Source organism: Toxorhynchites rutilus, chromosome 3 (assembly GCF_029784135.1).
Source record: "Toxorhynchites rutilus septentrionalis strain SRP chromosome 3, ASM2978413v1, whole genome shotgun sequence".
Lineage (NCBI taxonomy): Eukaryota > Metazoa > Arthropoda > Insecta > Diptera > Culicidae > Toxorhynchites > Toxorhynchites rutilus.
In genome coordinates, this window is record NC_073746.1 from 129,959,597 (window position 1) to 130,031,685 (window position 72,089).

Consider the following 72,089-nt stretch of genomic DNA (forward strand, 5'->3'; position numbering starts at 1 on the left):
CAATCGATTTCGGCACTCCATAACAATTTTTTGACGTAGGACTACGTCTTTCATTTCTATACCAGGGTGTAAAATCAAAGTTTCGAAAACGAAAGCGTTACGCCGGAGACCGAGGTTTTCAGCGTTAATAGCTCCTAAACAACTGAACGAAATGGTATGATATACACTTCATTCGAAAGATAAAATGTCTACGCGTTATATACTTGTTACTTTTTTATCCAAAAACTTGTTTCAATAGCCTTAAAATTGCTTTCAAAACAGGCTATTGAAATCATCAATCGGTATATAAGCGAGCGCCGCTCGGAAACCCTCTCAGTTATAATTGAACAGCGATTGGAGAATGTTGTTGCTATTGTGGTGAAGCTAACTTCGTTTATCATGAAATCGCTGATGAACGGTGTCACCAAGAGCCTGTTTGTGCACCTTAGACCAGAAGGGAATCCATCAGGAGGAGAGTGATGTCACGGTTCCGCTTGAAACATCGGATCAGCCGCCACACACACACACACACATACTCGCGTGGAACTCTCGTTGCTATCATAAGTTGCTGAAAAATAATCTGCCAGTTCCCCTGGGAATTGAAAATTACATTCATGCGAAAGAGTTTATTTTAATGTTTTCTATCCATATAACACTGCAACCAAATACATTTGCTTTTGTGATTTTTCAATCAAGTGCAATGAACAGGTGGTTATCGAGTTAGCATTAACCACTGGTGGGCTTCGAGTATCGAGGAGAATCTGGAAAGATGTTATCGTTATCTCTATTCAATCAAAAAGCATACTTAAGCGATACTCTGGTGTCGAAACGCATTTTTTCGTGAGGACATCGACAAGACAACATCGTTACTGAACGAGCTGAACGTGCTGGACGAGCCTGATGACGAGGGATCGAGGGATGCATTTCCTGGCCTGACCTGACCTGAAACGTATTCAGTTCGTTTGGAACTGTGAGGGAGCTCAGAAAACCCGATCTATCAGGAGGAGAAGAGAATGCGACCAAGAGAGCATCAGCATCGAAAAACATCGGAGACATCGGAGCAGCCGCCACACACACACACACATACACGCGCGGAACTATTTTCGTTTGGTTGCCATCCAGCGTCGAGAAGATTCCGGAAAGATTTTATCATTGCTGAAAAATAATCTGCCAGTTCCCCTAGGAATTGAAAAAAAAAACATTCAAGCGGAAGAGTTTATTTAAATGTTTTCTATCCATATACGTGGACAGGAAAAAGCATGATTTTAGACACCCCCCTCCCCCTCCGTGGACAAGCGTGGACATCCCTTATACCCCTCCCCCTGTTGTCCACGTGGACATTCCTCTGATTTTGAGAAAAAAAATCAAGCAATTTAATTTTTTTCGCTTAAATTTCATTTCAAGTTTGTTTCTATTTTCTATTCCAAATTTTTATTGATAAAAATTATAGCCTTACCAATGGTAACGATTTGTCTTGAAATCTTCATTTTTTTTCAACATTGTTCGGGAGCTCATTATTTTCTTCCGAATTCCATTTACGTTATCTCCATATCCATTTTAAAATATCAATTGTGATCTTATTCTCGAGTATTTTTTATTAAAGCTGGCTGGCTGTTTGAGTTTTCACAAAATCAGACAATGAATTCAAGCACTTTGTTTGAAAACAGAATTTTCTCGTCTGAACATCAATGACTTTCGCTTTTACAGGTTCGGTAGTGCCTGATGGCTATAATGAACCTAGTAAAAACAAAGCATCTACAGTATCATCGTGATCGATGATTCCGTTGACCTACAACCCTTAAAAGTCGTGCCGATTCTAAGGAAAAAACCAAAAGCATATTTTTGTAGCCATACATCTTTTCGATCATAGATGCACCATTTTTTCCTGAATATTTCAGCATCCTTCATGCTATGCAGTAAGTTGAAGTTCATACAAGAATCTTAACAGTTAATAATCTGAAGATATCTGGTGAGTAAGGCGAGTGGTGAGTATCTGGTGAGTAAGGCGAGTGGAGTTGTAGAAGTGCCCTAGGAGCGTTCTGGATCGTTGATTTTAATACGTTAAGCTGCTAGCAGCTTTTTGCTGGAATTCATCGAAACTAGTTGCTTGGTAGAAGCTCATGATACAGATTTTCTTCCAGTCCTACCAAACCCAGTCATAACTTTCTTCAAGCGAAAACCTGCTTCGGAGTTCCATTCAATTGCTAAGATTTTTTTCAACTCAACATTCTTGTGAATAATTTGCCCTTCACAATTCGCTACAAATATGTATTTTCGTCACGTTTATGAAACGAGTCGCAGATTGAGAAAAGTCCCTTCAAGTGTTTTTCGGTAAAATAAACCCTTATTCCGAAATCCGGTCGGATTTGAAATTAGCACAATATTGCGTTCTTTAAGAGTGTATTCTAGTCTAGTCTTGAAAAAAGACTTGAAAAAAAAAATCATTTTTTCTTCATATTTCTCTAATTCATACATTTAAGAATATACCATAGAAGAGACTTTTCGAAAATCTCATTATTTACCAAGTTATAGCCATTTTAGTGATGCGATATCTTATCTAGTACGGCCATAACAATTAACTTCAAACGCGCTTTTCTCGAAACATGTTTTTTCAAACTGGCTTACACGATATCTCAAGTTCTACTTATCCGATCTATGTTTATATGAATAAAATCTCTATGCATCTCGCTATCGCATGAACCTATAAAAAAATCATAATTTCGTAACTTTACTATTTAAAAAAAAATCAAGAAACTTATAAAAAATATTTTAAACAGCATTTTTTTTTTCAAATTTCCGCCATTTTGTCAAAAAACACATATTTGACTTGTCCGAGATTCATGCGATAGTGGCATCTTTACTGATTCAGAATCTGTTCGATTTGTTTGTTCCAGAGAACCAGAAGGGTTGGAATCGTGTACGCCATGGCACAACTTTGCTTTGAACCCCCTCACTTGATCAGCTTCTAATTATGGATATATTTTTTTCCGTTCAATTTTTGTTTTATTGTTGAAAGATAGATAAACAAATAGAGATAGAATGGATGGTTGAAATATTCTTTGTTTTACTTTTTCGGAGCTCGAAGAAACGTCCGAAATGCGTGTCTCTATCCCCCTTAATCTGATTGAGTCAAATCCTATCGGATTGTGCAAATGTTGCAACCTTGGAATGCAGAATGCAAATGTTTATTTCGTTCGGATTCCGATGTGTCAAATCCGATCGGGTTCCGTAATATGGGTAGTCCATGCATTGTAGCGTTTTTCGTGATGTTTCGTCTCTCATGAACGGTGATTTTCAACATCTGTAGCGAATCTACTAATTCATGTGCATCAAGGATTAATCTTTTCTTTTAATTAATCAGCAGAGGCAGCATTAACTTTCCAGACAACTCAAAAGAAGCGTATTACTAAAATTACCAGACAGCAATGAAGAACAACATCATTGCAAGAAATAGATCTCCAGAGATACGGCCCATACACTCATGGAAGAATTTGTTGTTCGTTTCAATATTCCGAAATCCTTGAGAGTTCTCGAAAAAAAAAACCAAACAGTTTTGTCATCAAGAGCAAAAACTGAATTCAACCTGCACTTAAGTCGTGATTTTTAGTACTACAAAAAATCCAACATTCTTTGTGTTATCGGGTGTCTTTATCCTGACGGATTTAAGGGCCCTCTATTACCGATTGGAAAAAAATGATGGATCTAAGTTCATGTGCGTTACCTTCAGAATATACATATGGATGTTTGACCGAGCAGCACTCTCAGGCAGTTCAGTCTTTTTATTGATGAATACTGAGTACTCAGGGCGGGCGGGTCAGTTAAAAAAATCGTGTAAATACAAAACAGATCTCATTCAATTTTGACTATTAACTTGAATGTTTTACTTGACAAAATTACTTAACGTATCCACGTGGACATTATCAAAACCCCCTACCCCCTCACCGTGGACAAGCGTGGACATTTTCGTAACCCCTACCCCCCCTAAAGTTGTCCATGTCCATGTGGGCTGCCCCTAATACTGCGACCAAGTACATTTGGTTTTGTGATTTTTCAATCAAGTGCGATCAACGTAAGACCACGTCTTTCGGCAATTTATTAGAGGTGCAATGAATCTTAAGAAGGAATTCCCGCTCTACGCGCACTGGCAAACGATGTTTACTCAACAATTTCTCAAACGAGAAATGGGTGTTTCGAGAAAGTATGAACGAACGCAAAAATTATGTAGACTGATTTGATGCAACAGATATTTTATCTATTGGAAATGGAATTCAAATCATATCACAATACAAGAAATGTATTATGAATTATACAACTTTCGTGTGATTGCTTCTTTTGCTGAATATTGTGCCTTCAACGTAACGCTCTCGTTATCAAAATCCCCTAAAAATTCATTTATTCAGAATTTATTCAGATGCAACTAAAACCAAATGATCACTAAATCAACGATAGCCCTACGTTACCCTAGCGGTTATACCACAGATTTAACCCAATTCCTGTTTTTGTTGGACACATGAGCAGACACAAATAATACGACAGCTGCCAATGCATTCCAAAAAATGTATTGTTTGGTGCGGTTTGTGGTCCGGAGGAATCATTGGCCCGTACTTCTTTAAAAATGAAGATGAGAATTATGCACAATGGTTCAGGAGATACATTTAAGTGGAAATTAGCATTTAGAGCTCGACAGTTATTCTCTAGACAAAAACTGTCTTAGACAAAGTTGTTACTCATGATAGAGCGCTCGCTTTTATGTTGTATAGGGTGACCAAAATTTTCGATGAAATAAAAAATCTAACTTTCTTATCTTTATAGATAGAGGTAAACATAGTTCGACAATGTTGTAGCTCCAATTATTTGAGTCATCTTTGTAGAACAAAGTTTTTCTCTATCTCTTGAAATAACCGATATAGCGCCATTTTTCTAAGTTCGTTAAGGTTACCATGAAAAAAACTGTTTTTGGCTCTCACTTTTATGTTTCAAATTTTACATGCAAACTGTCTTCGAAAAACTTTTAGAGCTAACTAATAGAAACATTTTTCGGTGCAGAACTTGTCAATATCTCAACTTTACTCAAATTTATTGATATATCTTCCCAAAAAACAAACTCTTTTCATTTGTTTGTCATTCTTTCTGGGGAAAACGTAAACAAAGTTTATTGACGGCATTTGAAAGAGCATATTTCACTCTACATGATGTGTGATGTTCAAAACTATGTTATTTTTTGTGTTTGAGTAAATTAAAATTTAAATCACGAGTTTTTGGGTGAAAACCATTAATAACATTGAGTAGGATTAAGATATAGACAAGTTCTACATCGCAAAATGTTGGTATCGATAGGCTCTAAAAGTGGTACGAAGACAGTTTTGATGTAGAATTTGAAAAATAAAAGTTAAAGCAGAAAAAACAGGTTTTTTCATTTTTGGTCACCCTATTTTTGACAACATAAAAGCGAGCGCTCTATCATGAGTAACAACTTTGTCTAAGACAGTTTTTGTCTAGAGAATAACTGTCGAGCTCTAAATGCTAATTTCCACTTAATTGCATCTCCTGGACCATTGTGCAATGTTGCTGACAATGGTGATCGCTATTTTGCGGTGATTTTCAATTTCTTATAAAATGCTTATAAAATCACCCGTTTTATTAATTATAATCAATCTCAAATTTAGGTTTCTTGGATGAGTAAATTTGATTTTTCATTAGAGAATGAAAACAAAAGCTTGATAACAAAATTTAATTGGAAGGATGACACCTACGCCCAGGTCACGCTACGCCACTGAGCCTGAATGTGTGTTTTTGTGTCAAAATCCATGAGTCAGTTAATCAGAGAGAAGCTCATTTTCTAATCTACATATCTCTGGAGTGTATTATTACAGAATTACGTAAGTTTTTGGAATATCTGTATAATTTCTTCATTTATCAGACCAATTTCATCCTCTGGCTGTTGTATTTTATGTTCCGGCCGTAGCTCCGTCGAAATATTCAAAAGCCTCGCGCGCTGTAGAATACAAATCGTTGATTACCTTAACAAGTATCTTCATTTTATGCAATACTTACTGGGATCATAATAGTCATAAACCTTCACCCAGCCGGATATTTGTCCCAGAACGATTGCTTTTCGGAATCCGGAAACGTCCACACAAATCGTTTTCTCAGCTGGTAGTGGATCGAAATATAGTACCAGCATCGTGTCATCTCGTTTAGTTTCTAATTTCTGCATTTTTTAAATAAAAAATATTTGATTATCACTATTGCAAGATTATGTGAATATATTAGTTTGGGGAAAAAGTAATCCATTATTTTTGGGTGAAATTCAAAATTATTTTTAATTCGTTTCGGATTGTCCGATTTGGGTCAAGTGTACACCGTTTTGTTGGAAAATTTGTTGCCATTCTAAAGGTAGCTCCATAATAAAGGGTGTGTCACATCAAATTGCATCACGGAAAAATCGCTGTAAAAATTTAATTTTTTGGAATTATATCTTCAGCTTTCGCTTATAATCAGATAAGAGTGTATAGATCGCGTTGGTCATGCTTCACTGTAAATTTTTCGTAAATTTGGAAAAATGTCGTCGAACGAAAAAGAGCGTCGTGAATTAATCCTGTGCACTCATTTCGAGAATCCGGAGTTGTCACATCGGGACATCGGTAAGATGCTGGGAATCGGCCAATCCACGGTCAGCAGAGTACTAAAACGATACTTCGAGAACCTACCTATCGACCGGAAGGTGAAGAACGGCAAAAATGTAGCTCCGTCAGTGAAAAAGATCACAAGCGCGTAGTTAAGCAGTTTAGACGTGATCCGAGAAGTTCGGTCCGGGATGTCGCCAATAAGCTGAATTTGTCAAGTTCCAGCGGACCAAGCAGCGGGAGGGCCTGCGTATATACAAGGTTCAGAAGGCTCCTAACCGCGACGAAAGGCAAAACATGGTGGGGAAGACGCGAGCCCGGAAGCTGTACACCGAAATGCTGACGAAGCCGCATTGCCTGGTAATGGACGACGAAACCTACGTCAAAGCGGACTTTCGTCAGCTGCCGGGCCTGTTGTTCTTCTCCGCAGAGGACAAATTCAGCGTTCCGGAGGAGATTTGCAAGCAGAAACTATCCAAGTTTGCCAAAAAGTACATGGTGTGGCAAGCGATCTGCTCTTGCGGAAAGCGGAGCGCCCCCTTCGTGATGACCGGCACGGTAAACGGGCAGGTTTACCTTTAGGAGTGCTTACAGAAGCGCTTACTACCACTATTGAAGCAGCACGAGGGCCCGACCATCTTCTGGCCGGATCTCGCTTTGTGCCACTATTTAAAGGACGTGTTGGAGTGGTACGAAGCCAACGGGGTCACCTTCGTGCCAAAGGAAATGAACCCGCCCAACGCGCCGGAGCTTCGCCCAATAGAGAAATATTGGGCGATTATGAAGCAGGCCCTCCGGAAGAACCCAAAAGTTGTCAAATCGGAGGCGGACTTCAAGGAAAAATGGATTTCTGTTCAAAAAAACTACAACCTGACGTTGTACAGAACCTTATGGACGGGGTAAAGAGGAAGGTGCGAGCATACGGGCTTGGGCTCGAAGTATGAATAAAAAGAAAATGCCAAAAGTTGTTTAATAGTTTTTATTTTACTGTCTAAAATTTTCAAATGGATCGGTCTACTGGGCGAATTTCTACAGCGTTTTTTCCGTGATGCAATTTGATGTGACACACCCTTTATCTCTATCATAGAGATCATGGTCCTTATTAGCGAAAAACCATAGCAATAGATTTTTATGATCTTTTCTTGATCCCATTTTCTTATCACTCTGGAAATTTGTCAAAGCGAGAAAAAAGGTGATAATCATTTGGTGCCAGGTCCGAACTATATGGTGTATGCATTAAAACATCCCAATCAAGCCTTCGGAATTGTGTGGCTTTGCGTCGTCCTGATGGAACACAACACCTCTTCTGTTGGCCAATTCTAAACGTTTCTGGTCAAGCGCTGGCTTCAAAACATCCATTTGTTGACAGAAGAGATCATAATTTTAATCGTAAAAAAAAATTAAAAAATTAAAAAATATTTCAAAAAAATTTGAAATTTAATGAAATTGTTCGTATTTTACTGTTTCGGCACCATAAACATAAACATCACAATTTCAGCGGCCTGGCTTGCATTTTTGCATTTATAAAATAAAAAGTGTAAAATTTACCGAATTTTCTCTTTGTTGACCTCCATTGTTAATACCCTGTAACTCACAACTGAATGGATTAAACAAAAAAAATCAACAAAAGTTTTTTTAGCGTGAAATGCCACCTCCACAACGAGCCTAAACTTGAAATTGTATGATCGATATTACGCGAGATATTGATCACTAAAGCCAATCAACGAGAAAATAATGGATAACTTTTTCCCCAACCTAATATTTTTGAAAAAGAATATATATATACAGCCATTCCATGCCAAACCGATATAATGGTTCTCAGATTTTCGTGAAAATTTGTAGTTTTGTTCTTTATCGTAAAACATTTGACCCGTACTTTTTTTTATTTTTTCAGTAGGGTGGCTATTTCCATTTTAGGGTTGTCCGAAAAATCAACTTTTTCCTCTTTCATCCAAAAATGACTTTTTCAAAAATTCATAACTTTTGAACTACTAAGCCTATTCAGATGATCGACATATCAAATAAAAGCCAATCGCCTAGTCTTTCTTGAAAGAATACTATACCTGCAGAAAATTTGAATTCTGCTCTCGTTATTATTGATTGTATTCGTTTTTAATTGTTTTCATAGTCTCGGGACCAAAGACGCTATACGAGGGTCGTTTATAAAATAAGTTTCAGTGCCTCAGAAATCGCGGAAAAATAAAGTTAGGACAAAAAACAAGGTGATTTTCGTAATATACGTTTTATTTTCTATTTTTTCTACTTAATCGCCGTAACGTAGCGTGGCACAAGTTTTTCTATTCCGAGCGTGAAGTGCGTAGCGTCCAACTTTTTCAAGTATGATGTAACTGCATCACGAATTTCTTCAGTGTTATCGAATCGTTGTCCGCCGAATGCCATTTTCATCACCAGGAATAAGTGATAGTCGCTAGGGGCGAGGTCTGGGGAGTAAGGAGGATGCTCGAACACAGTTCTTTTGAATTTTTTCTATTGCTCTTGAGTTCCACGAGCAGAATGGGGCCGCGCATTATCGTGGATGAGGAACACTCCTTTCGTCAATAAACCTGACCTTTTGTTCTTAATCGCGGTTCTTAATCGGTCCAAAACTTCACAATAGTACGGTGATGAAACAGGCGGTCGGCGGTCAACGGTTCGATAACACTGAAGAAATTCGTGATGCAGTTACATCGTACTTCAAAAAGTTGGACGCTACGCACTTCGCGCTCGGAATAGAAAAACCCGTGCCACGCTATGAAAAATGCCTCAAACGTTACGGCGATTATGTAAAAAAAAAAGAAAATAAAACGTAGATTACGAAAATCACCTTGTTTTTTGTCCTAATTTTATTTTTCCGCGATTTCTGAGGCACTGAAACTTATTTTTTTAACGACCCTCGTATAGCGTCTTTGGTCCCGAGACTATGAAAACAATAAAAAACGAACACAATCAATAATAACGAGAGCAGAATTCAAATTTTTTGCTGGTATAGCATTTTTTCAAGAAAGATTAGGTGATTGGCTTTAATTTGATATGTCGATCATCATCATCGGTTTAATAGTTCAAAAGTTATGAATTTTTGAAAAAAGTTAATTTTGGAAAAAGAGGAAAAAGTTGATTTTTAGGAAAACCCTAAAATAGAAAAAGTCACTTAAAAAAAAAAAGAAAAAAAAAACGGGTCAAATGTTTTGCGATAAAGAACAAAACTACTACTTTTCACGAAAATCTGAAAACCACTACATTGGTTTGGCATGGAATGGCTGTATACTTACACGAACATCAGCGACTTTCCCTAGTTGAGTAAGAGTTCGATCCAAAATGACATAGCCGCTGGGGAATAAAACTTCCATGAGCACCATGTTGGTTACCTCATACACGCTTTTTGGCTTAAATCGAGCACAAATTATCATGCTTATGGTGCTTTCCGTGTTGGTTTTTATTGTGTTGTTGATCCGGAACCGCGGTTCGTCATCTGAAGCTATCAAATTGTACTGATAGGCTATCTGGAACACACCCGTACCTGTTCCTGTGATCATTACATCGACGTCTCTCACGTAGCTTGGCAACGATAGATTTTGGGTTGTCATCGAAGACTTGGCATCCACACGAACGAGTGCAGGCTTTTCGGATCCATAAGACACAGCAATTTCATAGTTATTTCGTGAAACCGATAGTTTTCGGGAGTATTCCGCTAGAGCGTGTAGACCAACGTAAGTATTTTGAGTGTTATCGTATCCACCTTTATCGTAGCGTTGAGAGACAAGCCACCTCATGATAGGCTCTGCGTCAACATACATTCCCAAGCTGATGTACGTTAACAATGCATAACCAGTGGTTTCTATGCTGGTTGGTCCACTGTCCCACCAACGCATAGTTAAATTGCTATCTCTTTTGGACAGCTCAAGAAGTTTATCGAGAGGATGTTGCCTTTGAGGATGTTTTGCCAATTGGAGTGCATATGCTACTAAAGATAGTTCATACGGGTTGTTCAACTGATGAATTTTGTTAGAGATAAACGCGGTTCCTTTATCAATAACTGATTTATATTTCTGGACAGTATTCTTATGCTCCAAAAAGGCGATCAATGTATAGGCCGTTAATGAAACACCACCGCTTATACCTCCCTGTATTCCACGGTGATATATCTTTCCCAGCTCACTGAATTTTCCATCGGAACCCTGTTGCTTCTCCACCCAGTTGTAAGCCGTCTTTACGATTTTATCGTCAACGTTTATGTGATTTCCTACTAGACGGAAGGTGCTTGCAACGAATGCTGTTAAAAACACGCTCCCTTTGCCATCTCTTTTACCGAAAACGCTAAACGAGCCGTCATCTAGTTTGTATTTCAATTGATTCTGATAGCCTCGCTTCAAATAATCTAACGCCTTATGTTCGATTGATGGATCTAATGTGTCAGTGCTACTCATATATTCCAGAGCAAGCACACTCGGAACCAACTTGAGCATATTCTGTTCTCCACATCCAGATGGCAGACGGATCAAATTCCCTAGGTTTCGCAGGGCCGCTCCTAGCAGCATACCCTCTACAGAGAAGATTATTTCCTCGGAACCGACCGTCACTGCATGCGGTATTATCAACCTTATGTTTTCGAAACGCTGTGAAGAATTGTCCACTTCGATGTAACGTGCCGTGTTACGGTAGTACTGGAGTCCTCCAGAGGTTACTTTGAGAATTTGTTCGACGGCATCCTTTCTGGTAGCGGTCTCCGCTATCACCGTGATGACGAGGTCACCGGTTTTCAAAGGCTTTAGTAAAAACGTTACCTTCGCAACGTTCGACGCAGGTATCGCAGCTGTACGCAGTTGTTGCAATTCAGCTGTAAATGAAGAAAGAGTTTTTTGAGGTAGTCTTACAGGCTAATGAAACCCACACTTGCTGGCGATTCGATATACTCGTGAACAATACACGATTACAAGGGCTCACTATTTATGTAGTATTTCGAGTCTCGGAGACATAAAGTTGGCAACGTCTAACGGTTCAATTTGGAAAATTATAAACTTGACTGCATTTTCAACTGATTTAATAATTAAAACGAAGATGCAGATCGTAATAAAGATAATATAATATACTAGCTAACCCGGCAAACTTCGTCCCGCCCATTTACTTGATTAATTCTCGAGTAATGCAGAAATTTGTGTTTTATTTGTATGGCAGCCACCCCTAAGAGAGGGGGGAGGGGTATCTAACCACCATAGAAACATTCATTGCACCCTAAAGTTTCCATATGCCTAATTTGGTTTAATTTGCTTGATTAATTCTCGGGTAATGCAAAAATTTGTGTCTCATTTGTATGGCAGCCCCCCCTTTGAGTGGGGTAAGGACTGTCTAACCATCATAGAAACATTTTTTGCACCCTAAAACTTTCACATGCCAACTTTGGTTTCGTTTGATTGATTAATTTCCGAGTAATGCAAAAAATTGTGTTTCATTTGTATGGCAGCCCCCTCTAAGAGAGGGAGTATCTTATCACCATAGAAACATTTATTGCATCCTAAAACCTTCACATGCCAAATTTGGTTTCATTTGCTTGATTAATTCTCGAGTAATGCAGAAATTTGTGTTTCATTTGTATGGCAGCCCCCCCTTTGAGTGGGGGAAGGACTGTCTAACCATCATAGAAACATTTATCGCACCCTAAAACTTTCACATGCCAACTTTGGTTTCGTTTGCTTGGTTAATTTCCTAGTAATGCAGAAATTTGTGTTCCATTTGTATGGCAGCCCCCCCTTAGAGAGGGGGGAGGGGTCTCAAAATATCACGAAAACCTTCCCCGGTCCCAAAAACCCCTACATACCAATTTTCATGTCGATCGGTTCAGTAGTTTCCGAGTCTATAAGAATCAGACAGACAGACAGACATCACTCCATTTTTATATATATAGATAGATATATATAAATCTATAACTATATACAGCCATTCCATGTCAAACCGATATAGTGGTTCTCAGATTTCCGTGGGAAGTGGAAATTTTGTTCTTTGTCGCAAACCATTAGACCCGTATTTTTTTTTCGTTAGGGTGACCATTTCCATTTTAGGGTGGTCCGGAAAATCAAAATTTTCCACTTTTTTCAAAAAATGACTTTTTTCAAAAATTCATAACTTTTGAACCACCGAGCCGATTTGAATGATCAACATATCAAATTGAAGTCAATTAGCTAATCTTTTTGAAAACATACAGGAGTTGCACAACATTTTAATTTTGGGTTCCACATTAATGATTGTATTTGTTTTTTATAGTATTCATGGTCTCGGGACCAAAGGCGCTATATTATTTTATATTTTTTTTCGGAAAGCTGAGAATTTTTTAACGTAACATATCTTGAAACCAGAAAGGTGTTTTTTTCGTTTTTGAGTTTTTGATTATTTTTCAAATATAACCGATGGTCCGAAAAATCATTCTGCCCATTTTTTCCACTACAAAAAATTATAACTTTTGATCTACTGAACCGATTCAGATGATCGACATCTCAAATTAAAGCCAATAAGCTAGTCCTGTTTGAAAAAATACTACACTCTGAATAGAAACGGATTTTGTTTTCGTAATTATTGATTATATTTGTTTTCTATAGCTTACATCGTTTTGAGACCAAGAGCGCCATATTTTTTTATATTTTTTCCTGAAAGCTGAGGTTTTTTCACATAATATATCCGAATACAAGAGAGGTGTTATTTTTCGTTTTTAAGTTAAGATTTTTCAAAGTTAACATGTTTTCAGTTTTAGTTTAATATTTCTATGCGAGTAGACTGGATGTATGTGACTATAATCCAATTAATTGGAAAGTGTGTAATTTTTTCAAGAAAGGGTAGCTAGTAGGCTTTAATTTGATATGTCGATCATCTGAATCGGTCCAGTGGTTCCAAAGTAATAATTTTTTTGGAAAAAGTCATTTTTGGGAAATGAAGGAAAAATGATTTTTTGAACCATCGGGTAACAATATCGGTTTGTCATGGAATGGCTGTAAATTTATATTTATATATATATATATATATATATATATTAGGCTGTCTAAAAAGTCCTGCGGTATTTTCGCGAGGTGTCGTTGTAAGCGCGTAGTTCTAGTTGTATTCATTGTATCGAGTCATACTATAGCTTGTTGGAAAGGATATAAGGTTATAGTGTCGCAAATATGGAGCAAAATAAAGAGAAAATCCGACATAGTTTATGGACCCGATACAGTTTCCATTTCCACCGCACAACGATGGTTTCAACGTTTTCGTTCTGGTGTAGAGGTCGTCGAAGATGCGCCACGCTCCGGAAGGCCTGTCGTCGAAAATTGCGACAAAATCGCTGAATTAGCCGAGAAAGACCGGCATAAAGGGTGTGTCACATCAAATTGCAACACGGAAAAAACGCTGTAGAAATTGAATTTTTAGGAATTATATCTTCAGCTTTCGCTTATAATCAGATAAGAGTGTATAGATCTCGTTGGCCATGCTTCACTGTCAATTTTTCGTAAATTTGGAAAAATTTCGTCGAACGAAAAAGAGCGTCGTGAATTAATCCTGTGCACTCATTTCGAGAATCCGGAGTTGTCACATCGGGACATCGGTAAGATGCTGGGAATCGTCCAATCCACGGTCAGCAGAGTACTAAAACGATACTTCGAGAACCTAACCATCGACCAGAAGGTGAAGAACGGCAAAAATGGATGCTCCGTCAGTGAAAAAAATCACAAGCGCGTAGTTAAGCAGTTTAGACGTGATCCGAGAAGTTCGGTCCGGGATGTCGCCAATAAGCTGAATTTGTCAAGTTCATTCGTCCAGCGGACCAAGCAGCGGGAGGGCCTGCGTACATACAAGGTTCAGAAGGCTCCTAACCGCGACGAAAGGCAAAACATGGTGGGGAAGACGCGAGCCCGGAAGCTGTACACCGACATGCTGACGAAGCCGCATTGCCTGGTAATGGACGACGAAACCTACGTCAAAGCGGACTTTCGTCAGCTGCCGGGCCTGTTGTTCTTCTCCGCAGAGGACAAATTCAGCGTTCCGGAGGAGATTCGCAAGCAGAAACTATCCAAGTTTGCCAAAAAGTACATGGTGTGGCAAGCGATCTGCTCTTGCGGAAAGCGGAGCGCCCCCTCCGTGATGACCGGCATGGTAAACGGGCAGGTTTACCTTAAGGAGTGCCTACAGAAGCGCTTACTACCACTATTGAAGCAGCACGAGGGCCCGACCATCTTCTGGCCGGATCTCGTTTCGTGCCACTATTCAAAGGACGTGTTGGAGTGGTACGAAGCCAACGGGGTCACCTTCGTGTCAAAGGAAATGAACCCGCCCAACGCGCCGGAGCTTCGCCCAATAGAGAAATATTGGGCAATTATGAAGCAGGCCCTCCGGAAGAACCCAAAAGTTGTCAAATCGGAGTCGGACTTCAAGAGAAAATGGATTTCTGTTCAAAAAAACTACAACCTGACGTTGTGCAAAACCTTATGGACGGGGTAAAGAGGAAGGTGCGAGCATACGGGCTTGGGCTCGAAGTATGAATAAAAAGAAAATGCCAAAAGTTGTTTAATAGTTTTTATTTTACTGTCTAAAATTTTCAAAAGGATCGGTCTACTGGGCGAATTTCTACAGCGTTTTTTCCGTGATGCAATTTGATGTGACACACCCTTTAGTAGCAGCCGTAGCATCGGCCAAGAGCCGGGGATAAGTCATAAAACCGTTATTAACCATTTGAAGAAGCTTGGATTCACAAAGAAGCTCGATGTATGGGTGCCACACACGTTGACGCAAAAAACATCTTTGACCATATCGACGCATGTGAATCGCTGCTGAATCGCAACAAAATCGACCCGTTTCTTAAGGGGGGACCCCGGTCTGGAAAATCGAAAAAATCGAATTTTCTTTTTTTGCATTTTTGGGAAGCTTATGCCCTCAGAAATGTTGTCCTAAAAGGATTTTTCGATATTTGATTTCGTTGGAAAATTACAGCCAAAAGTATGAGGTGACCTCAAGAAAAGTAGCAGTAGCCGTTTTGCTAGCTTTTTGGTTGCTCTCATACTCTCTCGAACACATACATACATACGCACACATACACAAACATACACACACATACAAATACACACATACACATACACATGCAGACTTATACACATACACATACACATACAGAAACACACATACACAGTTATAAATAATGGAGGATGTAGAAGGGTGAAGTATCAGCTGTTTTGCCGATTAGTGAAAGATGGTAATTTTAGTTTTTTCTGTACATACATATATTTATTTTGTTGGAATTGTATTTGTATTTGTGTAGGGAGCTTTCTAAATTGGTGTTGGTTATGCTGTTTGTTGTTGTTCAGTTGTTCACTCGCTTGTGTTTGACAGGTATAAAAATAGACAGTTTTACAAATTTTGCCTAAACATGAGTCCGAAAAGTGTGTATCGCGATACGAAAGGCTCAAGAATTGCGAGACCACACCGTGTATCCTTAAAGCGAAAAAATTATCCAATAAACAGATATGGAGGAAGAATCGAGAATACAAGTCGATCGGCGAAGAAGCTAAAAGCACCAAAGTTGTCTGACATTGCTGTGAATGATTCTTTCGGGTATCGCATAATCAATTTTTTGACAGTTTTTTCTGTCGTTTCGAAAGTTACGAAATGTAAAAAATGTGATGGAAATGTAACATTTTCCGAGGAAAGTTGCCGCGGACTTGGATTTAAACTGGTGATCAACTGTCCGTCTTGTAAACCAACATATGTTTTTTCGAGTCCTTTAATTCGTGGAAAAGCATATGAAATCAACCGCCGAATCACCTTCGTATTTAAGTTACTGGGACTTGGCTATGCTGCGCTGGAAAAGTTTTGTGGACTAATGGATCTCCCAAAGCAAGTCGCGGAGAGCACGTACGACAATATCAGTTCCTACATTTTCAAAGCAGCAGAAGTTATCGGTGAAAGTTCTATGGAAAATGCAGTCGCTGATGAAACAAAAATGAGTGGAGGAAGCAGAGACATCACGGTTTCTGGAGACGGCACTTGGAAGAAACGTGGGTATTCTTCACTATTTGGAGTGTCGTCCTTGATTGGGTATAACAGTGGAAAAGTGGTTGATATAAATGTAAAATCATCGTACTGTAAAGAATGCGAGACCTGGAAGAAATTGATGGGAAGCCCGGAATACGATTCGTGGTTAGAAGATCACGCGAACCACTGCAGCAACAACCACGAGGGATCAGCTGGAAGAATGGAAGTTGACGCGATTCGGGAGATGTTTCTGCGCTCCGAGGAAAAGTACTCCGTTCGATATACTAATTACGTTGGTGATGGTGACAGCAAGACTTACAAGGGAATTGTCGACAGCAATCCGTATAAAGGCGTCAACATTGTAAAGAAGGAATGCATAGGACATGTACAGAAGCGAATGGGAACTCGACTGCGAAGTGTTAAAAAGAACAACAAAGGCCTGGGAGGAAGAGGAAAGCTGACCGATAAACTAATCAATGAATTGACAGTTTACTACGGTCTAGCAATTCGACGCAATTCTGACAGTAAAGAGGAGATGAAGAAGGCGATTTGGGCGACATTTCTTCACAAAGTTTCGAACAACAGGCATCCACAACATGACTTATGTGATAGTGCCTGGTGCTCATATCTGAAAGCAAACGAATTGAACACATTGAAGGATTATGATCACCACGAACCTTTGCCGAAAGATGTGCAGGACGCAATTCGACCAGTCTATGAGGACCTTTCGGCAGACAATTTATTGCAACGATGCGAAGGGGGGTTTACGCAGAACAATAATGAAAGCCTCAATTCAGTTATTTGGTCAATCGCTCCAAAATCCAAGCATAGTGGCAAACACACTGTTGTCTTCGCTAGTTATACAGCAGTTAGTTTGTTTAACGATGGCTATATTTCTGTTTTGAAAATGATGAAATTAATGGGAATGCTGATTGGACCGAGCTGCCATGCGTTATATTTGCAACTGAACAAAAAAAGAATTTCCAAGGCAGAAGTGAAGAAATACGAGAGCAGTAAGATTGCTCGACAAATGATTGCTGCGGCCAGAAAAAGTGCTGCGGACAGCTTCCTGGAGGCCGAAGGCGAAGTGTATGGAGCCGGAATAGCTAACTAAAAGTTGATCATTTCTAAAAGTGTATTATTTTGTGTTACAAATACATTAATATTCCTCAAACATATGTTTTCCGTTTCTGATCCGCCATTTTTCATTCGCCATTTTGCATCCGCCATTTTGTTTTTTTTCCATAAATTTGTAACGGACAGGTATTCAGCTACTTAAAGAAAAAAAGAAACTCATTTCAATATAATCTACTTCATTTATTGCAACGCATTGCTGACCGAAAACTTGAAAAAAACTTTAAACGCGTTTTTCTCGAAACCATGTTTTTTCAACTGGTGGTATCGATATCTCAGGATCTACTCGACCGATTTGGCTGAAATTGGCATCTAAAAATGTAGAAATGAATTATCTAAAGTGTTACATAGCCGTTTTTTGATATTTCATTTTTTCGATTTTTTATGAATTTTTAAACAGCGATTTTTTATGAAAAATGACGTATTTTTAACAAAAATGGCCGCCATTTTGGAAATTTTTCGAATTTTAAAAAACCTCTATGTAACACTTTAGGTATTGTCCTAAGGATTCAAAATATTCATTGGAATTCGTTCTACGACCCACCGTTTCTTCAGAACCGATACCACCAGTAAGGTATCTTTTTCAGACAACATCTACGCATCCAGCTCTAAACAGCGTAATAATCATTATTCGTGCACTCAAAAAATGGAAAAAACATCTTCAAATATACCTTCAACAATAACCAAAATACCCGAACACTTCACTTTATTCCTAACATCCGAAAAAAAATCACGAAGATTCATCATTTTTCGACCTTCCAGACAGGGGTCCCCCCTTAAGCGGATGGTGACTGGTGATGAAAAGTGGGTCACTTACGACAACGTGAAGCGCAAACAGTCGTGGTCGAAGACCGCTGAAGCGGGCTGTATATACATATATATATATATATATATATATATATATATATATATATATATATATATATATATATATATATATATATATATATATATATATATATATATATATATATATATATATATATATATATATATATATATATATATATTTTGGGGGACACAAAATGTTTCTATGGTGAATAGACACTCCTCCCATCTCTCTGAGGGGGGAGGGGGGCTGCCATACAAATGAAGCATACATTTCCGCATAATTCAAGAATTAATCAAGTAAACGGAACTAAATTTGGCATGTGGAGGTTTTATGGGGAAGAATCATTTTTAAGGTAGTTCGACACTCCTCCCTCCTCTCTAAGGGTGGGCTCCCATACAAATGAAACACAAATTTTTGCATAACTCGAGAACTAATCAAGCAAACGAAACCAAATTTGGCATGAGGAGGTTTTAGAATGCAATAAATGGTGGTTCGACACTCCTCCCCCCTCTCTTAGGGTGGGCTGTCATACAAATGAAAAACAAATTTCTGCATAACTTGAAATCTAAACAAGCAAATGGAGCCAAATTTGGCATGTGAAGCATGTGAAACGTTTCTATGGTGAATAGACGCTCCAGGTGAGAAAAGGGGAGGGGTCTGTATTTATTCTATCATGTTTTCCATATCAAACATTTTATTCCATGAAACGGAGAAACATGTTATTTGCAAGTGGTTGAAAAATCTTGAACGAGAATTGTGTCTGAAAATAATCTGATATTATAATGATGAGTTTTGGTAGAAGTACTAGGAATTTTATAGTAAAAGGTAAATTAAACGGGGTCGATTAGAAGATCAATCAATTAACAGCTCTGCGGTTGGACTCATGAACTTGGGCTTAGTAAGAAAACGTGAATGTTTGCAGTTTGGAAGTGGAAGTGGAATATAAAATTGACCAAGTGAAAATTGAGGTCTTTGTAAGTATTGAATGTTTAGGTTTTATAGTTAATATCTTGGATATAGTTTGACAGCGTAATGATATTTCTTAGCTAGGCGAACCTGGACAGAAAATTTCTTGCGAGAATTGTAGAACAATCGCTCAGGATGATCGTCTTTTGTATGCCGGCCAATTTCTCTTCCGAATCCTGCACCTTTTGTGCTTCCAATAGTGCCTTCGGGACAGTTCCATTCCCAGAGAGAATGAATGGAAGATCTCTCGTGAACTTCTTCAGTAACAACAAATTCTTGTGTTTCTCGGACAATGATCGATACATGCAAATCTTACGATCTTGGGTATCCTCCAGACTTTGGTTAAGTGGTATAACGACATCGATGATGGATGGTGGTGGCATGATTAAGGTATAGCTTGAAACGATCGTTTTCCAGAACATGTTGTGCCTCTAGTTCGATACGATGTCTTCCATCATCAGTTGTCGATGGACTATTCGGGTTACCTTGTTATGACCCTTGGTGTAGGGTGCGTTAGCTAAAACGGACAGTCTACCATAATGTACTCTGTGTTACCTCTGGGCTTATGAACATCCGGAGAATGTCGTCAACATCTTGATGCCAGAATACCTGCAGTTCCTTGTTGACATAGCCCTGCCCTGGATGACTATCGTGTCGGCTCCAAGTGCTGAAGAGAGCTCAAAACGCGTAAGCCACAGGTTAGATGCGATTTGGAGTTCATAAATGCATTCAGACACCAGAAGTAGTATCAGAATTCTACATCTGCCTCACGTGGAGAGTACTACTAAAGTAAAGTGTTTCTGCCACTGCTGAACAGTCCCACACTGTAATTCACACTCTTGAAGAAGTGTTCATGAATCAGGAAGACACAGGGTTTTTTTACAAGATTACTCACCCGTCGTTTGATTCTGTTCGTCCGCAAACTGGAATTCACCTCGGTCATTCGTAAGTCTGATTGTCGCTTCCTGTGCCTGTTCCATGTAATTGAAAACGAACACTTCGACCAGCGCAATTTCAGTTTTAATTATCGAATAAGCCACGTTGACGGTGATGAAAAATGGTTTCAGCACGATCAGCGAAACCGGTCGATCAAGGATGCCCAGACCGTGCTCGCTGTTGATCGAAAAAGCACTAATCGACCAGCTAGTTATTGAGTCCGGGACGATGTCGTTTATTGTCAATTCTCCATCATCGCTGAGAATAAACGAAATAGAATAATCGGAAGTGATCGAATGCATGAATACATCGTTACTAACTCGACTGAGATCATATCTGTCCATAGCCAGGTTTCCGGGAAGTCTTTCCGGATAATGAGGTTGGTTGGTGCATACTGTTGTTCATCTTCATCATCAAAACCGAAACGAGTGTCCAATAAAACAGCGGGCAGTTCGTCAACTTCCGGTTTCACATGAGCATTAGTGAAAACGGAAAATCCTAAACGCTTTTTATTCAGTTAAATATTATTAATAGATTTTCATATAAGTACAGATAATAAAATTACTATCAAACATATTTCAATATTTTTTTTTACTGCATGGATTCAAAATCCGTTTCCAAAATTCATATTCATAGAGAACATGAAAAATAGAATCTACATGTAGAACCCGTTTTTTATGTGGTCTCGATTTCACAAAGTAATTTCATAAATTTTCAAAAATTCAAATCTGTGAGTTTGTCACGGCATCGTTGTACGTCAAACTTTACAGACTTTGAGATTTGAGATTGGAGCGACAGTGCATTTAATATTATTTTCCCTTAATTTTTGATATTTTCCAAAAACTTTGTCAAACATCATATTTTAATCAGACAACTGAATTTTGAGTCACGAATTTTTGAAAGGAAGATCAATACTTTTGAATTAGTCCTTTTAACAAATTTGTCGTAATTGGAATTTTAATGATAATGAAAATTGTGATTTTGGGTAGCTTCTATCATATGTACCAAGTTTCAATAAAATCGAAGAGAGTCGCATCAAAATTTGTTAATTTTTCGACTGATTTGGCTTGGTATTCCTCGTACAAGAGTAGTACAAGATTCAGCAAACTGCAGTGCAGTTTTGTTCAGTGGAAGCACTGTGTTGATGGATGCACCGCGTGCTGGTGGAGTAAAATATGATAGCCTGTAATCTAGTGTGTGTCAACTGCAAAAATGGGCGAATTATTGTCTTGCGTTGCTTTCTTCATGAATTTAAATGGCTTACGCAAAAAAAAACAAATGGCTTCATTATTCTTGGACAATGGGGCCTTTGATTCAGTTTCAATAGAGGTTTTGTCAGACAAATTACACTCTCGTGGTCGTGGTTCACCTCTATTGAATAACATGTTATATAACTTGCTTTGTAAAAAACGTTTCAATTTTTCTCACGGAGATTCGGCAGTAAGTCGGGTCTCTTACATGGGCCTCCCCTAGGGCTCATGCTTAAGCCCCCTTTAGTACAACTTCTACGTAAGCGACATTCACAATTCCCTTACACAAAATTGCAGCCTAAGACAACTTGCAAATGATGGAGTGGTGTCTGTCATAGGATCTAACGAATCCGACCTGCAAGGACCCTTACAAGATACTTTGAACAATTTTCCAACTTGGAATTGAGTTCTCCACGGAGGAAACGGAGAACGTGTTTTTTTTTCTAGGAAGCATAAACCAGCAAAACCAAAGCTTCAACTTTTGGGTAAACCGATCACTCATGCCATGTCATTCAAGTATCTTGGGGTCTGGTTCGACTCCAAATGTACTTGGGGGCCCATATTAGGAATCTGAGTAAAAAATGTCAAAAATGAATATACTTTATCCATACAATTACCGGTACCTAGTGGGGAGCTCATCCAGAAGATCTCATAATTCTGTATCGAACAACTATTCTCTCAGTGATGGAGTATGACAGTTTCTGTTATCAATTAGCTGCCAAAACACACCTCATAAAACTCAAGCGAATTCAGTACCTTTGTCTCCGTATTGCATTGGGATGTATACCCTCAACACACACCATGAGTCTCGCGGTTTTAGGAGGCGTACTTTCACTAAAAAATCGTTTACATTTGTTATCTATTCGGTTCCTCAACCGGTTAAGATTATGAACCCATTGGTGATCGAAAGTTTTTTAGCAGCTAATCGAGCTAAATTTTCACGATGGATTCATGAGTGCATATCATGAATTCATCTCCATGCAGGTTGTTCCTTCTTCGTATATTCCCAACCGTGTTTGCTGTCAATTCTTCTGTGCATTTTGATCTGTCCATGAAGCATAAAGTCCATGGATTTCCAGATTATCATCGATCGAAGTTCGTTCCAACGATTCTCAATGCAAAGTATGGGCGTATCAATTGTGATAATATGTACTTCACTGAACGAGTCCACAGGATTTGGACTTTAGCAGTGATCGTAACAAAATTCCATGATAATAAAGCACGTGTTGGAATAGACGACATCCAGTAAGCAGGCACCGATTAATGCATCTCAAATATCGCGTTAGTCTACCAGATCATTTTGTCATGGCTGCTAAACATAAGATTATTCCGTTTGTTATGGCAGGATGCGAAATACAGCTAGGGCATCTTGGTCATGCTGTAGTAGTTCAATACAGTGGTCCAATGTACGTTGTAGTTCGTTCAGGAAGCCAATGGACTTCGAACGCATTTTCTCATGAGATCGATTTTGAAAGGGTATTCGAGCTGCTTGAATTCGAGATTATTCGGTGTCAAGGAATAATCAAGCCAGTAATCATAATTAGTGTGGATTGAGGATCAGGCGAGAGGTCTCGTTTTAAAATGGTCATAGATATTTTCGATTTATTATTTGATTCAATTAAATCTTGATGTAATATTCGTTGCTACAAGTGTTCCAGGGCGCAGTGCTTTCAACCGAGTTGGCTCGGATGGCTCTTCTTCCCCGGGAGTTAATTTTTGCGGAACATTTGACTGCTAGAAGAGTAGCGGAAGTTTTGATTTGGAGTGGATCGGATGGTCACGGTTTATGCTTAAAATGACATACCTCAGTGCGAATTGTGAGAGGAATTATATATAGGGAAACTGGGGGGAACATGCCCAGTTACTGTATCCACATACACTAAAATTCCCGTTCTTCGAAGAATGTTGTAGCTCAAATTATTTTAGTTCAAGATACTGAGCGGTTTTTATTATGATAATTGAAAATAGTGCATTTTTCATTATTAGAAAAAAGGTTGAAAAATCGAACTTTTTTTTTGTGAGGAGGTAAGATGGTTAATCGCGCTAGAAGAGATAGATTAGTGCGTATTTACCACGCTAGAAGAGATAGATTAGTGCGTATTTTCATGGCCAAATTTGTTTCAATCATTATTGAAATAGTAGGTAAAGAGTGTGTCACATCAAATTGCATCACGGAAAAAACGCTGTAGAAATTTAATTTTTAGGAATTATTTCTTCAACTTTCGCTTATAATCAGATAAGAGTGTATAGATCACGTTGGCCATGCTTCACTGTCAATTTTTCGTAAATTTGGAAAAATGTCGTCGAATGAAAAAGAGCGTCGTGAATTTATCCTGCGCACTCATTTCGAGAATCCGGAGTTGTCACATCGGGACATCGGTAAGATGCTGAGAATCGTCCAATCCACGGTCAGCAGAGTACTAAAACGATACTTCGAGAACCTAACCATCGACCGGAAGGTGAAGAACGGCAAAAATGGATGCTCCGTCAGTGAAAAAGATCACAAGCGCGTAGTTAAGCAGTTTAGACGTGATCCGAGAAGTTCGGTCCGGGATGTCGCCAATAAGCTGAATTTGTCAAGTTCATTCGTCCAGCGGACCAAGCAGCGGGAGGGCCTGCGTACATACAAGGTTCAGAAGGCTCCTAACCGCGACGAAAGGCAAAACATGGTGGGGAAGACGCGAGCCCGGAAGCTGTACACCGAAATGCTGACGATGCCGCATTGCCTGGTAATGGACGACGAAACCTACGTCAAAGCGGACTTTCGTCAGCTGCCGGGCCTGTTGTTCTTCTCCGCAGAGGACAAATTCAGCGTTCCGGAGGAGATTCGCAAGCAGAAACTATCCAAGTTTGCCAAAAAGTACATGGTGTGGCAAGCGATCTGCTCTTGTGGAGGGCGGAGCGCCCCCTTCGTGATGACCGGCACGGTAAACGGGCAGGTTTACCTTAAGGAGTGCCTACAGAAGCGCTTACTACCACTATTGAAGCAGCACGAGGGCCCGACCATCTTCTGGCCGGATCTCGCTTCGTACCACTACTCAAAGGACGTGTTGGAGTGGTACGAAGCCAACGGGGTCACCTTCGTACCAAACGCGCCGGAGCTTCGCCCAATAGAGAAATATTGGGCGATTATGAAGCAGGCCCTCCGGAAGAACCCAACAGTTGTCAAATCGGAGGCGGACTTCAAGAGAAAATGGATATCTGTTCAAAAAAAACTACAACCTGACGTTGTACAGAACCTTATGGACGGGGTAAAGAGGAAGGTGCGAGCATACGGGCTTGGGCTCGAAGTATGAATAAAAAAAAATGCCAAACGTTGTTTAATAGTTTTTATTTTACTGTCTAAAATTTTCAAATGGATCGGTCTACTGGGCGAATTTCTACAGCGTTTTTTCCGTGATGCAATTTGATGTGACACACCCTTTACATGTATGAAATGAGCTAGGCCTATTCACATAGAGTCGTAATTGAAGTTTTGTCATACGTACAAAAACGTAGTAGAAAACACATAACGTTTTTCAAAATGTGGCTTGGTTTTGGTTGGAGTGGCATATTTTTCCTGGGAGCAGAAGGTGATAAGGTATATCAGCTTTTGAAAACAGTACATTGTCAGTACTAATCCTCCACTGACCCACTTTGCCCCCCGAATAACGAAATGCGAAATATGCGAAATAATAGCTAAAATTGAACAAAATATCTGTTCACCTCTCCTAGAATATGTGAACAGTCGTCCAAATTGTTAATTTGTCGCAAATATCAGGTCAAATAAACTAAATTTCACAAGAAATTCCTTAAATTCAAAACGCACAAAACTACGGCCGAATGGCTACTGAGAGAGCGTTATTTGTTTTTATTTATTTCTTGACATACGACAGCTCCACTGTAGCGGAGGCGATCTGGCGTAGTGGTAACATCCATACCTCTCATGCAGAGATCACGAGTTCAAATCTCACTCCCGACATTCTTCCGAAAAATGGAAGTTAAAGTGACGAACCAGCCGAAATGTGTTAAAAGTCACTATAATAGAGATAAAAAAGCTCCACTCAAAAGTTATGAAATTCTTCAAACATAAGATGATTATCAATACGGTGTCAATAATCAATAGTTATACTACCAAACAAGCAGGTGACCACTTTACCCCCACTACTCCTAGAGAAAAAAAAGTAAGTGGATTAATCAAAATTAAAACTATCGAAAAGGTCAAAATCGCCTATTTTCGACTAACTCGGTATGGAATTGCTCTCATGTTTGCATTCAGAATATTCCGCACAACACTCCGCAGAACACTCCGCAAAACGTACATCGATAGATGAGAGCTTAATATTTCTCAAAACATTTTCATACCTTGAACTTGTCGTGATCTTGGATTTCAGACCCAAAACTCTGAAGCTCATCAAACAGAGTCTCTTTGGTGATATCATTTCCGCTACCGAGCAAGAGTACACTTTTGTCTATTCCAAGCAGTCCAATCATGGATCCTGGTTTGGTTCTAACACCCACCATCAAAGGGTTTCCTGGTTCAGTCTCGGTTTGAGAGAGTGTCAAATTCACCTGAAACGATACCAATTTAGCTAAAACTTGAGATAAAAATTACACAGTAATTACATAGTTATTCAGGTTCTGTACTTTGAACTCCACAACATCACTGAAGAGTTGGTCATTATGAACGACAAAAACTACAACACTGGCTGTGGGAAGCATTTCGAACGCTGTCCGGAACCGAAAAACTGCTTTACGTTCACTTTTTACCAGCATATGACCACTGGTGACCATCTCTCCTAGTGCGGTTACCTGGTACAATAAATACGTCATTGCAAAAGAACTGTGCACTTGCACATCAACCAATTCATCCAGGATGGGTGTTTCAGTGAGTACTGATACCGTAACGTATGGCGCATTCATGTCTTGATCATCTATGCGATCTATCGTGAAATGGGTTGTTTTCCCGTCATAAGTAACTGCTATGTTCAATTGCACCGTGGAGTCTGATGTGTCGAACATGAGCGGTAGAACACCATCCTTATTTGGAGTTTGCTCTACGAAAGTGCTCTTATCGAACCAATATTTTATTATTCGATTAGCTTCCACTTTTAGTTTCCCGGGATTTTCCAGCGGTTGACCGATTGGGTCGGTCAAAACGATCCAGCATTTGAACGGCAAGTCTGGGAGGAGATATTCGGATGATTTGCGAAGAGAGATTTTGTGGGAATTTCGATAGATCGGAATCGACTCGGTCGTTTCATAGAGTTGGCCTGAGACAGATTCTTCAATAGTGGCTGCTACTTCAATCCATAATACCTCAACGTTACGATTACTGGGGAGAACATCTTGAAGACTGATGGTTATGTGTGCTCTCCCGTTGATGGCAGATTCACTTTGCTTATCTGTGTCAACCACCGAGACTGAAAGAGATCCCTTAATAGGTTTGCCAAAGGTATATTTTGCATCGATTATCAATTGCAGCGTTTTGTCTTCGAATGTAGCGAATTTAGGATACGTTATCAATATCTCATGCTTTGGAAGTACATATTCAGCAACAACTATGGTTTTATGCTTCACTTCACTATTCAGCGCTTCTACGGTGATCGACCAGTTCCCAAGGACCACGAAGTTTGCCAAATCCAGCTGAGATTGAAATACACCGTTTTGCAGTTTGGCATATGGCCACTCCCTAATAAGGCTTTGTTTGCTGTCTCTCAGTTGTACTCTAACACTCTTCAAAGTCGTCAGAGGTTTGATTTTACGGTCTAGCACTAAGACACGAAATTTGATTGTATCACCCGGTTTGTAGATGGGTTTATCAGTTTGAATTAGAAGTGCAACTGTTTTCCCTACAACTTTGAGTTCAATCTCATGGACTTTGTTTTTTAATCCGGTGTCCTGTATTTTGAGATTACATTTTTCGCTGTTGCTTGATAATGGCTATAATGGTCAAAATGAACGTGTTACAACTTTTTTCGAAAGTATAAAGAACTAACCTACCTGTTTAAAACGAAGCCGTGTAGCATCGCGTTCTGCAACTGAAATGATACTTTTCAGCTCTTTCTTCTTCCCAAGTTCCGTCGTTTTCTCAAGAGTAACCTCGAACTCTGCATATCCTGGTCCAGCATTTGAAACGGTCACAACAATATCTGTGTTTTTCCTGATATAATTTGGGGCCAAGATGACGTAGTTTCTACGAAAAAAAAAATCGTACAATTGAACCGATATATATATTTTTAACACCGCTCAAACACACTGCTGATTACTGGCTGCTGCTGGGTCCGACATTAATAGCAAGAAACTAAGCGCAATCATCACAGCAGACTTCATGACTGCACTCGATTACGTTTTCGCATAAACTGATAGCATTGCATATTTGAGCACACATCAGATTGACTTTATTACGATAGGGAATCCCCTTTCGAGGAAAAAAAAGAGAAGAAGTTGCAAAATGATCGCTCATAACAAATCAAGAAACCGTTAATTATCAACATATTTTGACATTACGATGATTTGTGTCTTTAAGGTTTGAATGAAAAAAAAACAGTTACAATTTCCCTTCCTATTGTCGCCTATACTATTCTTGTAGGTTGACAAATCTCACACTATTGACTAAATACGATATAGAATAAAAACAGGTGTGTTTCAAAGGTTCATTGAGCTTGAGCTTGGATAGACTGTACAATTCGTAGTTGCTCTCCGTGGTTGACCTGAACTAGCGAAACTGCACAAAGAACACACTGAGTGACGCATGGGAGGAGCCAAGCATTCTTATGTTGCAAGTTTCGTTGATTCGAACTTTAAATAGTCAATAACGACGCCGGCCACGTCCTTACAGTCCCCAGGGGAACTTGAAGGAATGTTAGCATGATAGTATCATGGAAGGAAACATTGTTAGTGGGTAAGCAGAATCAGGATTCATTGTGGCTGCCAACTATGATTTTCATAAATCAGGAAGAAATTAGGATAGCTCATATGTGTTACCTTTCGCCATCTTTCACACAGCCTAAAAATTCTATCCTACTATACCATTTTTGTTTTGTAAAAACCGACCCTAAAGTTTCAAAAAGTTACCCAATACAAAATGTTTACCACCTCGAAAAAACTCCCTATGCCGAATTTCAGCTAAATCGGACTTACGGGAGAGTGGCGCAAAGTGGTCAAAGTTTCAGTTTTTTTGAAAATCAAAAAATCAAAAATTGAAAATCGGGATTTTCAAAAATTTTTTGATGCCGAATGTCTCAAAATTGTATGAAACGTGAGATCTAGTGTCATCTCGAAAAAAAATGTTTGTCAAAAATCGGCACTCTAGGACTTTTTTTTCGGAGTACGAAACGAAAATTATGGTTTTGGGTGCCAATAAAAACAGTTATCTTGATTTTTCATTCGGAGCTTGCTACGAAATGTTGATTGGCACGATAATATACTCTATGCAAAATATTAGCTTTTTCGGACTTCATTTACTGGAGTCAAAAACGTTAAAATTTGTGTTTTTTTGAAAAACAAAAAATCACCGGAAATCAGGGTCTTTAAAGAAAAAATTGATGCCAAATATCTAAAATTGCATGATACGTCGAGTATTACAGTTATCTCAAAAAGAATTTTTTTTTGTCAAAAATCGATTTTTCAGGCGGAAAAACGACCAAAAAAACATTAAGTTTTGAAAAAAAAATTCGAGATAACTGTAAATCTTAACGAGTAATACAATTCTAAGACATTCGGCATCAGCATTTTTTTTTTAAAACCTCGATTTTCGGTGATTTTTTGGTTTTCAAAAAAACTCAAATTTTAACATTTGTGCCACGAGTAAATGAAGTCCGAATGAGCTAATATTTTGCAAAGGGTTTTTTCTCGTGCAAACCAACATTTCGTAGCAAATGAAGCGAATGAAAAATCGGGTAAACTATTTTTATTGGCACCCAAAACCATACTTTTCCTTTTTTTCAAGTCCCAGAGTGCCGATAGTAGACAAAAAAATTTTTTTTTCGAGATGACACTAGATCTTGACGTTTCATGCAATTTCGAGACATTTGGCATCATTTTTTTTCGAAAACCTCGACCCCGGGTGACTTTTCGATTTTCGAAAAACTAAACTTTGCCCGCTTTGCGCCACTCATTCTTAAGTCCGATTGAGCTGATATTTTGCATAGGGTGTTTTTTCGAGGAGGTGAACATTTTTTATGGGGTAACCTTTTGAAATTCGAGATGAACATTTTCATTGGCACCCTAGTATATATATAAAAAACCGATAAAGTGGTTCGGTTCGGCATGGAATGGCTGTATGTTAGGGTGGCAGCGAAAATGGCCATGTCAAATTTCAAAAAAATCAAAAACTTTGAGCGCTTTGAGGCACCCCTAAATCACGTCCGATTGAGCTAAAATTTTGCACAGGTCATTTTTTTGGGCCAATAAACAACATGTAAATGGTCGGTTCTTCAAATTCGATAATTAATTTTTTTCCGCACCTTCATTGCCACCTTATTGCATATATAAAAATGCCATTGCATGCGAAACCAATCGGAAATTACTGAACCGATCGACATGAACATTGGTATGTAGGGGTTTTTGGGTCGGTGAAGGTTTTTATGATAGTTCGAGACCCCTCCCCCTCTCTAATGGGGGACGGAACTAGGTTGTTATAGAAACAATCGTAATAACACATCGATTAAAGAACGTGTGGCTCAAATTTAGGAGCGAGAAGCTGATAAGCACGTTGGACCTTTATTATAATTTTCTCAACAAATCACTATTGCTATGAAAATGCTCAAAACATATCAATTACTAATCAGAACACTCCGGAGGGCAATCATTTTCACAAATATCACATATTTGGAGTTGTTTACCATCGAAATACGAGATTGCCACACGAGCTTGAAAAGAGAAATGCTATTTAGTTTCACATGGACAATTTGATAGATATACTGCAGCACTCACAATTATCATAAAAATCGTACACTCTGACGGTGCCAGGAATCTGCTGCAGAACATCACTTTGACGGAAGCCTGTCACGTTCAAGCACTCATAGTGTAATGGCAGCGAATCAAAGTATAGCTGCAGTGACGTTTCACCGTATTTGGTCGACACTTTCTGGAAGAAAAGGAAAAGAAAAGTTTTTCATAATCTGTGATCACAAAAGGAACGTATTCGAAATACCTTGATCATTTCAGACGCTTCCAACTCCTCGATGGAATCGTCCAACGCAATGTAGCCACTTGGAAAAGTTATTTCCATCAGGACGAGCGCTGTTTCCTCATACTTTTCTCGTGGTAAAAATTTGGCACATACCGTGAGAGGCAAATAATTGTCGGCAGGTATGGTGAGCGTTTCGACTTTAACATCAAAACGAGGCTTCAACTTAAGTATATTGGAAAAATAACGATACTCAAGTTTGAATGTACCAGTTCCTGTTCCGTTTAGCGTCACATCGATGACTCGAACGCTTGGCGGTAGTGTAATTTCCTGAACCACAAGTGAACTTTGGGGATCTATATGAATTGTTGCATTTTTATTCTTTTCAAATGTGACTGTTACATCGTAGTCATTTCGGGAAGTTGATACTTTTAGGGCATATTTCGCCAGGGCTTTGAACGCTACATAGATACTTAGAGTGTTCTCATAGTAAACACCATAGTGTTGCTTCGAGACTAGCCAATTCACGATCGGTTTGGCATCTATATAATTATTCATCTCGATGTAGGTCAATAAGGCATATCCGGTAGTCTCTGTACTGGTGGACCCTGAATCCCACCAACGAAGCAAGCGATCATGATCTTTCTTGGAATGTTCTAGCAGTCTTTCCAACGCGCTTTCTCTCAAATCATGATTTGCCAACTGCATTGCGTAAGCTGTCATTGCTAGGGAATAACTCGAGGATAGATCATAGTATTTTGACGAAAGATAAGACGTTGCTTTTTCAACCACCGTATTGTATTTCAGCGCGATGTTCTTATCCTCAAGAAAAGCAATCTGTGTAAATGCGGTAAGTGTCGTTTCATCATTGTGTAAAGTGTATAATCCATATTGATAAACCGTATTGAGTTCAACCCAGCTTCCATTGATTTTCTGATGTAGTTGAAGCCAATCGTACGCCTTCTCAATAATTTTCTCGTCAACCGTTATGTATTGGGATGCCTGTTGCAAAGTTATGGCCACTAGAGCTGTCAAACCAATACTACCTATGCCGTCGTCCTTGCCGAACATACTGAAGGAACCATCATCGAGTTTGTATTTCAGTTGGTTTTGATATCCTGTCTCCAAAAACTGTAAAGCTTTATTTTTTATAGCACCACCGTACGTTCCCGTGTTTTCAATGTAGTTCAAAACAACCAGATTTGGGATCATTTTGAGAATATTCTGTTCACCGCTTCCAAACGGCAATCGAATCTGATCAGGCAAGTCACCAACTTTGTTTCCCAGCAAATTACCCTGTACCGAGAATCGTATTTTTTCCGATCCGGCATCGATGTGACGGGGAATTTCAAGTCTCATGTTCCTAAACGTTTGGCTAGAGTTATCCAGCTGAATGTATCGAGGGTCTGTTTTGGAGTACTCTAAACTCTCCGGGGTTATTCGGAGCAACCGTTCGACTGAATCCGATGCCTCAGATGATTCAGCAATGACTTTTATCACAATGTTGCCCAACTTTTTCGGCTTTATATAAAATTTGGTTGTCGTTGCCGAGTTAGGTGTCAGAACCACATTTTTTGCCTGATAGTGAGCATCCTGTCGGCCCTGGTTGTGTATGAATATGTATTCTTGGCGGGTGTTTTTCAGCGAAACTCCGACGTATAACATCTCGTCAAGGTAATTGAACACAGTCACCTCGATGACGGCTGTTTCGCTTTTCTTGATCGAGTTCGGAAAATTGAGCATAATGAAGAACGGTTTGAACACCTTTAGCGAGAGAGGTTGATCCAGAATGCCAAGACCGTAATCTGGGCTGAGCGAGAAGCCTGATATTTTCCAGCTGGTGATTTCGGAGGGGGCATCATCCCATATATCTAGTTTTCCGTCTGACCTGTGTATAATACACGGCATTTGAATCTCGAGATTAGTAATAATAAGTAGACTTACCCAACTTCGTTCATATCATACCACAGCCATGAATCGGAAAATTGCCGACGGGGTGGAATATAATCGTCTTCTTCATCAGCATTGTACTGACCGAAGCGGAGACCCAGTTCTTGAGGAAAAATGTAATTTTATTTTTATTTTTGCAGCTGGAGTTTGATCTTGATTGAAATATCATTTATATTTTTTTTTGTTTTTTGTCTATGCAAGAATGTTACATTAAGCTTACCAAAATGTTGTTTCATGTTGGAAATCACAATTATATTGTTCTGAAAATGAAAAAAAATAGAAAATGGTCAATTAGGAAAACAAAGCTATCAGTCAAGAAAAAAATATATATAAAATGTAAAAAATTAGAGATGGTAATGCTGTTAATTTTTTGCAATCCTCCAATATTTAGAAATAGTTGTACCTCCGAAAAATAGTGGTCTTTCCAATTTTCGCCGTGTACCAGTTTTCCAGGGTGTTCAAATCGCGCCCTCCCTTCACTTGTTGCGTGGGTTGCTTTTTTTGATATGAAGCAGCTTCCAAAAATGGAAGTAGAATTGACGAACCAGCCAAAAGTATTGAAAGTCACGCAAAATTTAGATGGGTCTGGGACTAGGGTCAGGGACAGGAGCTTGACGTAGGACTGTGATTGTTTGTAGTAATGGCAATTGAATTGAGTTTTCTAAATGGATCATCATAGATAGAAACCTAAGTCTACCAAATCTATAACTACAGAAATATAACAGTTCGGCTGAAAAGTTTATAAGGTAACACAGTAAAACTTTTTGTTTTGCAAAATTCAATTTTATTATCCAACATACTTGCCTACGAAGGCAATACAGCGATTATAGCGATCTTGCAACTTTTCGATACCATTTTTCCTCAAAATAGGCCTCAGTTTTGTTAATCACTTCATCATCGGTCTTAAATTTCTTGCCAGCGAGCATTCTCTTCAGGTCTGCGAACAGAAAATAGTCGCTGGGGGCCAGATCTGGGGAATGCGGTGGATGCGGAAGCAATTCGAAGCCCAATTCATGCAATTTTGCCATCGTTTTCATTGATTTGTGATTTTTCCATTTTTTCACAATAACAAAAGTTGCTTTACTCTCAATGCTGTAACTCACGAACCAATCGATCGATTGCTGTCTAATTTTGACACGTATCCATTGACAGATGAAGCTTTATGATAGTCACGTAGATTTTTGCAAGAGGCACCATCTAGACGTCAACCTTATGAAGTTTTCAGCCGAACTGTTATTATGGATAAATGTAATTTTCTCCTACGTTGCCATGTTGTCCGGAACATTGTTTGTAGAGGGTTGTAATAACTTTATAGCCAAGTGATGTATTTTGAGAATTCTATGGCCATAAAGTTTGTGTAGCTGCTGTAGTAAATTTATCTCATCGTGTGCTAAGAACTGCTTATTTATAGGAAAGGGACTGAAGTACGGATAAGTGAAGGAAAATGAAGCGGGCCTAATAATAACATAATTAATTTTAAGGAAGACATACATGGGTAACATAGTATTAAGATCGCGTCTACTTGAGCTATCATGATCTGACATGTGTGAGTATACCCTTTCAAACCTCAAAATCAGCAGTCAGCTAAATTGTTTGATTGCATTTTTTACATTACCAAACACCATGCTCGATATCATGATATCCTGGACCACAATTGCATAAATTGTTAGTGGAAAGACATAACACGCATCGACTCACACTGTAAGCTAAAGCCCGAATTGTAGGCAAAAGGATTGCTCGTTGCGCTGTGGGGGAAACCGAGTGGCTAGTAAAATCGAAATAACATACCCATTTCAATCGTCAAATTGTTTTTGCTATTTACTGTTCATGTTTTTGGCAAAAAAGGGCTAGATAAATTTTCTCTCTTATGGTATACAACATGACATATATCGCAATAATGATTTTGCGTAATATGCGTTTGAAATTCCTTAATCGTTACACCCTAATTTTCAATTTCGTAGAGTGACCCACTATATAGAAATCAAAGACGTAGTCCTACGTAAAAAAATACGAATTATGAAATTATAATGTATAGTATAACAAATCAAAGAGAATTTCCGATTGGAATTCGTGTTGGAGGTTGTTGGCTTCCGCGTCAGGTGCCGTAAATCTTCGAGAGTCATACCATAGAAAGCTTTGTCTAGTGCTCTGCAGTCCACCAGGTCCACCAGATCCTCAGACTGCTCACTCGTAAATACTTGTCTGAACCGCCCTAGGTGCTGGCACATCCCAGCAGAAGTAGAAATGTCAATAAAAGAAGATTCAAATCATAAATAATATATTACTGATATGAGCCTCTTCCTCAGAGCTGATTCTGAAATACCGAGGTTTGCCGCAATTCGACGCTTCGAGACTCCCTCCCGAACCCTCTGTCGGCCTATTTGAGCATTTCTTCAAATCAGTTTTCTTCTTGTGGGTCCCGTTAAAAAGTTGGTTGAAAACATTTTATAAATTTTTTTTGAGAGCAAAACGCTGGTGCGTGCTTTTGCCCCCCAAGCATGTTTTGAACTAATAGAATTTCTAAAAACTTTTTCACAAAAACGAATACGCACTATCATCAACTATAGAATGAAGGTTTCCTTGACAGAGTAGTTTCGAACTTTCCAGATATTTTAGATTAGTTAATAATCATCTCCAAAACTGAAAAAAATAGATCAAAACAACGCAAAACTCTTTTTACCTCATAACTTTTTGACACTTTCATGATATGTATCTTGTTTATATGTGTGAACTGCTGGTGCCTCGCACTGCTCCAGTGTTATTTATCACAGTAGAAGAAAGTTCTGAAATGCACAATCTTTCATTCTCGTGAGATAGGTTCCGGAAGCGCTCAGGTTTGGAGATGTAGTACGTTCGCCCAATAATGGTAAACATAAATATTACTTAGTGTGCTTCAACAGTTTCAGTTCAGACTCGGAAGAGAACGGACGCAAATTAAGAGAGCGCATTATAGTTTATTGTCTCGAACACGTCTTCAGCTTAGGTGAACCAAATTCATTCTTCTTTGATAGATAACGTGAATTGAAAAGAAACCATTGAAATGGCCGATCTTGAATTGAGAGCTAACTCTTTAAGGTTGCGTTTCGAACGTGGCAGTCCCGAACCATCTGATATCGATATATTCGCATTCATGAAAAGTAGAATGGAGCTAAAAAGTGAAAAACTTTTGTCTATGTACAAGGACAAGAACGATGTCTCGGTTATAATTAAGTTTAAAACAGAGGAAGATATGAAGAACACGCTTCAAAATCTTCCGGACACTATGGAATTTGCATACAGCAAGTATAAAAGTGCCGCAGTGAAACTTTCTCCGGCAAACGCAATTGTTGGTTACGTGAGATTATTCAATCTCCCTCCGGAAATTGAGGACCGCGAAATTGAGTCCGACATGGAAAATATGGAAAAGTGATTAGAATGGTGCGCGAAAAGTATGGTGAGGAGACAGTTTCCCAATCTGGACATCGGTACGAGGAGCTTATCTGGAGTTGAAGGACAAGGTTGAGGTTCCATCCTTGTTGAATGTGCGGAACATTAAAGCGCGTGTGTTTTATGAGGGACTGGTGAACAAGTGCTATCTGTGTGGTAGTGCGGATCATTTGAAAGCTGAGTGTCCTCAAAAACGATCTATCAATGAGCGACTGGGAAATACAGGTCAACCGTCATACAGTGGTGGCGTAGCGAATGGCAATCGCTGGGTTAAGCCCACAGCGATGCAGAAGACACATACAAGTCCCGCTAATCCCACAGCAACATCAAGTAGCAGTATTGATAACGTCGAGAAACAACAAGATCAATCACATGGTGTTGGTACACCCGAACTGACCGATCAAAACGTAATGAGGGGGGCCATTGGAGAGCGGAGAAGCAAGTCTCCGATTCAAGATGCGAGCGAAGAACAAATCACTGACGACGATGGAGATGGAGGTACAGGGTCGGCGGTCATGTTGTCACCGTTTCACTGGATCGTTTGACTCGAAGCAAAACGAAGCAGATGAAATTATGTGAGCAAAGTGTGATGTCGGCCATTGACGATGTGATTACATTGAAACCCGTATTGACAGAAAGTATGTGTGAGGATGATATGGAAGGGAGTGTGGATGGAAGAATGCGTGTAGATAGAGTTTGAATGAAATTATGAATTATATAACAAATGTAAGTAGCATTAATTTGAACAGCACTACGATAACTGTCAATAAATTTTTGCTTACGGATTTCATAAATGCTCATGATATTGACATTTTATTCTTGCAAGAAGTGCGTTACACGAACTTTTCTTTTGTACATCGAACTTTTCTTTGTCACATCGAGCATTATAAATGTTGATGAAAATGACTCTGGAACTGCTATTTTAGTGAGAACTTCCTTTGATTTTGCTCAGCCATTGCTTGATATCAGTTCAAGGATAACCTCAATTATAGTTAATAACGTCAATTATGTTAATATATATGCACACTCTGGTACAAATCGCAAGAGAGAACGCGAAAGCTTATTCTTGAATGATCTGGCTGTACATCTGCACAAACCAGGTGCCACCATGGATGTCGTGGGTGGAGATTTGAACTGTATTTTGAATGTTTTCGATTGTGTAGGTGAAACAAAAAACTATTGCATGGGATTGGAACGGATAGTAGAGATGTTCGGATGGAAAGATGTTGCCTTAACGCTTGGTAAAAACGAATTTACTTTTCACAGAATGAGTTCGTCCTCAAGAATCGACAGATTTTATGTACCTGCTTCTTTCATGAGCAACATTCGAGATTTTCGCACGGTTCCAGTGGCATTCTCTGAATACTGTGGTATAATCATGAAAATTGAGGTGGATCAAAATAACATCAGAACAAAAGGAAGAGGTTTTTGGAAGATCAATAGATCTATTTTAGAGAACGAAGAAACAGCGGAACAGTATGCAAAAGCTTCCGCGGATTGGAAACTAAGACGTCTTCATGACGATGATCTCAATCAATGGTGGAAGGAGATTTTCAAGGGAAAAACTAGACAATTTTATAAACGGAAAAGCTGGGAACTAAATTCCAGAATTCGAAATGAAAAAAGTTATTTTTGTGGGAAATTATTTGAATACATGCAAAAGAAACAAAGGGGCGATGAAACATGGCTTGATATCAAGGTAATCAAATCTAGAATATTTGAAATTGAACATGATCGACTGAAACATTTGACTAACAACATGAATGAAACTTCCTTTTTACAAGGGGAAAAGATAAACGTTTTTCAAATTGCTGCGCAAACGAAATTTAATGACTCTAGAAAATTTCTAAAATTGAATTTCAACAATGAAAAAAAAACCACACACGGTTTTCATAACAAAAAGTGTTCACGACAAATAAAATGAAATATGTTTCTCAGATACTTACATTTGGCTCTTCCAAGTCAACTTGGGAGCCTTCCAAGGCATCCCATATACGTTGTTGATTGATCGGATTGCCTTCAGATAGTTGCAATAATCCCTGATCAACTGCTGATAAACCAATAATTGAATGAGCCGTTGACTGTACCGTTAGCTTAACCCGTTGTCCCGGAGCTACTTGTTGCTCGGAGAGAGTTAGATTTACCTGAAATTGATTGATTTGTATGAGTGTCAAAGTTACTACAGGTTTAATATCTTTCTAGAAAGTACCATATTTGGCAATCCGAGCACCTCCACGATAACACTGTCGCTCAAAATTGTATTGTTGTGTACGCTGAACACAAATATTTTCACCTTTGGAATCATATCTATTGTAGTGTTTATATGAAAAATTGTTGTGTTTCCATTGTTAACTTCAACTCTCTTCACATCAACGATGGTTCGCTTCGAAACCACCTGGTAGGTTATGAAATCTAACGGAATGGAGGAGTGGACTTGAATCGAGATTGGTTGATTCAACGACACTTTCCGTGTTAAAACAAAGGCTTTGAATAGTACCGGTGATACAGTTGGGTATCCGCTGAGAAGGAATCGTTCACTGTAACTGTCGTATTGCACATCGATGGTCGCTTCAGTTGCTTGTTTAGGTATTTCAAGTATCAATGGTATTACGCCGTCATTGTCGGGAGTCAGGTTTTCTTCAACAGTCCTCAAGAATTGATTTGGTCCGATGTACACGATGCTAAAGGATACTGAATCAAGATCAATGTTTAGCTTTTCTCTTAATCGATCCGAAAGCCGAAACCAGCAGTTATAAGGGTAACCTGGTATGAAATACTCGGAAGATTTATCTAGTTCAATTAAGACCGGACGCATGTGCATCTGCACTGAGCCTAGAGTATTGAATGTGCGCTCTGAAAATGAATAAATATCATTATCTTTTTCTGTGATACTCTCAGATATAACTTACTCGTGTATCGTTCTAGTAGACTCACTTCAACTGGGATCAATGTGTCTTTAACGATATCATGCGAATCGAATAATTTTCCAATATTGAACCTGACCCTTGCACGACCGTTTATTTTTAAGGTTTTACTCATATTCGTGTGGCCATAAGCCGTGACGGTGAGATCACCCTTCATCGGACGTCCAAAAGTGTACGACGCGTCTATATCCACGATCAGGTCTTCGTCGTTTGGCGTGGCCACCTTAGGAGTGCTAATTTTGATCTCATGCTTTGGTAATTTGTAATCATCCACAAGGAAAGCTCTCGTATGATCCTTTCCTCGAACATTGGCTGTGATGGTCCAATTCCCATGATTTGGTTCATTAGCAATATCCAGCTGGGAATAGAACGCGCCATTTCGTATCTTGGCGAATGACCAAACTTTTATGACATTTTCATCCGGATCGGAAATTGTTACGCGGGTGCTTTTGAGATTCGTGAGGGGTTTTGTGGTTTGATTCAGCACTAGAATTCGAAACTTCACCGTATTACCAGGTCTGTATAATGGTTTATCGGTTTGAATCAAAACCACATAAGTTTCATCGAGAAAGCTTAGTGGAAATTCACGATCTAAATCGGCGCCCGATACCCTCAATGTATACGCTCCAGGATCTAGATAGGCGGTCTGAAAATGTATAACACATTTTGTAATATATATTGACTAGAAAATACGAACTTACGTTCAACTTAACAAGTTGAGTCACATTTGCCGCAAGCTGCAACTGGTTTTCAATTTTGAGTGTCTCATCAGCTTCCGAAAAACCTTGCACAGAAATTTGAAGTTTCGATGGAACATCACTGTTGAAAGTAGAGACCGATAGGTGATATGGTTGTCTTTCTTGGATATAGTTTGGAGCCAGAATCACATAGTTGCTGAAATTAAATGAGTTTCACTCCAGTACTCTCAGCATGTCTGTTAGATTTTGTTGAAGTAATCTCTCACCCGATACCGTGAACTCGATTGACAACAATTGATAGCAACACGCAGAGCGTCAATTCTCCGTGATACATCCTGCTCGATCACGCGAGCGCTTTACACTGTGAGGTTTCTCCACAGTGCAAATGATGGAACTTCTGATCTGCGACAGAGCCGAACTTGTGTTGTTTGATTGGTGGTATTTCCTTGCGTGGTTCCTGCATGTGCTACAGCATCGAGAGAACCCGGTGCTGATATAGCGAAACAGAGATTAAGTCCAAAATCCCATCGCGAGGGGATTCCCGTCCATCGAAGACGGTGATCGTGTGTCAATTGTACGTATAACGTATGTGAAACGTATGGAAACTGGTTCGGCTGGAGATGAGAATCGAACATAATGTGAATGATCAGGCTCGGTTAAATCAATTATAATGGCATCGTTTGGTACCGTTCTGAATCATATTTCGGAAGCTTAAGGCATGCAGAAAACAGATCTAAACTTAATGCACAGGTATTATTTGGTTGATATCTATGTATATAAAAATGGATTTCTGTCTGTCTGTCTGTCTGTCTGATTCTTATGGACACGGAAACTACTGAACCGATCGACATGAAAATTAGTTTGTATGGGTTTTTTAGGGCCGGGAAAGGTTTTCATGATAGTTTGAGACTCCTCACCCCTCTAGGGGGGAGGGGGGGGGGCGTGGGTTTGTCATACAAATGAAACACAAATTTCTGCATAACTCGAAAACTAATCAAGCAAATGGAGCCAAATTTGGCGTATGAAGATTTTAGGGGGCACGAAACGTTTCAATGATGAATAGACACTCCTCCCCCTCTCTAAGGGGAGAAGAGGGGAGGGGTCTGTCTGTATTCTATCATATTATCTGTATCAAACATTTATTCCATGTAACGGAGAAACATGTTATTTGCAAGTGGTTGAAAGATCCTGAATTTTGTCTGAAAATAATCTGATATTATAATGATGAGTTTTGGTAGAAGTACTAGGAACTTTTTAGTAAAAGGTAAATTCAACGGGGTCATGGACAGTTCTGCGATTGGACTCATGAACTTGCGCTTAGTAAGAAAACGTGAATCTTTGAAGGTATTCATAACAAAAAACAAATTCTGGGTGGGACGAAGTTTGCCGGGTCAGCTAGTTTTGAATATATTAGTTCAAAATGCTTTTAAGCTTTCTACAAAAAGGTACCAAACTATTTGATTGAAAACATAAAAAAATAACGAGTAAAAATGTTTTTCAATTGAAGCGAATAAGAACCAACCTTCAGAAACTATAAAAAAACAGGAAGTGGGTTATATCTATGGTATAACCGCAAGGGTGACGTAGGACTATCGTTGATTTAGAGATCATTTGTTTGAAGTTGAATCTGAATTCATTCTGAATGAATGAATATTTGGGGGACTTCGAAAACGAGAGTGTTACGTTGGATGCACAAGGTTTTATGCATCCAATATTGGATACGGAAATATTCTACTGATGGGGAACAATAATCTTCAGAAGCTATTCTGTTAATTGCGATTGATCGAAAAATCACAAAACCAAATGTATTTGGTCACAGTGTTACATGGATAGAAAACATTGAAATAAACTCTTTCACATGAATATAATTTTAAATTCCTAGAGGAACTGGCAGATTATTTTCAGTAATGATTAGATATTTCCACATTTTCCTCGATACTGGAAGCCCACCAGTGGTTAATGCTAACTCGATAACCATCTGTTAATAGCACTTCATTGAAACATATTTGGTCACAGTGTTACATGGATAGAAAACATTCAAATAAACTCTTTCACATGAATGTATTTTTAAATTCCCAGAGAAACTGGCAGATTATTTTCTGGATCTTTCTCGATGCTGAATGGCATCCAAACGGAAAGAATTCCGTGCGTGTATGTGTTTGTATAGCGGCTGCTTCGATGGTCACCTTCTCTTCTCCTGAAAAATAGGCTTCTCTGTGCTCCCTCACAGTTTCAAACAAACTGCTTGCGTTTGTTTGCGGGCAGATCTCGATCTTTCGCCGTCCAGCACCATCAGCATCGATGTTATCTTGTCGATGTCCTCACGAAAAATGAATGCGTCTCACCACCAGAATATCGCTTAAGTATGCTTTTTGTGCGTGATTGAATCGAGAGAAGACGTGGTTTACGATGGCAATTTGGAAGGCAAACTAGAGGGGAATGAACTCTCTGAGCTCGGAACTTTCGGCGACTGAACAATAATCGATTGCGGGCGCATACAATATTGGATACGGAAATATCCTACTGATGGGGAAGAATAATCTTCAGAAGCTATTCTGTTAATTGCGATTGATTGAAAAATCACAAAACCAAATGTATTTGGTCACAGTGTTACATGGATAGAAAACATTAAAATAAACTCTTTCACATGAATGTAATTTTAAATTCCCAGAGGAACTAGCAGATTATTTTCAGTAACGATTAGATATTACCACATTTTCCTCGATACTGGAAGCCCACCAGTGGTTAATGCTAACTCGATAACCATCTGTTAATTGCACTTGATTGAAACATATTTGGTCACAGTGTTACATGGATAGAAAACATTCAAATAAACTCTTTCACATGAATGTATTTTTAAATTCCTAGAGGAACTGGCAGATTATTTTCCGAATCTTTCTCGATCCAAACGGAAAGAATTCCGTGCGTGTATGTGTGTGTGTGTAGCGGCTGCTTCGAGATCTTCCCGGGGAACAGTTTGTGGTATCACTCTCCTCCTGATGGATTCCCTTCTGGCCTAAGGTGCACTAACAGGCTCTTGGTGACACCGTTCATTCGCGCTTTCATGATAAACGAAGAGCTTCACCACAACAGCGACAACATGCTCCAATCGCTGTTCAATTAGAACTGAGCGGATTTCCGAGCGGCGCTCGCTTATATACCGATTGGTGATTTCAATAGCCTGTTTTGAAAGCAATTTTAAGACTATTGAAACAAGTTTTTGGATCAAAAAGTAACAAGTATAGAACGCGTAGACATTTTATCTTTCGAATGAAGTGTTTATCATATCATTTCGTTCAGTTGTTTAGGAGCTATTAACGCTCAAAATCTCGGTCTCCGGCGTAACGCTTTCGTTTTCGAAACTTTGATTTTACACCCCGGTATAGAAATGAAAGACGTAGTCCTACGTCAAAAATCAAATTTCAGACAGAGTGAATTCGAATTTCGGACACTCTGTTTGCAAAACGGCTTCTTGTGGTTTGAGTTCAATTTATACTTCTGTACAATTACTAATGCAATAAAACGATCAAACATGCGAAAATAACAACGACTTGGCCTGTCTAAAAGAGTACTGCAACCTTTTGTGCACACAAAAATTGTCAGCCACAATTTCATTGTCATTGTCACAATTGTCAGCAACCATTGATGGCTTGTAAACTTGTAATAGAACTTTCACCACTTTTTTTTTTAATTAACTTGAAATAAGCTTCAACAGCCTCTTTTATGATATCTTCAAGCATTTACCCTTTTCCTTATTTCCCCCCAAAATGCATGTCGTTTATTGATGTTTCTTTATGTTGTAGCTTCATGGTTTAAAATAGGGTAAGGGTTATTTGACGTAGGATTACGTCTTTCGGGAACATATTGGGGTACAAACTGAAAATCGAGAATCGCGCACATCGTGAAAATTGTCCAATTTCAAACTTAATCATTTCATGATGGATTCATGAAATTTTTGCGTCAACCGATTTCGGTACTCCATAACAATTTTTTATATTCAAGAAAATAATACATGTCATGAAACTAACTATCGAACAATTGAAAAATCTCAACACCTATCCTAAATCGGCATTGCAAATATATGCAAGTCGGCGACATTTTTATATTGCAAGTAAGGTGAGTGATACGATTAATTCTAGCAAATACAATTTAAATTTGGAACTTTAACACTAGAATTATCAACCGGTCAAAATGACCGGTTATATGATTTGTTCGCAAGATTTTGTATTGAAAATTATTTTTATATTTTCTAATGATGTTATGACTTTTTGTAAATTCATGTATTGATCAATATTATAAATTAGTTTTGTCTCTCACTTCCAATTTTTCTACATATGTGGTATACCTATTTATACCGACCGGTCAAAATAACCAGTCGTGACTTTTAATATTTCTAATTCCAAAATTGCTTAGAAACAACGTCAATCTGCCACTACGGTACCAGCCAATCAAAATTTCCAAAACAATTACTGTTTCTAAACCACAAAATTTGGGAAATTTTTAGAATTTAGTAGTATATTGTGATGCAATTTTATTTTCTCATTGACAGTTGTTGTATACGGTAGAAATAGCTGATGTTGAAATGAGTGCAGTTGAAATACTCACAATATTGTGGATAATTGGGTTGATATAAAAAAATCAGTTATAGCAGTTTGCAGTATAAATAAGTTGTGTACATTTGAATTATATTGAGGGGAGGAAATAAAAATATTTTAAATATATGTTTTTATCTGGTTATGAAACTTAACCCAAAAATGCAAAAAATGTTTTAGAGGACGTAACAGATTCAAGAGAAGACTTTGCTGATATCGATCAAGATGTTTATAAAATTAAATTCTGAAATTTGACCAGTATCTGAAATATAGATTACCAAATCATAAGAAAAAATATTTGTTTCCTCAGAGGGCAATAGTGAAGAGAATCAATTTACGTAGACTAAGAAGAACGTTGATACTGTCGTCATCTTTGGATGAAAAAAAAAAAACGGCTGAACGTATCAATATGAAATGATCACAGGAGTTTAGGGGATACACTATGCTAAAATTTTACCTACTTACATTTAAATTTACTGCAATATTTGCAAAATTACAGAAAAAAAAAATAGTATAGAAACGTAATTTTGACAGTTTTTTAAAATTGATGCAAAAAATTCAAATTAATTTTTTCGTCAAAGCAACAAATTAACTTCATACAGAATTTATTAGAGTTTTCAAAACCTCTCCGTTTGCGATGCGATAATTATTTATTGAATTATTTATCATCAAAGATTTAGGGGCAATTTTTCATTCAAACAAAAAAGTTTTTGCATGTAAAAGTCCTACATGAATGTTATAGGAATCAAATGAAAGCTATTCAATAAGGTTGATTGGATGTGTTATTGAGTTGGTTAGCAAAAAAATGTGTTAGCCTACAAAAAGTTTGAAAAAAAAAGAAATCGATTTTTATTACTTCCTGACATTTTTGTCCACTACATCTACATACACCCAGATAAAAAAAAGTTCATAACATATTTCAAAACAAGAAAGTATGAGCTTCAAAATTATATGCATCCCTTCTTCATACGTTGATTTTTCAAGAAGTTACAGCATTTCAAAAATCACTTTGCACTTTGCACTCTATTTCTCTAACTTTTTTGTCTTTTATGTCTAAATAAAAATACAAATTAAAATACTATATTTTATGCAAATTGAGGTATTTATCATGTACTTGCAATATCAGAATGAAATATATTTTATTCTCTGTAATTTTTTTTCGAATTTTTATATTTTGACTGCTAAATATTACACCGGTCAAAATGACCGGGTTGGTAGAAATAGGTATATAACAAATGTCGGTAGTTCTAGTGTTATTGTAAGTTGCTTTGTGAAATTTCATATCAATGACTGCTCGTGTATTGTGAAAAATTTAGCACAGGTGTAAGTGTAAAATTGTGTATGGTAGCAGTTGTGTTAAAAATGACTTGATATATGAAACGATTTATTTCAATTTCCATATATAAAAACCAAGGTGTGTTCCCGCTCGAGAACGGGTCGTTTAGTTTAAGCTATCTTTTTTGTGTGTTCATTTTCCCCCAAGGAAAGTTTATACGTCGAGAAAAATTGGAAAAGTGAAGAAATATTAGAAAAAGTGAATCTCCAAATGCTCTACATATAGAATTAGGTGTTGTTAGTCCAATTAGAATTCGCATTGGATTGAATAAACACTCAAAAAGTAAAAATTATTAAAAAAAATTTCCATTTCAAATATGTTTTCTCTATGTTAAAGTAACATGTTTTTACTAATGAGAAAAATTGATAATTGTGTTTGGTATTGGTAATTATCTTATATTACATTGGTGAGATTTTTTTTTCTTTATTTAATCGATACATAACACAAGAGGCATCTCGTCTAGAATCACAGAGGGCGGTTTTCATCATATCTCGTTCCACTTCGGTATCATTTATTTGATACGCACCATCCAACGACTGTTTACTATCCTTCTGTCATATTCACTCGGTAAACACTGGTAGAGTGAATGTCTTCGTTTCGGATTGAGCTGTGGACGCGACCAAATTACTCACTCGCTGATGTCTCTGGCATTGCAATCATTGCCATTGCCATTGCATTAAGGTTCTGAGCTACACAATTGTGTGGGGAATCATCAAGCTAGACTATCGTCAGTTCACCAAGAAAATAAATGTTCTGGAATTTTGTCAGTGATTTGATTTCGCATGACGGTAGGAAAACTCTCTCCACAAAGGATGACAGCCAAGCTAATCTAGACTGACAATAGTTAGTTGCTTGAAGCTATCGATATATGGATATTTGTACGCGTACGTGCGTGTTTCATAATCCGTACGTAAAATAATGCATCTTCGCTACGCAGAAACCCCATTTGATTCTGCTCCCGTGTGCATTATGAAGCAGTGCTACTTTTTTCGAGGTTGTTGAGATTAACAGATAGAGTTTATTTCGTTTATTTAGTCACCTAGAAAGTAAATGTCGTTCTGAAATTTTGTATGTGATTTGGTTTCGTTTGTCGGTAGCAAAACTTTCTCCACTATAGATGACAGCTGTGCTTATCTCGAGCATGTATTGTTCTGCGAGCACAAGAATGAATCATCAAACAATTATCGTCAAATGATTCTACAATAAAAAAAAAACATTTCATGGCGACCAAATTGGTAGAATGGTTATTTCAAAATTTTCGTAGCATTATAAAACAATATCCGCAGTAATAAACAAGCGATTTGAATTAAACTACAGCGTAGCTCTACGTCAACAATGCGGTCGTGTCTTGATCACAACCTCCTATAATTTTTTTTTTGGCAGACTTATCTCACTTCTTAACTAGGCGAACCTAGCCAGAATTTTCACCTGACCCCGGGCTTCTGAATGTCAAAGGGGGACTAGGCTCTGCGGAATGCACGTATCTGTATGCTCGTGCTGTTTTAGTCCTGACCGAGAAATTGTCGGACAATCGCGCAGGTGGTAAGGATGACCGACTTTTGGATGCCGGCCAATTCCTTCTCCATGTTCAACACCTTTAGCGCTTCCAGAAGAGTCTTCGGGACAATTCCAGTTCCAGAGAGAACGACTGGAACAATTTTTGGGACCTCCCTTAGCTCCCACAGTTCCTTGAGCTCCACGGCCAATGGTCGGTACTTGCAGATTTTCCGACAGTGGGTCTCCTCCAGATTCTGGTTCAGTGGAATAGCGACATCGATGATGGTGACTTTGCGGTCGCTCTTGCCGTAAACCATTATATCTGGGCGGTTTTGGTGGATCGAGAGGTCGGTCAGAACAGTGCGATCCCAGTACAGCTTGAATCGGTCATTTTCCAGGACAGGTGCAGGCAGGTACCGGTAGTTTGGTACGTTGTCTTCCAGTAGAGAACATTGGAGCGCCAGTTGTCGATGAACAATACGGGCCACGTTGTTGTGGCGCTTGGTGTAGGCTGCTTTGGCCAAAACGGGACAGCCTCCCATAATGTGCTCTATGTTTTCACCTGGTTGATGGCACATCCGGCAAATGTCATCAACGTCTTGATGCCAGACGTACCGCCTGCAGTTTCTTGTCGGCATTATCCTGTCCTGGATGGCTATCATGTCGGCTTCTACTACTGAAGAGAGTTCACCACGCGTTAGCCACAGATTAGATGCGGCCTTGTCGACGTGTGGCCGGTCTAGTTGATGGGGGTGGGCACCATGCACTGCCTTCTGCATCCAAGCTGCAATCTTCTCCTCCACTGTCTGCAGATTGCAGTTGAGTTGGTACTCCACTTGCGCCAAGTGCAGAGCGCTGTATCCTCTGTCGGCGGCGCAGACAGCCCGGTATAGCGCGTTTTGGTTGGCGCGTTCTGCGAAGTACTCGCGCAGTTGTCGTACCTGGGCAACACACAGTGCAGATATGTCGACTATTCCAAGTCCCCCTTCTTTGCGTGGCAGTGAAACTCTCTCCAGTGCCGATTGAGGATGGTGCATTCCGGCCTCTTTAAATGCTTTCCTCATCCTCCTCTCAAGGTCCTCTAGGTCAGTTTTGCTCCATTTGACTACACCAAAACTGAAGGTCAGCAGGGGAACCGCGAATGTGTTGATCGCGCGTACCTTGTTCCCCGCGTTGAGGAAAGTCCTCAGGACACAGTTCACTCGACTCAAGAACTTGTCTCGCAGCTCCGTCTTGATGTCGGAGTTGTGAATCCCAGTGAGCTGTCGGAATTCAAGGTATTTGTAGGATTCTCCACGAATCATGTCAAGTTTATTCATTGTATAAAAGTTGTCATTATATGTTTATATCTAAATAAAATTCTAAGGCTGCAGTATCTATCAGCCCTTCTGTTTCATTTATGAATTCCACATAATTCATGAAGGTTTTCAGTACTTTTTTTTTTTTTTTTTATCTTCGCTTATTTTTCGTCGGCCTATTTCCGCCACTTTAGTGCCAATCACCGACATCAGGGAGGCGACTCCACCTGTTCCTACCTATCAGACTCAACAACTCATGAGCCGGGCCAACTTCTTTTACTTCCGCTCCGAAGGAAGACGTAACCAGAGATTTTTCGCCTCAGAAAATCCCAACGACGCCAGCTGGGATTGAACCCAGGCCGATCGGATTGTGAGGCTGTTACGCTAACCATACAACCACTGGCGCCGTCCTATTTTTTTTTTTTTTTTTTCAGTTCTTGATTTCGTTGGCTTTTTGTGATGTTTTTTAATGACGGCCGTAATAATTCTCCGAAAGAGGGACGTTGCCATCCTCCTAACATAACTGCAAGTTTTTGCTGTATTAGTCTCCAAGATGCCGCTACTCGAGGACACTGGTTGAATTTGTGCGTTATTGTTTCCACAGCTATATTACAATGGAGGCAGTTTGCTCCATCTGCCCGCTGTATAGTATGCATAAGTTTCCGATGTTGTGTTTTTCCATTCACGATGAGGTACAGACCACTGCGCTGGCTTGATGAAATTTGTCCGTATGCGATATTACGCCGTATTCGTCGCCAGTCTGACGCTGGGTGCTTGCGCTCTATCCTAGGCTGTTCTGTCTGCTCAATGAAGAAATTATGAATGTGCTGATTCATAATTTCTGGATGGGTTTCGCTGTATTTGAAGTGTTAATGGCGGTAATTGTTCTAGTATTTGTCTCAGACACGGGAAATCTGCCGGTGAAGGAGTTGTTTGTACGAAGAAAGAACTATAAAACGGAATGTTAGCGGTTTCTTTCAGATGTCGATTTATGAGTAACGCCTTGCATTTTAATGCTGGAAGCTGTAGTTTCAGTCCGCCCTGTTTTTCACTTCTCGCAAGTTGCTGAATTGGTATCCGTGCTGGTAATCGTTCCTACAGAAACGACCCCATTATCGATGTTATTTTAGCTGTTTGAACAGTATACGGTGGAATGACCGATGCCACATACCACATCCTCAAAAGGACGAATATATTTAATAGTGTTACCTTCTGCACCAAATTAAGGCTCCTGAGTGAATGAAGCCAGATTTTCTGCGCTACTCGAGAGACGAGCGCGGTTTGAGGGATCGATAAACGTTTCTATGGTAGTTCGACACTCCTCACCCTTCTCTAAAGGGGGGCTCCCATACAAATGAAACACAAATTTCTGCATAACTTAAGAACTGATCAAGCAAATGGAGCCAAATTTGCGATATGAGGGTTTTTGGGTACGAGAAATGTTTCTATGATGGTATGACACCCCTCCCTTTTCTGGAATGGAGAGGGGGTTTCATAAAAATAATACACATGCCAACCATACATGAAAATTGAATTTTTTTGGAAAACTCTGAAACAAATGGGAAAATTCGAAAAATTCAACTCGCATGTGTTCTACAATTACATATTGATAAGCGTTGTTAGTCCATTTGATGTTTGCGGTAACGAAATTGATGTTCGTTCGAAAGTGGAAATGGATTTTAATGTAATAAAACGCACTCCTATATCGTCTTCTATATATGTAAATAAAAATAGATCGCCGAATGTGTTGATAAGAGCAAAACTCGAGAAAGGGATTGTCCAATTTAGGACTGTCTTCATTCTATCATATTTTCTGTATGCATTTATTCCATGTAACGGAGAAACATGTTATTTGCAAGTGGATGAAAAATCTTGCACAATAATTGTGTTTGAAATTAATCTGGTATTATAATGTCGACTTTTGGTAGAAGTACTGAAATTTTATAGTTAAAAATAATTTTGAAGGGTAGATTAGAAGATCAATCGATGAACAGTTCTGCGATTGGATCCATGAACGTGCGCTTAGTAAGAAAACGTTGATGTGACAACGAAAAATAAATTTTGGCGGGACGAAGTTTGCCGGGTCAGCTAGTCATATATAATAGGGTTGCATTAGGGTTATCAAGAACAAATTGGTTTTATGCTCTAACTTATATAGTTCAAACTAGCTGACCCGGCAAACGTTTTTCTGCCATATGAACTGTTGCTAGTGGATATGTTGTTTGGTTAATAAAAAAAAAAATCAATATATTGATAGTGTGTTTAAATGTTTAACGATCCAGAAAATCGATCGAATGTGATCGATAGAATAGAACGAATGAAATGATTTGAACGGGAGTGTGTTTGATGTTTATGCCGTCGAAAGTGCGTATCGTCATTTGATAATCAAAGTAAAATTTTTTCTCCGTTCAAGTTTTGTTTTATTGTTAAAAGATAGATGAACAAATAATGATATAATGAATAGTAAAGATATTCTTTGTTTTATTTTTACAGAGCTCGAAGAAACGTCCAAAATTTGTGTCTCTACACTAGAATAGCCCCGTATGCATTTTAAGTGGTTTCATATCAAAATTCAATTCGCTGATGGTTATATTGCGGTTTGTGAGTTAACAGAGAAGCGATATTAGATATGTACGGAAAATTAAATTCATTTTTGAGTGGAAAATTTAAATTATTGAAATAATTGTACTGGTGGAGTAAAACGGGCAGTTGCCAGTTAGAGAGAGATGGGCTGTGAAAAGTCTGTTTAATTTATTCCTAAGGAATGCTCTGCGTCTATAAATGGAAATCAAATCGCCAAATGTGGACTGTTTAGAAGCTGACTAGAACCAAAAGCAAAATAGTTGAGGGTCTGTCCGTTTATACTACTGAAAAGAACGATATCACTTCTAGGTGGATTGACTCGATTTTTCCATCATTTAATGGACATTCGGGATGAGTTCAGACCATGGTTGAATAAAATTATTTCTCTCGCGATCGATAAACCTCTACCCCTTCATATGTCACAAACCTGTCCATATTACCCCCACTATATCCATATTACACGCATCGAAATTTTTTTTTGTACTTTTCAGTCTGTTTGAATTTCAGTAAAAAACATGGAAAAAAAAACTTTTTTTGTAAAATATTTGGCCAATTAGGTAGAAAAACAGTACATTGAGTTGCAAGAAACTGCATCGAAGTTTTGGGAAACACAAGTTTCCAAAGATATAATTGAAGTTCTTCTCAACATGTCCGTTTTACCGCCACCTCCCCTACTAGGAAATTCATAGTCAAAAGAAATTGTAGTAGGTTAATTAGAAGATCAATCAATGAATAGTTCTGCGATTGGATCCATGAACGGTTCGCTTAGCAAGAAAATGTGAGTGTTTGAAAGTAGGGTAAATGATCTTAGTTTGTCCAGTCGAAAATATGATCATGGTTTGCCCACTTTTTTGAATGCTCTAATTCAGCGCTCCTGTGTCAAATAAGGCCTTCGAATGTTTCGAAACATATAAATGAAATTGCCTTTTACATGATTTATAGTAGTTTGATAGTATATTTTTACGAAATCACATGTTTTAAAGGATTATAAAATACACCTTCTATTTGTGTCAATGCGCCCCTCATTCGAGCTAACTTTTAATCGATCACCAGATGATTATTTGGCACGTATTCAGACCTTTTCTGGATTACAACACTTATAAATATTGTAAACATCATGTTTGCTCACCATTTGTATCGGATTTACATAGCTGAACCATTAAATTAACGCATTTTGATGAACTCAATTCTGATCATGAGTTGTCCAATTCAATAATGTTGTTTTGTCCACATGATATCTATGGCAACCGCTTGGCGCGCTGCAGTTTGTTTATGTTTGTTTATGGTGTGCTTCGCGCATAGCAGATGTATGGTTTTTCTGTGTTGATTGTGTTGAGGTGAACACTTCTAAAATGCCCAAGAAAAGGCAATATTCTGAAGAAAGCCTAAATTATGAATGAATCAATATGATGACAGTAAACTCAAGCAATGATAAATGCAACATCTAATTGTGAATTCGAATGTTTTCATTCAAAAATGGAGATTTCTAAAACCGGACAAACCATGATCAGTTTTTTGGGCAAACCATGATCAGAGGTGGTCAAACCATGATCATAATTCTTCTTTAAGGAAAATCGTTAAAAAACATAAAAATTTGAATAATTTCAACACCTTATGGTAGTATTAGCAACTAGAGACTTGGGGCTTTTCAACAAACCCAAACTCGTATCGATTATGTGTGATTTTCATGAAGAAAAATCGATTTGCATTTACTAGTTGCGTAAAAACACCCCAAACCCTATTGATAAAAAATCCATCTTGAGCAGTACGAATTTCACCGGATCAGCTAGTATCTCTATATATAATAATGCGTTATATAATCTATATAAAAACACTCAATCATTTAAATGAGAAATTTTTCTTCTCACGGTGCCTGCAAACAAAATATGTAGGGGAAGGTTGCCCTGACCCAACTCCTTAAATTGGAACGGCCATTCATTACATAAAATTCTTGTTTTTTGACGACTTTGGCATTGAAATATATAGTTATCGCTATAGCTATGTTTTCTACTGGTCGCTGTGGTTCATGGGTGTCAAAAAAGGGGAAAACATCGGAAGTCCCTTTTTTCGACACTTTCAAAAATTGTGGTCCTATTATTCTCAAGGTCATTGTCATTCGGTGACCCAAATAACTGTGACGAACGATTATATTGTTGGTTGCAGCAGGATAGTACATTGTGAATAATATTTTTTTTTATATAAATTCGTTTATTTTTACAGGCTCAGTTGCATAAGTTTAAAGGAGCCGAAATCTTAAATATATTTTTAACACTATATATATGAACAATTTTCTTAAATCTATGGTTAGTAATGTGGGAAACCGATTACTCGCGGTGAACTCGAGATTAGAAGGGTGACATATTTTTCTCAGGAAAAGGATGGGGTATAAGGAAATTATTACAATATTGATAATCACACACATTCAATTCTTAAATCTATTCGTACATCTATTGTGAATTTACATTTCATTCTCCTGTTTATAGCAAGCGGACCAATTACTCATAAAGGAAGAAATGGAGGGTATAAGGATATAAGGATAATCACACACGAACATCGATAGATTTAAGGAAAACATATATTTGGGACATGTAATCAAGGTCTAACCGAGCCAACACATCTCTCACCGGCACATTGGGCTGCCTTCCTCTAGCCCGAAGGGAGTTCTCTAAATTCGATCTGGCAACAAGATACACCTCACACGACCAAACAACGTGTTCGATGTCGTGGTAGCCTCGGCCACAAACGCAGATATTGCTGCCGGCCAGATTGAAACGAAAGAGTAGCGCGTCTAACGAACAGTGATTGGACATGAGTCGGGAGAAGGTGCGAATAAAGTCCCGACTCAAGTCCAGACTTTTGAACCATGGTTTGAGGCTAACCTTAGGGATAATCGAGTGAAGCCACCGGCCCAATTCACCTTCGTTCCATTTGCGTTGCCAGTTAGCGATGGTATTTTTACGGACTAAAGAGTAAAATTCATTGAAGGCGATTTGACGCTGATAAATATCGCCTTCAATCGCACCTACCTTTGCCAATGAGTCAGCCCTCTCATTACCCGGAATTGAGCAATGAGAAGGGACCCACACAAAGGTAATGACATAACAGCGTCTGGATAAAGCACTCAAATTTTCTCGTATTCTCTCAAGGAAGTACGGCGAGTGCTTTTCCGGCCTCACTGAACGGATAGCTTCGACAGAGCTAAGACTATCCGTTACAATGTAATAGTGTTCAACAGGTCGTGAGGCGACGCTGTCCAGCGCCCAATGAATTGCTGCCAATTCAGCAATATACACTGAGCAAGGATTCTGAAGACTGTGTGAGGTGCTAAAAAATTCGTTGAACACTCCAAATCCTGTGGACTCGTTTATAGTGGACCCATCAGTAAAGTACATATTATCACAATTGATACCCCCATACTTTTCATCGAAGATCGTTGGAGCGATCCTCGATCGTTGGTAATCTGAATATCCATGGATATCTTGCTTCATGGACAGATCAAAATGCACAGAGGAATTGATGTAGTCAGGGAAACAAACACGGTTGGGAATATACGAAGAAGGATCAACCTGCATGGAGATGAATTCATGATATGAACTCATGAATCCGGAGTGAAAATTTAGCTCGATCAGCTGCTCAAAATTTCCGATCACCAATGGGTTCATAACCTTACACCGGATGAAGAACCGAAGAGATAATAAATTGAAGCGATCTTTTAGTGGGAGTAGGCCTGCCAAAACCTCGAGACTCATGGTATGCGTTGAGGGCATACATCCCAACGCAATACGGAGACAAAGATACTGAATTCGCTCGAGTTTAATGAGGTGTGTTTTGGCAGCTGATTGAAAGCAGAAACTGCCATACTCCATCACTGAGAGAATAGTTGTTCGATACAACATTATAAGATCTTCGGGATGGGCTCCCCACCAGGTGCCGGTAATTGTACGGAGAAAGTTTATTCTTTGTTGACATTTTTTACTCAGATACCTAATATGGGCCCCCCAAGTACATTTGGAGTCGAACCAGACCCCAAGATACTTGAATGACATAGCATGAGTGATCGGTTTACCCAAAAGTTGAAGCTTTGGTTTTGCTGGTCTATGCTTCTTAGAAAAAACCACCATCTCTGTTTTCTCCGTGGAGAATTCGATCCCTAGCCCAATGGCCCAGGTTGAAAAATTGTTCAAAGTATCTTGTAAGGGTCCTTGCAGGTCGGATTCGTTTGATCCTACGACAGACACCACTCCATCATCTGCAAGTTGTCTTAGGCTGCAATTTTGTGTAAGGCAATTGTCGATGTCGCTTACATAGAAGTTGTACAAAAGGGGGCTTAAACATGAGCCCTGGGGGAGTCCCATATAGGAGACCCGACTTACTGTCGAATTCCCGTGAGAAAAATTCAAATGTTTCTCACAAAGCAAGTTATATAACATATTATTCAATAGAGGCGGAAGACCCCGAGAGTGTAATTTGTCTGACAAAACCTCTATTGAAACAGAATCAAAGGCCCCCTTTATGTCCAAGAATACTGAAGCCATTTGTTTTTTTCCGGCGTAAGCCATTTGAATTTCTGAAGAAAGCAACGCAAGACAATCATTCGTCCCCTTGCCCCTGCGGAACCCATATTGTGTATCTGAGAGTAGGCCATTCGTTTCAACCCATCGATCAAGGCGAAACAAGATCATTTTCTCAAACAATTTCCGTATACAAGACAGCATTGCTATTGGGCGGTACGAATTGAAGTCGGACGCGGGTTTTCCGGGTTTTTGAATAGCTATAACTCGTACTTGTCTCCAATCATCTGGAACAATATTATTCTCCAGAAACCGATTGAATAAATTCAACAAGCGATGTTTCGCCACATCAGGGAGGTTTTTCAGCAAGTTGAACTTAATTCTATCCGATCCCGGAGCAGAATTGTTACATGAAAGGAGAGCAAGAGAGAATTCTACCATCGAAAACTCGGAATCAAGATCGCACCTATCTTGTGGTATATCTCGAACAATTTTTTGCACAGGAGCGGAATCAGGACAAACCTTCCGTGCAAAATTAAAAATCCATCGATGTGAATATTCTTCGCTTTCATTCGTTGAAGAGCGATTTCTCATGTTTCGAGCCACTTTCCATAATTTTTTCATTGACGTTTCTCGTGACAAACCTCCCACGAAATTTCGCCAATAAGCACGTTTTTTCCCTTTGATTAAGTTTTTAAATTGATCTTCAAGGGCTAAATACGTTTGAAAATTTTCAGGGGTTCCACGTTTCCGAAAAGCTTTAAATGCATTCGATTTTTCTACATAAAGCTTGGAACATTGGCTATCCCACCATAGATTGGGAGGCCTTCGGGAAATGGTGGAACCTGGGATGGGTTTCGTTTGAGCGCGAACCGCGCTGTCATAGATCAAACGAGAAAGGAAGTTATACTCCTCCAATGGAGGTAAACCATCTCTGGAATTGATGGCTAGAGCAATCGCGTCCGCATATTTTTTCCAGTCAATGTGTCTTGTGAGGTCATATGCCATGTTTATAGATTCAGAAGAATTCGACCCAATGGTGATGGAAATTTTGATTGGCAAGTGATCACTACCGTTGGGGTCCTGGATTACATTCCACTTGCAATCTAACGATAGTGAATTCGAGCAAAGCGAGAGGTCAAGAGCACTTGGGTTAGCAGGAGGTTTAGGTACACGTGTTGTTTCTCCAGTGTTCAAAAGTGTCATATTGAAGCTGTTACAAAGGTCATATATCAACAATGAACGATTGTCGTCGTACTGTTCCCCCCAGGCAGTTCCGTGAGAGTTGAAGTCTCCCAAGATCAATCGTGGCTCAGGAAGGAGTGAGCACATGTCAACAAGTTGCTTGCGGCTAACCGCAGCTCTCGGAGGCCAATACAAGCTGACAATACAGAGGTCTTTTTCTCTGATGTTTGCATGACAAGCAACAGCTTCAATCCCTCCAATAGGTGGAAGGTCAATTCGAAAAAATGAGTGGCACTTATTGATCCCCAATAGCACCCCTCCGTATCTGTCATCACGGTCCAAGCGTATAATATTAAAATCGTGGAAAGAGAGATCATCTCGCGAAGAAAGCCATGTTTCGGACAGAGCAAAAACATCACAATTGAACTTATGAATTAAAAATTTGAATGTATCCAATTTAGGGATAAGACTACGACAATTCCACTGTAAAACAGTGATATCTCCGACCTCTCTATTTGAATTAGACATCAAGAGAGATAATCATTGCAAGGAGGGGCCATGTTTGCATCAATTGTTGCAAAATTGTCTTTAATACTGGAAGCATTGATATGACAATGGTTCTGATGGAGTCGGAAACATTAAAGCATGTGAAGATTTGAGCCACAAGGTCAGTCAACTTTATAAATCCCGATTGGGAAGTTGAACTTGACGGTAAAATAGGGACAGTTGGGGTTTTTGATGTTCCTTCGAGTGCTGGGTCGTTCGAAGGTGAATTATTCCCACGGAAGCCAGGAGGAACCTGATTTTGCTTGTCCGCTGCACTCGATTTTTTAGGCATGCTAACAGAGGGTATAACCGGAGGGGCTTGTACTTGAACTTTGGGAGTGGTCACATTTTTGCGCCGGGGATTCCCTTGGAAGATGTACGGTGTGCCCTCGTTAGCTGTATCCGCTTCCATTTCGTCAACTGGCAGCGAAGCGAAGACATTGTTTGCGGTTAAAGGTTGTTGCTGTTGGGCCAATGGAGAAGCGCCCTTTAAAATTTCCGCAAAGTGCGCTTCGAGCGTTCCTTTAAAGAACGCTTCTGCTTCTCCCAGCGACTCTTGTAAGTTTCACAAGCCGAGAGCACGTGCGGAGTTCCTCCGCAATATGGACACTTTTGCTCAATCGCACTGCAGGATTTGTCCACATGTTGCTCTCCGCAAGTGGCACAGCGCTCCTTGTTGGCGCAGTAAGCTGCTGTGTGACCAACTGACTTGCATTTCAGGCAAGTCATGGGCTTTGGCACGAAGAGTCGCAGCGGTAGCCTCAATTTGTCCACCATAACGTAGTCAGGAAGGGCGGAGCCAGCAAAAGTGACTCTAAACGAGTCGGACGGCGTAAATTTCGATTCTTTCCCTTCCTGGGAGACTTTGCCGAGTTGTCGGCATTCTAAGATTTTAACCTTAATCAACGGCAGCTTTTTAAATCTGCCATCTCCTTCCATAATTGATTTGCACGTCAGACCCGTTTCGGTTATCACCCCCGAGATTTCTACGTCATGGGAAGGCACGTAGACACGATATTCCAGGGTAAACCTCTGGTCGACGACAATACCGTTTGCGTCTTTCCGATCAGCTACGACAACACGCAGTTTGGTGGGTCTAACCTTCGAAATTTCTGTCACGGAGGAGTATCTTGCCAGATCTTTCATGATCTGAATAACATTAAGTGCTTTTCCGTTTGGCTTAGGCCTGAAGAAAACAACCCACGGACCAGTTCCAGGTGCATCTTCAGGATAGACCTTGACACGTGGAGAGAAGACTACAGGACGGGAAGGAGATGACGAGGATTGAAGGGGATTGGGGACAACAGGATGGGGAGGCGAAATCTGAGCTATTGTAGGAGCGAGGGGGGTTGGAGAGGAGGTATTTGCAGGTTTTTTAGAGGGGGGCTTGCTAGAGTTAGCAGACTCGTCCCCGGACGAAACATCCTCTGATGTAGGAACGCGTTTAAGTGTCTTCGCTGTTCCTTTATTAGAACTTTTTTCAACCAGAGGGGAGTCATCATCAGAGATCTCCATATCTGGAGATCCTCCCCCTCCTTGTGCCATTCTGTAATTGGTACTTATATTCTAATAATTTGTTTTTAATAATAATAATAATAATTTAAAAAAAAAATTAAAAAAAAAATAAATCTTATATCTTATTTATTTCTATTCACCACAATGCACCCCAGTGCTGATGAACTGGCAACCGCTGCTTGCTTCTCAATCGGAGCGCTTGAGCGCTCGGCACTATCACACACCACTAAGAAGTGATGCTCTCCTTCACACTGCTGTAAGTTAGCAGCGAATCGCGCTGGTATTGTGTGCGTGCAACTGACCACCGATGTCCGACTTCGACTGCGATGGCGACAAATCGGCGATAACTGAAAGATTGTGAATAATAGTGTCAAAGCATTTTTCAATTTACTTCTTCTGATTGTCAACTCGAAGAGACAACACGTATCTAGTTTTGCTCTTGGTCAGATAATCATAAAAGATTCGTTAGCTTTTGTTCAGTGCTTCTATTGTTCAGTGGAAAAGTGACAATTATTTTCCGGCTGAATAGTTGTACTTTTTCACGATGAGTCCTCCTAAAGGAGGAAAAAAATTATAGGAGGTTGTGTTCAAGACACGACCGCATTGTTGACGTAGAACTACGCTGTAGTTTAATTCAAATCGCTTGTTTATAACTGCGGATATTGTTTTATAATGCTACGAAAATTTTGAAATAACCATTGTACCAATTTGGTCGCCATGAAATTTTTTTTTATTGTAGAATCATTTGACGATAATTGTTTGATGATTCATTCTTATGCTCGCAGAACAATACATGCTCGAGATAAGCACAGCTGTCATCCATAGTGGAGAAAGTTTTGCTACCGTGAAGCGAAACCAAATCACATACAAAATTTCAGAACGACATTTACTTTCTTGGTGACTAAATAAACGAGATAAACTCTATCTGTTAATCTCAACAACCTCGAAAAAAGTAGCACTGCTTCATAATGCACACGGGAGCAGAATCAAATGGGGTTTCTGCGTAGCGAAGATGCATTATTTGACGTACGGATTATGAAACACGCACGTACGCGTACAAATATCCATATATCGATAGCTTGAAGCAACTAACTATTGCCAGTCTAGATTAGCTTGGCTGTCATCCTTTGTGGAGAGAGTTTTCCTACCGTCATGCGAAATCAAATCACTGACAAAATTCCAGAACATTTATTTTCTTGGTGAACTGACGATAGTCTAGCTTGATGATTCCCCACACAATTGTGTAGCTCAGAACCTTAATGCAATGGCAATGGCAATGATTGCAATGCCAGAGACATCAGCGAGTGAGTAATTTGGTCGCGTCCACAGCTCAATCCGAAACGAAGACATGTGATGACGCAAAACAAGGAAGAACAAGCGATATTCATTGCTTTGAATACAGAACGATACAGAAAATTTGCCTTCCTTCTTTGCTTGAGACTTTAAACTTCTTCAGTTCATTCGTCGCTAACCTTCAAAAAGGCCCTTGGAAAATTTTACTTCATCCATAATATTACTCCTCCACCCCCATCGCCTGTAGAAAGGCATTCGATCCCTCGCCGTCCAGCTCGCCCAGCAACGATGTTATTCAGTCGATTTCCTCACGAAGAATGAAAGTTTGCCTCAGCAAGATCCACCTTTTATACTCTAGGCAAATATTCCCTTTCGTTCTTCTTCTTTTCCTTTCACGGAGACTTTACATCTTACGATTTCCCCTTCGTTGCTCGTCGGTTGCTCGTTATTGACAGCTCTGTTCGGGAAAGCACACAAATGGACAGAACGAATGTATGAGGAAATGGGAATGCCAATTTTCATCAATTAAAACCATATACAGACTATGGGATTGTAATGTGTAGCATATCAAACAAATCTTAGGGAATTTCCGATTCGTTTGGCATGAAAATCGCCAGAATCCGTTCGCGGCAAAAATAGTTATTAACGTTAACTTTATTTCATAAAAACGTGACCTGTTTTCTGATTTGGCACCCTTAATGAAAGACGTAGTTCTACGTCAAAAGAAAAAGAGTGCAAGGTGCAAGGGTGCAGAAGAATTTCCGCGACTTGAGGGCCATCGAGAGGGTCCCAAGTTTATGGTCATAAAGCGTACGAACCAGAAAGATTCGTCGTTCGAGAAGGTGAGCCCAATCTTCATACACAAAGGAATCAAGTCAGCATGTGGGGAACCGCTTACTACAGTGAAACTTCGTAATGGAACTCTGCTGGTTAAGACCAAGGAAAGTGAAGTGGAAGGTAAAACGTAATGTCAGAATTGCCGTTCGGACGTATCCCGTAAGTTTGAACTTATTTACATAGATGGTATCCGAACAACACTAAACATTGACTACAGTTTCGCCGGCACGGTTGATTGCCGTTATGAACCAGCACAAAAAACAAAGCTGCAAATTATGCGCCAGAGGCGGTACCACGATCAAAGCATTCCCTGAATCACATTAGCCGAGCCAGCTGGCGGAAGCATATACATGAAGGTTACTAGGTTACAATTTTCAACGACAACTGTTTATTTATTATACTGCTTCAAATACCTTCGACGAAATCAAATGAAGCCATACCAACGTAAGTAATAACATAAACAAATCCAAACTTTTCGTCTTGCCATTCCTCATACGTCTTTTCTGAATAGTGTAAATTACGAGCCACCTGTTAACTCCACCATCTTGGTTAAGACCTTGCTTTCGCCAGCTGGCTCGGCTAATGTGATATGATATATTCAGGGAATGCTTTGCTCGTGGTACCGCCACTGGCGTATAATTTGCAGCTTTTTTTTGTGCTGGTTCATAACGGCAATCAACCGTGCCGGCGAAACTGTAGTCAATGTTTAGTGTTGTTTGGATACCATCTATGTAAATAAGTTCAAACTTACGGGATACGTCCGAACGGTAATTCTGACATTACGTTTTACCTTCCACTTCACTTTCTTTTGTTAAGACGAAGAGCATCGCACAAGCAAATCAGCTGCTGCGCTGCAAAATGTTGTTTGATATGACTGTAAAGGTGGGACCAGAATGCCGCGCCAAGCGTCGCGTTGCGACAATTGTGCTTTGACTCTTCATTTTAAATATGTGTGTTTCCATTTAGTCGAACACAATAATGCGTTGCGTCATTAACATCGTTGTACTAAACGCTAACATTTGTACTAAACTGCATGCGCAGAATTCGCGATGACAGTGGCATGGTGTCGACGTCTGGTGACAATTTCAAATTACGGCCATAATTTGGGTCCCAAACTCATTAGTGTAATCTCTATCAGGTTAGAAGACACGAAGCCGGTTTTTAAATTCTAAAATTTTAATGAAAATTTTCACATCATGTTATTTGATTACTTCAAACACGTGTTTCTGACTTTCATTCAACCATATGGCTAAACAATTCCAACATTGTTGCTGAATTTTTTCATCATAATATAGAGTTGTCTTCATAAACAATTTTCGTATGAGACTTTTTCACCACCTGCAAACAAAAATGTTTTTCACATAAATAGAATACTAGTTTGATATAGAAAAGCTAATTTTCATTCATAATTTTAATTTTGAAAACGTGTTCATTCCGACTGAAAATCAGCTATTCTTTCACTCTTCCCTAAACTAGTAAACGAAGCTCAATGCCGTCAGCGCGGATATGTCAATGTGTTGTTTTTAAAAACATTCAACTGATCCTTGGACACAACAAGAATAAGATTTTCATACGAACTTTATTTTGTTTTTGTTTACATGAAAAGTGGTGACGCGAATGCTAGATTGTGACTGCAAATCAACAGACTGCGTCGGGCGAATGTTTTAGTACAAAACGCAAGCGATGACTGCTGATGAGAAGCAACGCACAACGCGGCATTCTGTTTCCACCTTAAGTGTCGAGGAAAACGTTAAACTGAACCAAACCAAAGGAATCATCATAAGTGCAGATCTTCGTTATGCCACGATGAAGGAGATCGTAGAGGAATTATCTAGTCAGAGCGTCTGTCAAGTGGAACAAATGAAAAGAAAGAGGTTAGGTATACTGGAACCAACGAACAGCTTCATTCTCACATTCAACTCCTCGGGAGTTCCGGAGACGGTGAAAGTGGGATATCTCGTACTGAATGTACGACTGTTTATTCCTAGACCAATCCGATGCTACCAATGTCAGTATTACGGTCATCCTGCGACGTATTGTCCAAATGAAGAAGTGTGCAGTAATTGTTGCGAAGAGGGTCATAAATCAGATAAGTGCACGGATTTGCAAATCGTCTAATCACGCTTCATGGTCCACAGAATGTGAAGTGTTTAAAGTAGAGCAGGAAGTGATGCGCATCAAAGTAAATGAGCGTGTAAGAGAGGCTAGGAATCTATACAGGGCTAGGTACTCATCAAACACTACCTATTGTGACGTTGTCAAGGGAAATCAAGGTAACTTAAGTACAAAAGAATCTATTGTTGCTACAAATAATGCTCAACCACAGTCAAATTCAATACAATCAATGAAGTCACAAACATTGCTGAAAGACTCTTACAAACCAGAAAAATACAACAGTGCACCAGTAACATCTAACATGACACCAACACAGATAACAGAGAACGATTTTCATATGCCAGGAACAAGTTATAACTTAAAATTTATTTTGAACCATATCGTCAGTTTGAATGACGATGATATTAGTAGTGGTAATCAGATGGAAATTGAACCTCAAAAACTCACTCGACCTCGCTCTGAAACGAGCGAAGATGATTGTTCAAAGAAGAAAATTAGAAAACACCCTTGTGAGATCAACATTTGCATCTCATCGTATAAATATCGATACACAGCTTCAAGCATTGGCAGTTGAGATACTTGTACCCACGAAGTTCACACTCTGCAATATTTATTGCCCCCAAACAATCAAGTTTCTCGCGAAGATTTCGCTGATTTAATAAGCCAATTGCCTTTACCTTTTATGATTGTTGGTGACTTTAATGCACATTATGTTCTATGGGGATCTAAAATGACTACACCTCGAGGAAGAATTATAGTTGATTTGATGGATAATTTTGATTTAATGATATTGAACGATGGAAGTGGGACTCGTTTAAATGCTAGTGGCACTGAATCGTGCATCGATTTAACATTATGCTCACCTATACTTGGGACAAAATTCTCATGGAGAGTGTATAATGATACATGTAACAGTGACCTTTATCCTATTATAATAACTCCTCTTATTTTTCAAACAACGGACGAAAAGCGTCCTCGTTGGATTATCAAGACTGCAAATTGGCAAAGGTTTAGAAATTTAGTTGATTTTGAAGATGTATTTTTCCGCAGAACATTAAACGAACAAAACACTCATATAGTTGATTCAATTCTAGAGGCTGCCAGAAAGACAATTAAAAAATCCTCTTCTGAAGTTAGATGCAAATCTGTTCCATGGTGGAATGACACTATAGCAGATGGAATAAAAATTTAGAAAATCATGTTTGAATAAATTCAAAAAACTTTCAACAGGAGAAAACTAACAAAAATATAAAATTGCAAAATCAAAAGCTTGAGCTTTGATTAGATACCACAAATTAAAGTCATGGAGAGAAATGGTTTCATCTATTAACTCATTTGTTCCTCAATCGCAAGTTTGGAGAAAAGTTAGAAGTATAAGTGGAAAATATTCTTCTAACTCGATAAGGGCTGTTAATGACGTTAATGAAAATCTGTCTGATGATTCAAAACGATATATTCTTAAATTATATCACCGTATTTGGTGTGACAACGATTTTCCAGACGCATGGCGATTCTCAATCTTGATACCAGTTCTCAAACCGGGCAAAAACCCATCATATGCTTCAAATTATCGACCAATTGCTCTCACTAGTTACCTTTTGCAAGGTTTTAGAGCGCATGATCAATAAAAGGATAATAAATCTTCTAGAAAGTAAATATATTCTGTCCAACATTCAGTTTGGATTTCGATCAGATCGATCCACAATAGACAATTTAACTATCCTAGGTAGCGATATTGAAAAAGAGTTCTGTTCAAAGGAACACACGTATTCCATTTTCTTCGCATATGACTTGACTTGGCAAAGACACGTCATAGGTAGACTGAAATTGTTTGGAATTGACGGACATATGTTGGCATTCATTCATAACTTTCTCATCGAACACAAATTCGGCGTCTTACAAGGCAACACGCTCTCATCCCTATACAAGCAAGATAACGGTTTACCTCAAGGAGCTGTTTTGAGTGTAACGTTATTCTTGGTTGCAATCAACGATGTCTGCAAAAACATATCACCAAAATGGAAACTACTTTTATATGCAGATGATATTGTATTATACATGCCTTCTAGATATCTAAAATCGATTAGAAAACATATCCAAACCTCAATTAATAAGATTCATGCATGGCTTTCCGAGCATGGATTTAAAATTTCTATATCCAAATGAACCAATTTCTGCAAGATGCGAAAACATTCTAGATCTTTGGAATTTTTCATAGACCAACCGAAAATTGAGGAATCAGAAGAAGTTCGTTTTCTTGAAATGATATTTGACAAATCTCTGACAGGATTCGCTATCCAACTCTTGACGAGTAAAGTTCAGTGTCGGTATTGTGCGTTGCCACTTTTGCTATTGTGCTATTGGTATAGTGTACGAGTGAAGGTCATTGCTGTCCGCAACAAATTGCGAGTTGTCGTGAATGACCGGAAACACGCAAACGAGATTGTTGCTGACCAACACTTCACTCTCGAACATTTATACCCTCCCATAACGTAGAAATTGAGGGGGTGATAACTGAAACGGGTCTGACGAGCGAACAAATAAAAAAAGAAGGAAAAGGCAAGTTCAAGAAGCTCCCCTCAATGGAAGTAAAGATCTTGGACTGTCGCCAACTCGGGAAACTCTCTCATGATGGGGACCAATCTAAATTTACGCCGTCAGAGTCGTTTCGAGTCACCTTTGCTGGTGCCGCCCTCCCTGACTACGTTATGGTGGACAAATTGAGACTACCTGTGCGACTCTTCGCACGCTGTGCCACGTGCGGAGAGCAACATGTGGACAAATCCTGCAGTGCGACTGAGCATAAGTGTCCATATTGCGGAGGAACTCCACACGTGCTCTCAGCTTGTGAAACTTATAAGAGTTGCTGGGAGAAACAGAAGCGCTCTTTAAAGGAACGCTCGAAGCGCACATTTGCGGAAATTTTAAAGGGCGCTTCGCCACTGACCCAACAACAAAAACAACCAATCTCAACACACAATACCTTTTCCACGTTGCCAGTTGATGAAATGGAAGCGGACACAGCTAGCGGGGGCACACCGTTTATTTTCAAAGGGAATCCCCGGCGCAAAAATGTGATCACTTCCAAAGTTCAAGAACAAGTCCCCCCGGTGATACCCCCAGTTAGCTTGCCTAAACAATCGAGTGCAGCGGACAAGCAAAATCAGGTTCCCCCTGGCTTCCGTGGGAATAGTTCACCTTCGAACGACCCAGCACTCGAGGGGACATCAAAAACCCCAACTGTCCCTATTTTTCCGTCCAGCTCAACTTCCCAATCGGGATTTATAAAGTTGTCTGACCTTTTGGATCAAATCTTCAAGTGTTTTAATGTTTCCGACTCCATCAGAACCATTGTCATCTCAATGCTTCCAGTATTAAAGACAATTTTGCAACAATTGATGCAAACATGGCCCCTCCTTGCAATGATTATCTCTCTTGATGTCTAATTCAAATAGAGAGGTCGGAGATATCACTGTTTTACAGTGGAATTGTCGTAGTCTTATCCCTAAATTGGATACATTCAAATTTTTAATTCATAACTTCAATTGTGATGTTTTTGCTCTGTCCGAAACTTGGCTTTCTTCGCGAGGTGATATCTCTTTCCACGATTTTAATATTATACGCTTGGACCGTGATGATAGATACGGAGGGGTGCTATTGGGGATCATTTTTTAGAATTGACCTTCCACCTATTGGAGGGATCGAAGCTGTTGCTTGTCATGCAAACATCAGAGGCAAAGACCTCTGTATTGTCAGCTTGTATTGGCCTCCGAGAGCTGCGGTTAGCCGCAAACAACTTGATGACATGTGCTCACTCCTTCCTGAGCCACGATTGATCTTGGGAGACTTCAACTCTCACGGAACTGCCTGGGGGGAACAGTACGACGACAATCGTTCATTGTTGAAACAACACGTGTACCTAAACCTCCTGCTAACCCAAGTGCTCTTGACCTCTCGCTTTGCTCGAATTCACTATCGTTAGATTGCAAGTGGAATGTAATCCAGAACCCCTACGGTAGTGATCACTTGCCAATCAAAATTTCCATCACCATTGGGTCGAATTCTTCTGAATCTATAAACATGGCATATGACCTCACAAGACACATTGACTGGAAAAAATATGCGGACGCGATTGCTCTAGCCATCAATTCCAGAGATGGTTTACCTCCATTGGAGGAGTATAACTTCCTTCCTCGTTTCAACTATGACAGCGCGGTTCGCGCTCAAACGAAACCCATCCCAGGTTCCACTATTCGTCGAAGGCCTCCCAATCTATGGTGGGATAGCCAGTGTTCCAAGCTTTATGTAGAAAAATCGAATGCATTTAAAGCTTTTCGGAAACGTGGAACCCATGAAAATTTTCAAACGTATTTAGCCCTTGAAGATCAATTTAAAAACTTAATCAAAGAGAAAAAACGTGCTTATTGGCGAAATTTCGTGGGAGGTTTGTCACGAGAAACGTCAATGAAAAAATTATGGAAAGTGGCTCGAAACATGAGAAAGCTTTCAACGAATGAAAGCGAAGAATATTCACATCGATGGATTTTTAATTTTGCACGGAAGGTTTGTCCTGATTCCGCTCCTGTGCGAAAGATTGTTCGAGATATACCGCAAGATAGGTGCGATCTTGATTCCGAGTTTTCGATGGTAGAATTCTCTCTTGCTCTCCTTTCATGTAACAATTCTGCTCCGGGATCGGATAGAATTAAGTTCAACTTGCTGAAAAACCTCCCTGATGTGGCGAAACGTCGCTTGTTGAATTTATTCAATCGGTTTCTGGAGTATAATATTGTTCCAGATGATTGGAGACATGTGCGAATTATAGCCGGAAAACCCGCGTCCGACTTCAATTCGTACCGCCCAATAGCAATGCTGTCTTGTATACGGAAATTGTTGGAGAAAATGAGATTGTTTCGCCTTGATCGATGGGTTGAAACGAATGGCCTACTCTCAGATACACAATATGGGTTCCGAAGGGGCAAGGGGACGAATGATTGTCTTGCGTTGCTTTCTTCAGAAATTCAAATGGCTTACGCCGAAAAAAAACAAATGGCTTCAGTATTCTTGGACATAAAGGGGGCCTTTGATTCTGTTTCAATAGAGGTTTTGACAGACAAATTACACTCTCGGGGTATGCCGCCTCTATTGAATAATATGTTATATAACTTGCTTTGTGAGAAACATTTGAACTTTTCTCACGGAGATTCGGCAGTAAGTCGGGTCTCTTACATGGGCCTCCCCTAGGGCTCATGTTTAAGCCCCCTTTTGTACAACTTCTATCGACATCGACAATTGCCTTACACAAAATTGCAGCCTAAGACAACTTGCAGATGATGGAGTGGTGTCTGTCGTAGGATCAAACGAATCCGACCTGCAAGGATCTTTACAAGATACTTTGAACAATTTTTCAACCTGGGCCATCGGGCTAGGGATCGAATTCTCCACGGAGAAAACAGAGATGGTGGTTTTTTCTAGGAAGCATAGACCAGCAAAACCAAAGCTTCAACTTTTGGGTAAACGGATCACTCATGCTATGTCATTCAAGTATCTTGGTGTCTGGTTCGACTCCAAATGTACTTGGGGGGCCCATATTAGGTATCTGAGTAAAAAATGCCAACAAAGAATAAACTTTCTCCGTACAATTACCGGCACCTGGTGGGGAGCCCATCCCGAAGATCTTATAATGTTGTATCGAACAACTATTCTCTCAGTGATGGAGTATAGTAGTTTCTGTTTTCAATCAGCTGCCAAAACACACCTCATTAAACTCGAGCGAATTCAGTATCATTGTCTCCGTATCGCGTTGGGATGTATGCCCTCAACGCATACCATGAGTCTCGAGGTTTTGGCAGGCCTACTCCCACTAAAAGATCGCTTCAATTTATTATCTCTTCGGTTCTTCATCCGGTGTAAGGTCATGATCCCATTGGTGATCGGAAATTTTGAGCAGCTGATCGAGCTAAATTTTCACTCCGGATTCATGAGTTCATATCATGAATTCATCTCCATGCAGGTTGATCCTTCTTCGTATATTCTCAACCGTGTTTGTTTCCCTGACTACATCAATTCCTCTGTGCATTTTGATCTGTCCATGAAGCAAGATATCCATGGATATTCAGATTACCAACGATCGAGGATCGCTCCAACGATCTTCGATGAAAAGTATGGGGGTATCAATTGTGATAATATGTACTTTACTGATGGGTCTACTATAAACGAGTCCACAGGATTTGGAGTGTTCAACGAATTTTTTAGCACCTCACACAGTCTTTAGAATCCTTGCTCAGTGTATATTGCTGAATTGGCAGCAATTCATTGGGCGCTGGACAGCGTCGCCTCACGACCTGTTGAACACTATTACATTGTAACGGATAGTCTTAGCTCTGTCGAAGCTATCCGTTCAGTGAGGCCGGAAAAGCACTCGCCGTACTTCCTTGAGAGAATACGAGAAATTTTGAGTGCTTTATCCAGATGCTGTTATGTCATTACCTTTATCTGGGTCCCTTCACATTGCTCCATTCCGGGTAATGAGAGGGCTGACTCATTAGCAAAGGTAGGTGCAATTGAAGGCGATATTTATCAGCGTCAAATCGCCTTCAATGAATTTTATTCTTTAGTCCGCAAAAATACCATCGCTAACTGGCAACGCAAGTGGAATGAAGATGAATTGGGCCGGTGGTTTCACTCGATTATCCCTAAGGTTAGCCTCAAACCGTGGTTCAAAAGTCTAGACTTGAGTCGGGACTTTATTCGCACCTTCTCCCGACTCATGTCCAATCACTGTTCGTTAGATGCACTACTCTTTCGTTTCAATCTTGCCAGCAGCAATCTCTGCGTTTGTGGCCAAGGTTATCACGACATCGAGCACATTGTTTGGTCGTGCGAGGTGTATCTGGTCGCCAGATCGAATTTAGAAAACTCCCTTCGGGCCCGAGGAAGACAGCCCAATGTGCCGGTGAGAGATGTGTTGGCTCGGTTAGACCTTGATTACATGTCCCATATATATGTTTTCCTTATAGCTATAGATCTTCGTGTGTGATTGTCCCTACATCCTTAAACCCTCCTTTCCTTCCTTTGCGGGTAATTCGTCCCCTTGCTATAAATAGTAGAATAAGTTGAAATGTAAATACACTATAGATATACGAATAGATTTAAGAAATGAGTGTTCATCAACATTGTTACAATTTCCTTATATCCCATCCTTCTCCTAAAAATATGTCACTCTCCTAAACTCGAGTACTCCGCGAGTAATCGGTTTTCCACCTTACTAACCATAGATGTAAGAAAATTGTTTATATATATAGTTTTAAAATTATATTTAAGAATTCGGCTCCTTTAAACTTAAGTAACTGAGCCTGTAAAAATAAATGAATTAATAAAAAAAACTCAATAAAGGAAGCCAAAGTGAAGGCTTAAAGCCTTAAATATCATTAAATCACTATCGTGCACTAAATGAGGTTCAGAGCGTAAAACGCTTTTGAAATTACATAACTCACTGGTATTGTCTCGATTAGAGTATGGTGACTGCGTTTATGGCTCTGCAACAGCTGGACTGTTGAGGTCATTAGACCCAGTTCACCATCACGGTGTTCGTTTATCTAGTGGGGCATTCCGGTCAAGTCCAGTAACTAGTATGTTAGTAGACACGAACTATCAACCGCTAAATTTCCGAAGGGAAAAACACACGCTCGAACAGATGACGCGAGTATTAAGTAACTCAAATCATCCCATGTACCAAATTTTTAATCAAATACCAGCTACCAGTAATCAACTGGACCACTCATTTCCGGCTCGTTGTGGAAGCTTTTTACAGAAATACTGCATCAGCTTCCCAGACATAAAAAATGACGATGGTCTCATTTTAGAACCATGGTTAGTTCCAACGTTTACAATTAATAAAGAATTGAACGAGTTTAAGAAGAACGAATGCAATCCAGTTGTATTCAAAAATAAGTTCCTTGCTTTCAAGGAAAGGAAAAGTAACTATATGTTTTATTATATGGATGGTTCAAAACGTGATGAAAAAACTGGATTTGCTTTCTATTCTGAAAAGCATAATAAAGTTTACAAGTATCGTCTGCCAGATCACTGTTCAACATACAATGCAGAACTATCCGCTATCAACCATGCTATATGTGAAATTTTACGAGACAATTCAACGAACAACATAATTGTCACTGATTCATTATGTACCTTAAAAGCACTTCAGAACAAATTTTGTAAACATTTTATTGTCAAAGTTATCTTTAAAAATATTAGAAAGATGTACCTTACTGGAAAAACTATAGCTTTTCATTTTGTTCCCAGTCATATTGGAATTAATGGAAATGAAATAGCTGATAACGCAGCTAAGGAATCTTTGAGGGACCCAATGAGCAATACATACCTTCTATCGAAAGATTTAAAAAATTATATAAAAGCCAAATTTAGGGAAACATGGAATCAAAACTGGATTAATACAACAAATAATAAATATAGAGAAATAAGAACATCCACTAACTATTGGAATAGCACAGATGCTCTAAACCGACGAGACAGTGTTGTAATAACTCGATTAAGACTGGGATACACAAATTTGACACATTCATACCTCATGTCACATAACTCACCTCCAGACTGCGAGCACTGTAAACAACCATTGACAACACGTCATATATTCAAATAATGTCAAAAATTGTTAGAACTTAGAAGAAAATATACAATCTCAGATATTCAGGCACTAAAAGATGATATAAATTCGAATAGAACATGTATACAATTTATCAAAGAATGTAGTCTATATGATCATACTTAAACCGTGGCTTGTAAATGTCAGTACTATATAATATAACTATACTGTTACTATTTCTACATATTAACGGCCCAATAGCCTGTTCATGTGCTGATGGCCGATCAAATAAACCAAAAAACAATATTTTTTTCAATTTATCCATTTATGTGTATATTGTACTATAGCATTTC

General features: G+C 39.2%; 2 protein-coding genes across 2 annotated transcripts; both read right to left on the minus strand.

Moving 5' to 3' along the window:
* Positions 1-5,599: 5,599 nt before the first annotated feature.
* On the minus strand, positions 5,600-28,075 carry LOC129776092 (thioester-containing protein 1 allele R1-like). Its single transcript, XM_055781494.1, has 9 exons — positions 27,949-28,075; positions 27,693-27,885; positions 26,316-27,632; positions 26,055-26,261; positions 20,781-20,965; positions 20,420-20,718; positions 9,875-11,439; positions 6,034-6,190; positions 5,600-5,974 (listed from the first exon to the last, which is right to left on the minus strand). The coding sequence occupies exons 1-9, from the start codon at positions 28,020-28,022 to the stop codon at positions 5,928-5,930; spliced, it is 4,044 nt and encodes a 1,347-aa protein (XP_055637469.1). The 5' UTR covers positions 28,023-28,075; the 3' UTR covers positions 5,600-5,927.
* A 2,282-nt stretch (positions 28,076-30,357) lies between these two features.
* Positions 30,358-40,361, minus strand: LOC129779028 (thioester-containing protein 1 allele R1-like). The gene is made up of 10 exons (XM_055786265.1): positions 40,087-40,361; positions 39,824-40,016; positions 39,108-39,768; positions 38,408-39,051; positions 38,145-38,342; positions 32,993-33,032; positions 32,767-32,875; positions 30,847-32,710; positions 30,627-30,780; positions 30,358-30,562 (listed from the first exon to the last, which is right to left on the minus strand). The coding sequence occupies exons 1-10, from the start codon at positions 40,152-40,154 to the stop codon at positions 30,474-30,476; spliced, it is 4,020 nt and encodes a 1,339-aa protein (XP_055642240.1). The 5' UTR covers positions 40,155-40,361; the 3' UTR covers positions 30,358-30,473.
* Positions 40,362-72,089: the final 31,728 nt, after the last annotated feature.

What these genes read in the sequence shown, in the direction of transcription:
- LOC129776092 (XM_055781494.1), bottom strand. Translation starts at nt 28,022, where the DNA reads ATGAAGTCTGCTGTGATGATTGCGCTTAGTTTCTTGCTATTAATGTCG. An exon ending in AAGATCACGACAAGTTCAAG is followed by an intron (nt 20,966 to 26,054) that starts GTATGAAAATGT and finishes CTGAATAAAAAG; the next exon opens with CGTTTAGGATTTTCCGTTTT. An exon ending in TTATGACTATTATGATCCCA is followed by an intron (nt 5,975 to 6,033) that starts GTAAGTATTGCA and finishes TGTATTCTACAG; the next exon opens with CGCGCGAGGCTTTTGAATAT.
- LOC129779028 (XM_055786265.1), bottom strand. Translation starts at nt 40,154, where the DNA reads ATGTATCACGGAGAATTGACGCTCTGCGTGTTGCTATCAATTGTTGTC. An exon ending in TCTACTAGAACGATACACGA is followed by an intron (nt 39,052 to 39,107) that starts GTAAGTTATATC and finishes ATTCATTTTCAG; the next exon opens with AGCGCACATTCAATACTCTA. An exon ending in CAACATGAAACAACATTTTG is followed by an intron (nt 32,876 to 32,992) that starts GTAAGCTTAATG and finishes TTTTTCCTCAAG; the next exon opens with AACTGGGTCTCCGCTTCGGT.